The 72089-nt window shown below is 38.8% G+C and overlaps 2 protein-coding genes across 2 annotated transcripts in view; both read right to left on the reverse strand.

The window, feature by feature from the left end:
• Positions 1-1738: 1738 nt before the first annotated feature.
• Positions 1739-34490, reverse strand: LOC124392893 (transcriptional enhancer factor TEF-3-like). Its single transcript, XM_046860152.1, has 11 exons — positions 34362-34490; positions 14438-14502; positions 12553-12615; positions 11258-11392; positions 11039-11082; positions 10906-10964; positions 10692-10822; positions 10441-10614; positions 5811-5951; positions 5407-5559; positions 1739-2833 (listed from the first exon to the last, which is right to left on the reverse strand). Exons 4-11 carry the CDS (start codon positions 11357-11359, stop codon positions 2720-2722), a joined length of 918 nt encoding a protein of 305 aa, XP_046716108.1. The 5' UTR covers positions 11360-11392; positions 12553-12615; positions 14438-14502; positions 34362-34490; the 3' UTR covers positions 1739-2719.
• A 13348-nt stretch (positions 34491-47838) lies between these two features.
• Positions 47839-72089, reverse strand: part of si:dkey-82f1.1 (DENN domain-containing protein 2A) — a 34243-nt gene continuing 9992 nt past the window's right edge. Inside the window, exons 2-20 of the mRNA XM_046859621.1 lie at positions 67804-67890; positions 64048-65001; positions 62870-62997; positions 59201-59310; positions 58920-59117; positions 58612-58705; positions 56773-56817; positions 56483-56670; positions 56166-56275; positions 56007-56076; positions 55638-55709; positions 55399-55539; positions 54238-54386; positions 51549-51726; positions 50920-50961; positions 50671-50776; positions 50131-50403; positions 49425-49511; positions 47839-49318 (exon numbers count right to left, since the gene is read on the reverse strand). Of these exons, the coding sequence (XP_046715577.1) occupies positions 49287-49318; positions 49425-49511; positions 50131-50403; positions 50671-50776; positions 50920-50961; positions 51549-51726; positions 54238-54386; positions 55399-55539; positions 55638-55709; positions 56007-56076; positions 56166-56275; positions 56483-56670; positions 56773-56817; positions 58612-58705; positions 58920-59117; positions 59201-59310; positions 62870-62997; positions 64048-65001; positions 67804-67889 (3063 nt within the window). The 5' untranslated portion in view covers position 67890 and the 3' untranslated portion in view covers positions 47839-49286. The remainder of the gene's footprint in view (positions 49319-49424; positions 49512-50130; positions 50404-50670; positions 50777-50919; positions 50962-51548; positions 51727-54237; positions 54387-55398; positions 55540-55637; positions 55710-56006; positions 56077-56165; positions 56276-56482; positions 56671-56772; positions 56818-58611; positions 58706-58919; positions 59118-59200; positions 59311-62869; positions 62998-64047; positions 65002-67803; positions 67891-72089) is intronic.

Here is a 72089-nt window from a genome sequence, read left to right on the forward strand (position 1 = left end):
GGGATTTGCTTGCTTAGCAAAGCACATCATTATATACAATCATGATATACAGAGGTGTTTATTAGAGATGACTTTAGTGCTCTATAGCAGACCAAGATCTTCCGTTCTTCACGGAGCACGCTTTGAAGTTTGGGTCTCCTATTTAAAGTGAAGGGAACAATTTCATGCTACTGCATCCGAAGATGTCCGATTGAATTGTGTGCCTCCAGGATTGTAGTAACAGTTTGGGGAAGAACCACAAATGACTGGAAAAGTCCGGTGTCCCAATACTTTTGTCTAATATAGTGTAGCATTTAACAGTTGACTTTGCTGATGATTTGTAAGTATCCAAAAAAGCATAACAATCAATCAGATTATCAGAATAAGGTCTGGATTATACTTAGCATAAGTGTGTGTGTGTGTGTGTGTGTGTGTGTGTGTGTGTGTGTGTGTGTGGATTCATTGTTCCCATTGCCTGCTCACCTTATGAACATCCACAGGATTAAAGCAACATAATACATTGCACGTCAGAGCGGGAACATCAGTGACCATCAGGTTTCGGCTAAAAGTTTCATCGTTTTCATTGGAGAGATCGTGTTTTTTTGGAAGAATACCATCTAGAACAGGGGTCACCAACATGGTGTCCATAAGCCCGCAAGGACCGCATGAGTAGCCCGCAGACCTTTCCTAAAAATAGCTGTTTCCTACTTTGTTAAATCATTGTTGATAGTTATTCATGAGAAATCAATAACATGATCAGTGTCTTCACATAGATGAATATCATGAATTATTAATAATAACATATAGTAAAAGGTAAATTGAGCAAATGTGTTATTTCAGATCAAACTGAAAAGTGTGTGTATTAAACTGGTAGCCCTTCATGTTAATCAGTACCCAAAAAGTAGCTCTCAGATTCAAAAAGGTTGCGGACCCCTGGTCTAGAATAACGCATAAGTATCTGATTTAAGAAAAAATGTCACATGGTGCTATTGTGTTGCCTCTATTTACATTGGTTCAGCAACTCGCCATTTTTGAACACATACAATTGTCACTGCAGCCATTTTAACGTAGAAAATGTAATTCGTTACTGTACTTAAGTGGCTTTTTCACGTATCTGTACTAAAGTATTTCCGTTTGGGGAGAATGTTTACTTTCTCTTCACTAGATTTCAAAATCAAATATAAAAATTTTGACTCAACTATATTTTGCGTAGTCAGTTGTTCTTTTTGAATTATGATTGGAGAAAAACTTCCAGGCAAGTCACCAATCAGGGTTGAGCGCACTTTTGAGCTCATTTTGATTGGCGCTTGGTGTATCTACTTATCACTAACATACAGTTCACTATCAGTTCAACAGCAAGCAGAACATTTTGAGAGGAATAAATAATGGAAGAAGCTCCTGACTAGAACTCGCCACAACACCCGTGATTTTTTTTAGTAGTTGAAAAGAAGGTTTTAGGTTCATGATCATTTGATTAAATACCGACCAGTGTTTGACTCATTAATATCATTCTATTATTAGATTGTTGTGCTGAGAGTAACAGAGTCTTTTCACATAAACTGAGCAAAGAGTCTTGTGACAAAAATTATAATAGAAACGTTATAGCCGTAATAAATCATAGTACTTTGGATACTTAGGTACATTTTTACTTGTACTTGAGTGATATTTTCCCTGCTGTATCTGTAACTCAAGTCTACCAGTGCCTATAGGTATCTTGTTATAACTTATTTTTTTCAACAAGTAAAAATATGTAATCAAATCAGAGACATTATCTTCATTTAATTTCATTTTTTCAAAAAAGGTTATTTTTGGTAGATTCCCACAAAGTTCCACATTTCTTATCCCGTGTTTTCTTCTCATCCTGGGACACTTTTTGGCTTTCGTTCTGTCCATTTCTGCACATGCGACAGAATTCTGCTTCAATTTAAAAAAGAATACCTCATGATTTCTTTCTTTTTTTTTTATAAATGATAAATAGTACATAATGAATTAAAATCAAACAGTATATGTCAGTAGTTTTCAGCTCCAGTCTTGAAAGACCCCTTGCACATCTAAGATGTTTTTCTCCTCATGATTTAATACACCGAATTCAGCTCGGGAACGCCAAACTTCCTAAACCGAAGCTATTTTAAACAAGAAATTTTTAAATACCACATTGTCTTGCTTTACAGACGTTGCTTGCAATACTGTGAAATGATTACGCAGAATCGAGCTGAACAAAACTTTGGTGTACCGTTCCTTTTTCTGCACTTCGGAGTCAACACAAGATTTGATCGAGATCTGTGGTCACTAGGTGAGCGCCAGACAGGATGTCACACATGCAACTGTGTGAAAAGACATAACAAACACTCTTGAGTAAAACTGGATTAAAGAAGAGGAAGCAAAATAAAGAAAAAAAAAAACATCTTCATGCATTTTCTTTCTAAACAGAGGTTCTGTAATACAAAAAGAGAACACAAAATGCCTGTTACAACAACATGCACTGTGAGCTCCTGACATTCTCAAGGCGTTCCAATGGTTCCCATATGTATGGTTCCTGTAGTGAAGCCTCGTCTGCTCAGGCCACTGGACAGCAATGTTCTGTGGTAGACGTTCACCCCAATGCACTGGTCTTCCCTGACTGGAAAAAAAGCAGTCAGTAGGGGGCGCTGTGGTGCTTTTTGAACTGTAGTAGTTGTAGCAGTAGTAGTTGTAGTGGCACAAAATAAAAAGGGAATCTGATGGCCTGAGCCTCTGTGGATCAGTCTTTGACCAGTCTGTAGATGTGATGCTGGGCGCCGTGCTCGCTGGTCGACACTTCGAACACGTAAGCCACGCACAGCAACGTTTCCAGAGTGTCCCTGTTCGTAACAACCTGAGACAGAGCAGACACGGGGGCAGAAAGTGAGCGAGGGTTAAAGGACAGCTGATGTCTCTTCAAGCTACAGATTCTCTTTAGATACGGAAATGACAAGCTTTATTCCAATAAAACATTATCCTTAGTGCATGTATAATGTCTTTTATAAGTACAGAATGTACTTTTCCACATGTTGTACGTTTGTTTAACTGCTATGAATTTACACAAAAATCAATCTCCCAAATTAGCTCTGGTGCTAACCATTCTATTGACTTTTTACCAGGTGCGCAATTAAATTTTACATGATCTCACTATCAAGTCACCTGTTCCTCTCCATTGCCTCTCTCTTTAGCACCCTCTTTAGACTATCCATTGTCCTATATTGTGTCCATGGTTCCATTTTTAATATTATCTAGAGGTCGACCGGTATGGGATTTTCTCTGGCCGATGCCGATATTAAAAAAATCAGTGCAGTTGATGGCCGATATACGATGGCAATTTTTTGGCTGATATGTTCAGTCGATATTAGTTCTTCCGGTTTTGCTGTTTGGATGCCAACGACAGACTACAGCCACCTGCAGGTAGAACCTATATGCTAATTGCCGCTGGCTGTAGTCTGTCCGGTGTATTCTAGTGCTACTTTTTTCCCTGACGCAGGCGAGGTGAAACGAGGCAATGCCACAGTTTGCTTTCTTCACAGCTAGTTCGTTAGCATTGGTTTGGTGTGGCCTTACCTTAAGTCTTACCATTTTCTTGGGAAGTTACTAAGGTAGTTCTCTTTAAAAAGTTGGCAGGCAGAGGGGGGACATCACAGGGTTAAGCCGTTGGAATGGCAATCTGCCACATGTTTCACCACAAAATGCGCCTGCCTGTCAATCGGCCTAATTTACAGCCGATGACAATGAATTAAAAAATGCCAAATTTACTCTCGTTTTAACTCAATGGAGCTCCATAGAACAGTCGAAGATTTGGAGATTATTTTTAATAACCAAATCCCTGATCAATACATTTATGGCAGACGCCCTTATACAGAATAACTCACAATGATCTCATTCATACAGCTGAGTAGTTGAGGGTTAAGCGCCTTGTTTAAGAATTCAGCAGTGGCAGCTTGATAGTCAGAAGTCCAACATCTAAACAACCCACTGCCTAATTTCAGCTCTTCTCCTTAGTCAGGGAAATGTATGTTCAAACGTGTCCTCTAACACACTCTGGGGCTCTGGTGTAGGCTATTTAAAGTAAAAAAAAACGAGATCACATGACTTTCACGTAACTCTTTCGTGACTTTTGGTATTTGTGTGTTGTACAGTATATATAGATGATTGTAATTTTCAATCTGAGTAATGAGAATAGAAAAGAGTTTATTTGAGGGACTAAGCAGGCTGGACTTTTTATAGACAAGGTGAGAGAGGCGCGATTGACATGGTTTGGTCATGTGGGTACAGGGAGGAACAACACGGGGTAAAAGAATGTTGAAGATGGAGCCACCAGGCAGGAGAAAAAAAGGACAGCCAAGAGGTAGTGATGGGGAGATCAGTTCATTCTAGTGACTTGGTTCTTTGAATCTCGTTCATTAAAATGAGTCATTTAGTTATATCATTCCTTTAATTCTTTAATTACCTTAATAGCATATATGGGTGTCACACGACAAAAGAACGAATGAAGTAAATACTCAAGTCAGTTTCCTGTCTAATGCACTGCATAGTGTCTATGGGAGTCATTTGACAGAAGAACGAACGACTCGAAGAGTCAAAAGTTAAACTACTCAATTCTGTTTCATGTACATAACCTACAGAGATTTTGCGATGCTTCACTCCTGTGCGTCTAGTAGAAAATATACGAAAAACCACTCTTTGAGGCTACTCGTTCTTCTGAGTCACATTAAAGACTCGTTCAAAACGAATGAACCGTTCATGAACGACCGATCACTACAAGAAGGAGGTTTATGGATGTGGTGAGGGAAGACATGCAGGTGGTTGGTTTGAAAGGGGCAGATGTAGAGGACAGGGTGGTACAGATGATCCGCTGTGGTGAGCCCAAAGAAGTAGAAGAAGAAAAACAAGAAGATATTTTGTATTTCGAGTCACAACATAATTCCAATGAAATCTATTTCAGTTCCTGAGTGTAACCCAACAAAATGTGGAAAATTTCAGGGATACTTACGCCAGCCACAGTATGTGTGCTTGTCTGTCAGTTTTTGTCTCAAACAGTCAATCTGGGCTAAATCAGACTTTTGAGAGGGCACTGGAGCCCATGAGTGAGTCTCCTATACTGTTCAATGCATGCTCAGTAGATCATTGTCTTAGAGTCATAATGTGTGGGCAGAGGCTAACACAGTCGACACCAGTGTTCGGGCACTGTTGTTAAGAACTCACTGTTGCGCGGATAATAGCCTCATTTCCATCTGAATCAACGCACTCGTCTCTGCTTAGCAAAGTCAAAATGCCACACTTATAAGGTTAGTTATTGAAGAGCACGAGGAATCTCTCACACCACAATGATATTTGCCCCGAGTGCTGTATTTGCCCTCAACCAACCTTCACTTTAAGGATGCGCTCAGCAAAGACTGTGTTTTTTGTGGGACTGCTTACCTGTAGTATAGTGAAGTTCTCCAGTACGCTGTTCATCATATATTTCTCCGGTAGATGTTTGAGTTTGTGGATGAAGTTGATCATGTATTCACATAGAGGCGACCTGTGGATCCTGAACACGTATCGGCCATTCTCAAAGCGCGCATACTCCGTCTGCAAAGAGAGCAAGGGAAAAGGGATTGCTTGTCTTGGTAAACACAATCAGAATTCGTATCATATTAAGTGTTCGAACTTATAAGCCAATTTGAGGCATAGTAATTGTTCGGTGATTCATTAGAGTGCAATTGCTTATGTGTCATGAATGTGATTTCATTACTGTAATATCTTTGCTAATCTAAATGCACTGAAGCCACTGGCAATATTGCCCCTCCATGCATCGTTCCCACCTTCTCGACCTCTCTTACCTCCACTTTTTCCACCACCTGCTTGCCGAAGGAGCAGACTTTAGTAGAGGAAGTGATGATCATGTTTTCGGAGCTCTCGTACTGGCTCGAGACGCCGTAGAAAAAGCTACTGTCATCCTGGAGGTTCACGCTGAGATCCGCCTGGACCGAAACAAAAAGGTGTTTAATCATTTCTGTATATGATATCTGCTTTGCAGTGCAACAGGTGCGCAGTGCACAGAGAGTCAGGCATAATTCAGCCAAAGGTGACCTAAATGGTATCAAGCAAACACATCTGTCTTCAGGTTTGTGCTGTAATGCTTTTTGGAACTTGAATTACAGCACTACCAGACCTTTACACAGAGCAAGAGTGAGGTGTGCACAGTCAAATCAGCCACCAAATGTTAACTGAAACAATAAAAAGATACAGTTTATTGGATTAAATTGACAGCTTCGCTCTCTTTACAGTCTTCCAGCTTTCATGGATAATATTGTAGTTGTAACTCAATAAGATTACTGCCTTGTAAAGAACAGGGATCGACTGCGAGTTCAGAGAATGTTCAACAAAGTTAGAGGTCGACCGATTCATCAGTTTTGCAGACCAATTGGCACCGATAGATGATTGCTGGAACTATTGGCTATCAGCAAAAATACATACGATAGTTTTTCCGGGTTGCGTCATACAGTGCAAGAGTGGCCTCTAGAGGCGAATCACTGACACTATTTGCTGTTTATTTGGATGTAACTGCTTTTATTTATTTGGTGTTACTTTTTGTTTCAGTATGAACGCATTTTAATTATTTTCCACAATATTTATTAAAATAATTAATATATTCTTTTGTATTCAATGTAGTACATTTTTATGATTCAGTACTTTTTTATTTTTTATTTCTGTAATAAAGTTAAGTACTATTTTTCATTGAGTGTTATGTTTGGGGTTGGTTTATATCCACTATTCATTTACATCTGTTGATTAATCGGTTATTTGCAAGGACGATCCAACCACTAGCAAAAGTACAAACAAAAGACATAAAAATGCGAACAGAGTAACAAAGATACCATATCCTGGTCAATACGTCATAAAGAATATAACGACAACCATTTAAGACAGGGGTGTCCAATTTTTCCTAGCACATGTATATACACCTTTCACAGCTCTTTTTCTTCCACCTTTGTCTTATATAAGGGGTGTCCAATCTTTTCCACAAAGGGACGGTGTGGGTGCAGGTTTTCATCCCAACCAAGCAAGTCCACACCAATTTCTAGCTGTTTTACCCTTGATTCGGACATGTTCTAATCAAGAGTGTCTAGAAACTGGTGTGTGTGATTAGTATCATGTGATGGTGCTATAGCTAAATTGTTAATAAACTGAGTAATACATTACAACGCAATGTGTCATGAAAGCAAAAAATGATGTGTACGCTATTGCGCACTTAGACCGATTGACAGATTCATTATTTATATAAACTGTATCTTATTAAATGTTTTGTTAACAAGTCCGCAATCCCTGGCTAGGTTTTTACCCAAAATGGATGCTTAGGGAAGATAAAGGAATGATATTCCACCTCACTCATGTTCATTACAGTGTATTTCACATGCATCACAGAACAAATGTGTCAACAAGGCAAACCAAGAATGACCAGATCAAATGCAGACAAATCTAAGAGGTTTTGTTTTGTAAATCTACAGTCTGGGCTTGACAGATGCCTGTTGGTGGTGCTGTTACACTTGTCTAGAATAATCAATCTCAAGACATTGACGTTTAATTCCTGAACCTTTTTCATCAATATAGTTGTACTGTTGTGAAAGATGCACTAGCCAAACATCGACCTTGCAAAGGTCAACCAGCCACTTTGGCCTACTTCATGTTGACTTAAATCACTGATATGCCCTGCCATTCATCACATACCACCTGTCTGAAAAACCTCAGATATACAGTTAAAATATGTATCGTCTGTGTATATTACCAGACAATAAATACATTTTTTGCAACGCATTGCACATAGCAACCATGTATTATGAGATTTCAAACGTTCAATAATGACCCAGATCTATGTAAACCCTAACATTAGGGTGACCTGTACAATGGTCGGGCAACGGCAAACCCTGTTCTTATCTTAGCCCTTAAATAAGCACACTCAAGGCAGGTTCACCTTTTCCCCTCTAGCTCCCTGCCTCCTAATGCCCCATTATAATCCCCCTGACACCTTTCTCCTCCCCGCACCGCTCTTCCATCTCTATTCCTTGCGCTCGGTTATTCCCTCATTTATCTTCATTTCTGAGCCAAACCCGTGCGCTCTCCCTTTCTGCGAGGGAATTCATCCAATTACAATCAACATCCCGCAACGTTCGAAATTGCGTTACGCTGCCCAGCTCCCTGTGTAACAATTTAGCACGGCCGACTCAAATCCGATTGCGGCGGCACTTCAAAAGCGCAAGGTGATCCGTTAGGACATGGCCGCAGGGCGCAGTGCGAGACAGTGGCCATAGCCGGTGTGCAAATTTAATCTAGAATGCCATAGCTTTGGAGTACCGCAGGAGGCCTGTCAGTGCTGTCATGGCAACCAGGGCACGTGGACGCCCAAGTCATGACCCATACTTATGAGTTTATAGAACAGCTCTCATTGGTTTAGATTTCTTAGAGACCATGTTGTGGACAAAGCTTCAAATTGGACTAGGTTGAAGTGACAAATTATGGTGTCAGTGGGTATTGGAGAGCTAAAGTGCTTTTTCAGTCTAATCTTTGCTATAGGACCAGACTTTGGCTACATATTTGTAGTGTACATGTATTCTTTTTGGATATCCACTTTTTTTGCATATCTATTTGGCCAGTAATGTAGTATTTGTCTGTCTATCTGGGTTTCTCTTAATTGTCCTAAGTTGGTACGGGCTCTTGATAAAATTTTGGGCTTTTTTCGACGGCCTGGCAGGTTTGCATCTGTTGCACAAGATTTAAACTTCTGTATAAGAGCTCGCAATATCTCTTGGAATGTTACGTTTTTTGGAAATCTTATATCCAAGGCCCTTCAGGTGTGATACACTAATCTTCTCTCTCAGCTTTTGTAGAAGCTCCTTTGTCTTTCCAGTGATTGCAACTCACCTTGAATACCTTCACAGGTGGGGTTTATACACTAAAGTAGTGGTCCCAACCTTTTTTGCACCACGGACTGGATTATGTCAGACAATATATGTACAAATACAACCAATTAAAATGATACGACCGGCATAAAAACTGATATTTCTAAATATAATAATAAGCGTGAATCTACTATGTTGTTGTTTGTTCATTTTGCTAGCTTGGTGGTTTGAATTTAGCGGTAATGTATTATGTGTTAGAGGCCGGAGCAGCCCCTTTAAGAAGGTAGCGGATGGAGGTAAGACATGTGACCGAGGCATCATGACATGCATCAAGAGTGAGTTATAGACAGATGTGGCGGAGGGAATCCGGTAATTTTCCAAAATATAACATCATTCAGAATCAGATAATAAATAAATCAGAAATAATGTAAGTTATGTATTCTTTCTGTGCGGCCCGGTACCAATTGAGCCACGGACTGGTGCTGGTCGGCGGCCCGGGGGTTGGGGACCACTGCACTAAAGTATATGGACAAAAGTTTGTGGACACCTAACCATAAGATTGCTATGTGCTTTTCTACATTTAATCTCTATTTTCAATTATAAAAACTTTACTCTTCTGAGAAGATGTTTCACTATATTTTGGAGTGTGATTGAAGAGATTTGGGCTCATTCATCCACAAGGGTGTTACTAGAGACTAAAGTCATGTACTGATGTACTGTAGGTGAGTTGAGGAGAACTGGAGTGCACTCAGCATTCACAGTCATCCCAAAGTTGTTCAACAAGGTTGAAGTCAGTGTTCTACAGAAAGAGATCTTCCACTCCAACCCAGGTTTGGGTCTCCTAGTTCAAGTGAAGGGAAAATTTCATGCTACTGCATCCAAAGACATCCTATACATTTTATGTGTCTACGACCTTGAGGTAAAAGTTTGTGGAAGAACCACATATGACTGGAAAGGTGTCCCAATACTTGTCTATATAGTGTATATACATAATGGCTAAATTCCCTCTATCTTAGCATCCTTATATCTGTCTATCTGTCTATCTGTCTGTCTCTCTATCTATCTATCTATCTATCTATCTATCTATCTATCTATCTATCTATCTATCTATCTATCTATCTATCTATCTATCTATCTATCCATCTATCTATCTATCTATCTTGGCTTGAAAGTTCTATAAATAGGCGGGTGCGTGTGTTGTAGGATGGTGTAACAGTGAGAGGGACAGGTGGCCAAGCTCAGATTTCCCCACCAAAAAAGTAGAACCTGTCACTCTTCCCGAGCCAAGGCCCTAGAGATCTACAACATCCCACCCTCCCTCCCTTTGTGCCCTCTGGACAACTGTCAGCTTGGCCAAGTGTAAAGAAAACACTTCAGCACTACTGCACAACCATTCCTACACAAGCTCTCATGTGTTTTACATCCACTATATCCACTATATGTCTCTCAGAGGTAGTTTCGCTAATGTCTGATATTTCACAGTCTTTCTTTTCACGCACTCTGTAAGTCCGATAACCTGATAAGCAGCAGTGCTGGAAGGCCGAATCATCAGCATGTTAACGTAAAGTCTTACCCAGAACTTGACGAGGAAGAACGCGTTCACTGGTCCTTTCTCAAACAGCTCCTTCAGACCTCCTTTCTTCTCTGGGAATTTGTCGTAGATCTGCCGGATGTCTACCGCCTCCAAATAAGGGTCGGAGTATGCTGGGTTTGACTGACCAATGTGCACAAACAAGTGCTTGTTGAACTGCAGAACAAAGCGCAACGTGAGAATCTAATCTTTTAAAACTTTACAAAATTAGTTCAATAAAATGACAGACTGACATTCTCTGGGTCTTGTGGTTGCTCCAGAAAGGCTGAGAACTCCAACATTCGAAGTTTAGAGCTAGCTATACTTCTGCCCTGCCAAGAGGGGGCACTAGGGGACATAGACAGACCAGATGCACTCTCATACCCTGGAAATTGGGAAAAAACAAAGCAATGTAGAACCAGCTGTTTGACTGTATTTTATGTTTTATTAAGATTAAGACAGACAGACCTGTGATAGATGGACCTGTTGCTTGCATGACGTAGTTCTGTTGTGAAAATGGCTTGATGCTGTATCATAGACGTTGTATTACTTTTTGTTCATGATGGACTTTAGTATGATGAATATGGAAAAGCATACTTACTCTTCATTAGGTGCTGGTTGGCCTGGGAGTGCTCCATGCCAAAACTACAAGAAGACACAAAACAGTTAGGTGATCATGGTACATTCATGGGATATTCAACTCATAAATGTCAGCATGACATATAGTCCACTTCTCAAACTCCTCCACCATGTTCCATTAAAATGAGCTTTAAACATTTGGTTTGAAGATGTAATCAGAAATCAGCTTCCATGAACTCACCCCACCGGCAGTTGGATACGCCGGCCGCGAGAGGCTCTGCAGGGCCATTTTGTTCTGGAAGGCAGTAGGTGAGATGATCTGTGCTGATGACATGTTGGCCATGCTTTGGAGGGCCTTGTCTTTGGCTGCCTGGTCCTTTCAAAGAAACAAAGTAGACAATAGTGACATTACCATGGCATTAGACGTCTATCACTACAACCTATCAAACAAAAGTAGTCGGGATCAGTGTCAAATACTGGCCTTCACCCAGACAGCATGAAGTCTTAATTTAGATACGAATGTGAGCAAAAACTTCCTGATTTGATTAAAACTCTATATAAACTCTATACAAAAACTTGTAGCTGTTTAAAATCATAAACTAGCATGTGTAAAAATTGAGATCATGTTTTTAGTTCTGTTTTGTTTATTTTTGGAATTGCATTATACATGGGCTCAGCCTCAATATAATTAAAACCAACACTTGTTTAAAACCAATTGTTTGTAAAATTTGCAGGAGCACAAAATAGTATGTTTGCGAGAGTTTCCCATCCTGAATGAAGTGGTACTAATACTGCTGTGAACCTTTCAGAGTCAGGAATTTAAACTTTATGCTCCTGCCAGACTGCAGCTCGTGTTGACAAGCTGCCTGTTACTTCTGGAGGTCAAACTACCAGCTCAAAGCTCCAGCATTATGAAACCTCAGACCAGCCTGAAAAACATCAAGTGGAAAAACACAGTCTCTGAACAAGCTGCGAATCCTGATCCACAGCTACAGCTATGTGTGAACCGCTACACGTAAAAATCTCAATTAATTAATTATAGCGCCAGAAGATTAAACCTGAATCATCGAAGTTTTCGGTGGTGACGTGAGAGCAAAGTTCAGGATTTAAAAATTAACTGGTTTCAGAGCTGTAACACAACAAGTTCTTGAAACGCTACAAGACATGCATTCTTCTGTATAAACCATGTATGGTACAACCATAACCCTCAGTACGGGCATGTGTGTGTGTCTGTCACTGTTTCAGAAATGTATTTAAAAGGCCTGACAGTGGTAGCCTTGTGACCAGCCTGGGGCTCTGACAGCTGGACTATGATGGCTGATGGCCAGTGGGAGTGTGAGCAAACTATACTGTGCAATAAATGACATGAAAGCATGAGACGAAAGATAGAAACTGTAGGAGGGTGAACTTGACCCTTGTGTACTTAGAGGTCAGGGACTGATCAAATGTCACAGCATGGACGAAGCATATAAGCACAGCTGATGTGAAGAGCTAGTGAGAATGTGTTAATGGGTGCATCCATATCAGAGGAGCTACCTTTAGTTTCACCTGTATCTCCCGAGCCTTCCTTCGTGCCAGTACTTGAATATGACTGGACACCTGTAAAAAAGACATAAAATATAATATCTTATTAATGGCCAAACAAAGTGGAGGTGAAGAAGATACAGAAGGATGTTATGAATGCAATCCACAAACAAAAGCATTGGCTAAATACTATGCTATATAAGTGTAATGATCAAATCCAGCCATGCCCCTGTTATTAATTTATATATATATATATTGGAGTGGTGTAAAGTATTGGAGTAAATGTACTTCGTTTCTATTGTTTTGTTTTTACTTATTTTTTGGCTACTTTTTAGTTTTACTGACTATCAAAGATATATGCAACTTTTAATTTCTACTCAATGAATTTGTTTTTTCAATACAGTATATGTACTTTTTTATATTTTTTATAATTTTTATATTTTAATTGACAAGTCAGTCAGTCATCTTTGAATATATGGTTTTACCTCTAAACCTAAATCTAAAATGATTAACTTCAATTTTATTTGTCTTTTAAATTCGAACGTTTTTTCTACTTTGTGACATGATACTGTCATTTTAATCGTTAATTAAAGAAACCTTTTTGAAAGCCTTACTACCTTTTTTTTTTTTTTGACAGACTTAATTAATCTTTCTTAATTCTTTGTTACTGCCTTTTTGAGGTGAACAATCTGATTTGTATTTTAGGAAATAAAATCTCACAAATCAATTTTGTTTTTTCACTAACGTGTCTTGGTGTTGAGTACTAGTGCATCTTTAAACCTACATTCAATGTGAGTCAGATACTTGGTGACTTTTAATTGGTAATTGAGTAAGTTTGCAGTAATGTATCTATCCTTTTACTCAAATACGATTTTCAGGTACTCTCTACACCTCTGTTGAAACCACACTTTGCTTTTAAAAACATCCAGAAATGGAGATCATAGTAACTTAAAAAATGGTCTCTTGTTTGCTCTGAATGGCACAAGACAGTTATTGGAGTTCATTTTCTCATACTAACAAACTAAATAAAAAAACTCAGAAAGGGGAAGATGTTCCACTAGATTTTGAGTGTACTTGTCAAAATGTTTGCTCATTCAGCCACAAGAGCATTAGTAATGCAATTCAAGTCCACTCTAGATCTACAACTTCAAACCATGTAAACCATATCTCCATGGAGCTCATTTTGTGCACAGGGGCATTGTCATGCTGGTGTTTTTTTTGCTCCTACTTCAAGTGAGGAGAAAATTTCATGCTACCACATCCAAAGTACAATTACAAATACAATAGTGTGCCTCCAAGTTTGTGGTAACAGCTGAAAATAGACCATGTTTATTACTTGCTTTGTTCACCCTGATGTTATCCCAGATTTGATGAACAGGTGTCTGATCTCCGTTTTCCAGGCACACCACCTTTCCCTGGACTCAAATTCCAGCATTCCCATAACCATCCTTCAAAATCTCTCTGTAAAGCTTAAGCCTTATGTATGTTGCCAAATCTGGATGAGATGGTGCAATATTAAAGGCCGGAAGGGGTACTATCAGATTCCAAGGCCCTACCTCTGGCCAGCATTACCCTGATTGTGAGAATAAGGCTGGTTATGGCTCTAACAAGCCGGGCTATGTGAGGTGCTGAAGAGCGACCCCGTTATTTTATCCAGCAGCATCTGTGTGCGAGTCCTCAGGCATAAATCACATAACTGGGCTCGGTTTCAGCACAGAGGCCCACAGGGGCCTAATAATCACACACTCGCTACACTGTGAGCTGCCAGTCTAATTAAGTTCCGATATGGTTTTTTTTTTCCTTTTCATTTTGTCTAGTTCTGTGCGGTCCAAGATTATAGGCTGACATCACGCCTGCACGAGTATTTTACTGGCAAAAGAACTGAGGACTTTCTCACCTGTTTCCTCGTCCGCGTCTTCCCCGTTCGCAGTTTGATGTAGCGCGCTATCAGCTCATTCCGTCCTAGCGACAGAAACACAAATCCGAATATCAAAATCTAGCCGAGCAAACAATAAAAAAACACATTATACAGTACAGTACAGATGTTAGACGTGTATCAGGCAGTGATGATAAATAGAAGGTAAGAAACAGATTATAAATAGAATTAAATGTGAAAATTAAAAATGCTTCTGGAGGAAAAAAAAAAAAACTTACAATATAATAATACATATAAAATATTGGTCACAAATTTTTGGTCACTTTTTTAATAATAAAAGTATAGTAATAATATTTATATATAAATAAATTGTTTTAAATGCATCGGGAGACAAATACCAACTTGTATCCAATGCACACTTTTTTATATCGATGCATCACATCGTTAAATTTTATGCTGATGTACCAATCTGTGAATCGTAATATCCCTATAATATACAGTATCTCACAAAAGTAAGTACACCCTCACATTTCTGCCACCATTTAAGTATATCTTCTTAAGGGACAATACTTGTATGAAACTTAGATATAGTGTAGTGTACTCAATATGCACCTTGTATACGGTATAGATTTATTGTCCTCTAAACATTATTAATTTCTGTAAATACTGTAGCACTTAGTCATTAAAAATTCTACAACGTTAATGCATCTACTGTAGATTTGATCGCTGTATTCTTCTCTTCCTTGCAAAAATTGCTGCAGCTTTCTCAAATTATGAGGGGTTCTCCTGTATACAACCCTCACCATGTCATTGCACTGGTTTTCTGTGGAGAAAAAAAGCATTCCGAAGAACTTTTTCTGAAACAATTTCTCGATTTAGATTTGTTTTTAGGTCATTTCTTTTTTCTTCTTCAGCTATCAAACAGAGATCTGCAGTCTTACTGCTGGAATAGAGGTGTATTTGGATCCATTATTCCTTCGAGCACCGGTCCCTGTGCCTCAGCATGATGCTGCCTCCACCATACTTCACTTACAAAAGTATGCTGTTCTTCAAGTGCCTTGTTTTTCTTCCATATATATCATACGGTTTGATCTGATTCAAGCGAGCTCTTAAATCCTACTTTTTCAGGATAGCTTCCAGGTGATTTATTTGTATTTTTTTATGCTTAGAAAGCACTTTGAGCACTTTTTAATTCTTTAATAAATTCCGATTGGAAAAATTCCACTTGTGATTGAACTTTCAGCAACAAGATTCTTTACATGCTTTGTAAGCTCTTAGCAGGACACGACTTTACCAGTCTGATGAAACCATGAAGAAGTCAAGAACTTCCTTGCGATAAAGCTTATGATTATTTAATCATAATCACAGCATTGACGGCAAGAGCATGAGCATTGTTTTTTTCTGTTTCGTTTTTTTCTAAAAATATTTCAAATTGTTTTACAATTGAATATTTTTGGTTGCTTTATTACATATAAAATTCTCTGACACAACTAATATCAGGCAAAAAAAAATGTTTTGCCGACATTTATATCCGTCGTTCGTATTTGATGTTTGAATGTTCATAAAATGAAGTACGTTCGAATGTTCCTGACTTAAATAGTTTGTTGCGAATATTTTTGTATACAATTACATACAAGGATTTATGGTATATATGCGAGTGAACAGAAAGATATGAGTATATAGTGTAAGATTGGATATTGGGCAACTGTTTATGTTAGTGCGAGTGAGTGAGAAGGGAAAGAAATGACTGTGTACGTGTGGGCATATGTGCGAGACAAAGAATGACACCTAGAGCAGCGAGTTGTTCTAAAGCAACCCTGGCTCAGGGAAGCTGGATAGCAGCTGGTGTGTGTGTCAATGTTTATGGAATATGCCTTTACCCTGCCATTAATCATCAGGGCTTGTTCTCTCAGCTGCTCTCCGGTTACCATCCACGGCGAATCGCCGCACTAGTCATGTGCCAAAGAGCTTCTAAAACCACTTCACCGACCCACGGAACTCCTTAACCCGCCCGCATACCTTGTATGAGTACTTTATAGGAGAAAAAAGAGCTGTGAGATGACCTTGTGAGTGTCTTCAAGAGCTTGAAAAGAAATGGAGCAGCTGATACAAAGTGTCTACTTCAGCTAATTAGACATCAGCTTTCCTATTTCGCTTGGAAAAGTAATAGCAAACAGGATTTGGCAAGAATAGGCAGGGGAGAACAGTTTTAAAAGGAAACTCCTAGCTTATAGTGCTGACAGCACAGGGGAGAGTGAGGCAAACGATGGCAGAGAAGACAAGAGGATTGAAGCTGAGCATTGCCAGGCGATTAAACAAAAAAATTTGGATCCAGATCCTAAAATTTCTTGAATCTTCAATGGCTTCCATTAGTGCTAGCATCTTTTGGATTTCTGTCTCAAGTTCAGTTTATCAATGATGCATAACATAAGCGATTGACTTGGCCAATGATCACCTAGATGTTTTAGTACTAGATTTCAGGTCAGTGTCCTGTTTTCAGGTTGAAGCAATGAGTTAGAGTTCATCCTGATGTTTGCCACTACAGTCTGGATGACCACTGTATTTTACAGATTATGAGGTTTGGATCATAAGACGTTCTTTTTCTTCTCCATACTTTATTCAGCCCAAAATGCAAATACACTTATCCCACCAAATCTTTGATTCTCTGTTGCTTTTATACAAATTTACCTTGATCTGCCCAAGCCTTCAGGTTTGAATACCTCTTACTTGAATCCATTATTCTGGCACAATCAGCTTGTATCCCTTTTAAAAATCTTAGTGTGGTGTTGCTTTTCACCATATAACAAGACCCAGTGTTTTTCTGTCTCTGATCAGTAACTAATATATCATTGGTGCACTTCTTCACTATCCAGGCCCTTGCTTTGCTAAAAAATTCAAACCAACAGACTCGAAATACTTCATACACGTATGGTCAGCTCAAGAACGATTATCAGTCTTCTTGTTCTTAAACAATACAACGTTTCTGAGAAAAGAAATCATGGTCTGGAGCTATCTTGGAAGAAAAAACCTATACATCCATTCATTTTCTTTACTGTTTATCCTACACATGGTCATAGGGGCCTGGAGACCATCCTGGAGACTGAAGGTGGGGGGAGACACCCTGAAAAGGGTGGAGTGATGCTTTCTTCTAAGTGAACTATTGGACCATCAAGTTCCATTAGCATAATGGGCACCTTCAATACATGCTGCTGGAAATTTGCCATTTGGATCTTAAGAGTGTGTGTATATCTTCAAATTGCACCTTCTAAAGTATTATTGTAATATATATTGCACTTTTGCACTCACATAATTTATATATTTATATTAGATTTATTTATATACATTGGTATTTGCGCTTCTGGTTAGATGCTACATCTGTAACTGCATTTCATTGGCCCTGTACTTGTACTCTGCACAATGACAATAAAGTTTAATCTAATCTAATCTAATCTAATCTATGTGACTAAACCCGGCATTTCTGATATGATATACAAACCTATAATCTTCTCTGATCTCACAGATGAGACTGTGTCCAGGTCAAACCTGTGTACAGTGAGGGATCTCGAGCGCTATGTGAAAGTCACTGCCAGCTGGCCTGACTCTGACCAGCTTTGGGGAACTCCATTAAGGGTTTCGCTGCCAAAAGACAACTGAATGCTAACTCTAACCCTAATCTTAGGATAGCTGGGTAAGTAAATGTAGTCAAGAGACTGGTATTGTTATAAATGCTATTCGTTATCCACTGTAAGGGACACACCAAAGATTAAAAAGTATACACTGATTAGGCATACCATTGACATTATAACATTATGAGCAGTGAAGTGAATAACAGATTATTGGTGGGATATATTAAGCAGCAAGTAAACATTTTGTCCTCAAAGTCGATGTGTTGAAAGCAGGAAAAAATGGGCAAGTGTAAGGATTTGAGCGAGTTTGACAAGGGTCAAATTGTCATGGCTAGACCTCAGAGCATCTCCAAAATTGCAGCAGTGGTCAGTATCTATCAAAAGTGGTCCAAGGAAGGAACATTGGTGAACCAGTGACAGGATCATGAGTGGCTAAGGCTTATTGATGCACGTGGAGAAAGAAGGCTGGTTATTGACCCATAGCCTATATTAGTTCCTATAGAATAAAAGGTAATATAAGAACTTTGACTTTTGCAGAACATTTTTATAAACCTACTGTACATGCATGAGATCACATCACAAAATCACGACTTTGCTGGGAAACAGCGAGAAAATTAATGAGAAGACTCTTTTAGTTTAGAAGGAAATTGTAAAAAAACTAAGATGCAACTGGGTGGAAAGTTTTAGAGTAGATTTCCAAACATAAAAGAATGAAAATAATAAGAATCTACAATAAATACGAGAAAGAAAGAAAGAAAGAAAGAAAGAAAGAAAGAAAGAAAGAAAGAAAGAAAGAAAGAACAAATGTCAGGGCCAGACTGTGTGTGTGTGTGTGTGTGTGTGTGTGTGTGTGTGTGTGTGTGTAATGTTTTCTGGGCCAGAGCCAAAAAGCAGTCTAGAGAGCAATAGTGGAAGAGTGGACAGCCGCAGATACCTGAAACCTAAACACACACACACACACACCCCATCCTGTCCTCTGTTCAGAGGGACAGAGGAGGTCATACAGGACAGAATTGATGTCATGCAAAGGAGCTCTCTCAAGGTCCCGTACCTCATAAATCTCTCTGACCCTTTGGACGCCCTATTTCTCTTTCTCTCTCTCTCTCTCTCTCTCTCTCTCTCACCCTTTTTCCTCTTCATCTCACTATCTCTCTCTCTCTCTCTCTCTCTCTCTCTCTCTCTCTCTCTTTCCAACTCTCTCTCATTGAACCCCCCTCCAGCCCCCTCCACCTCCCCTTCACATTCTTCTCATTCCTAAGCTCTGAGTTCTCTTCACACTGAGTCCTGCATCTGCTCTGAACGGAAGGAGGGATAGGGATCGACACACACACATGCACACATTCACATTTGACAACACACACATGCACACGTGTAAATGCAACCACACGCAAATCAGAGCACGTAGTGTGGGAGCAAAGTGTGTCTGTGTCTGTGCACGTAAATGTGTGTATCCTTATTTTGTTTTTCACTTGCCCGCTGTGTCCTTGATGGACTTCAGATATAAAACACACTCGTAAAGTTAATGAATGAAATTCTGACAAAAACTAGCTAAGAGAGATCAAACTGAAATCATCAGAATTGCTTCTTTTCTGTTTCATTTCATCTAAATGTTCTTTTAAAGTAAACTATAAATGTGCTTTGTTGTTCTCTTTCTAACACTTGTTCGGTATCTCACTATGGGAATGCCCCAGGCATGACCGATTGCGGAAGAACCAGTGTCACCATGCCTGCCGATTATCGCTTCCCTGTATATAAACTGCAGGCACCTGTTCATTCGTCATTCTTGCTCACTTTCTCATGAAAGATTACGGAAGCTGTCCTCAGCAGAACCTGGGAGTTATTGATAAACCGTTTACAGACGAATCTGCAAGGCAACGCCCTAAATGCACTATTCTTTTTTGTTTGTTGAGTGACCACACCTAGTGTTTAAACTTAAGTTTTAAGGTGAGTTTTCAGCTTTAAACATGGCCACCCTGCTAGAGTGCACCGATGGGATGTGGATCACCACCAGAGATTTACACAGTCTCTGCATCTCCTGCCTGGTCACTAAATAAGCTCAGGCAATGCTATCCAACCCCGATAGCTGCCCTCAATTTGCGATTTTCTTGACTAAAATTCCACAGTCCACAGTCCTCAAACTCCTGGGGAGATATGATGGATGGTGTGTTGCCCATCCTTCCCCCGCTGTTCGAAAACTCTTTAGCGGGAAAAGGAAGATACCGATGCCGAGATGCTGTCGACCATCCTCCCTCAATGACAAGGTACAAGACAACGAAGGTGCCATTCTTCCCCTAAATCAGTCCTGTACATTAAGTGCACAGGATGAGAGCTCAGGGAGCCTGTACAGGGAGATGTGAACCTGCTGGAGGTCTGTTGCAGGGCCTTGACTAAGTTGTCCATTGACTGGCCTTCCCAACCAGCAGCAAAAGGTGCTGACAGAGACCTCTATGACAGAAAAAGGTTTCCGTCACACCTCCCCCGGCGAGACAATGTATTTCAGCCATCTCCATCTGTGTTTGCAAGATGAGGGGGTTTTGAAGCTTCTCAAGGATGGACATAAAGGAAATTGAGGATTCAGGAATGGCGAATTCTTCCCTGGTAGAGACAGCCATAGCGAAACATTTCTGTTTTCCAAAAGATTTACAGATCTTCTGCACTGGCAATTCGCACTTTGAGCGCAATGTCTCTCTTAACAGCCTATCGAGCCAACCTTTTGGAAAATGGGCTGTCAACTGGACTCCGGTTCTCCCAACCCAGTGCTCTGGGAGGAGATATGTGTTATTGCAGATTTAAATCTGCTATAACACAATCTGGAGCCATTTAAAGCTCCCGACACAAGGGCTTAGCCGTTGCGAGTGAGAGGTCGCTGTGGCTGGGCTTGTCCTAACTCTCAGAAAGCTAAAGTAGAGTTTTTGGACACAGCCATTGATCCAAAAGCTCTGTTTGGGGCTACTGTTACAGAAATGCGGTAGAAGTGCGATCTGCAAAAAATGGGTAGGAGAGGCATTTAAGGCTTGTCTCCCCAGAAGCCGACAGCTAAGCCCTATCTGAGCCAGTCGATTTTTAGACCCTCAAGAATAGGAGGTCAGCCTTCCCATCCTGTTCTGCCACAACAGCCAGCAGGTGCAGATAAATCCCGGGTTCATAAAACCAAAACTGCCATACACTATTCAGCTGACCTCGAGAGTAGCAAAAAGAGGTGGCCCACCTCAAACTCATAGCTTCAAAGAGGGTTTGGACACAGCACTCAAGATTTTCTCTGTCCTATCCCCTCAGAATATTCCTCATGCAGACCGTACAGTGTCAAACGTGTGCGGGAGTATAGCCCATGTTAGTGTAGCCACTAGTTTACCAGAAAAAACCCTCCCTCCGCTGTTAGTCGATACTACAACACTACTTATGAGAGAAGGGGAATGGCCCTCTTGCTTTTCAGGTACAGAACTGGTGTGCATGCCAGTTACCTGAATTTTAGCCACCATAGACAGGGGTTACAGACTCCAGTTCGCCACAAAATTTCCTGTGTTCAATCGAGTGGTAATTTCAGTGGCACAGAGAAAGGCACCTCGGTTTCTGGAAGGTTTCCTCCTTACTGGAAAAAGGAGTGATAAGAATAATTCTGATAAGAATGGCAACAGGGCTTTTACTCCCATTATTTTGTGATTCCCAAGAAAGGGGGAGGCTCCATCCAAACTTTCATAGATCTTCAAAAAAGATCTTCAAAAAAAACTCTATACAGAGTTAACCCACGGATGTCTGCTGGACAAGACAATGTTCCTGGCAAAGTGCTCAGGGAATGTGCAGAACAGCTAGCAGATGTCTTCATTGACATCCTCAACATCTCCCTGAGCAGCACCGTTGTTCCTATGTGCCTCAAGACATCGTCCCCGTGCAGAAAAATTCTATAGTCTCCTGCCTCGATTACTATCATCCTGTCGCACTCTCACCCATCGTAATGCAGTGCTTTAAAAGGTCTGTCATGAGGCACATCAAGACCCAGCTTCCACTCTCACTGGACCCCATGCAGTTTGCGTATCGTCCAAACCGTTCCATAAACGATGTCATCTCCACAACCCTCCATCTGGCCCTCACCTACATGGACAATAAGGACACACACGTATGAATGCTGTTCATAGACTTCATTTCAGCATTCAACACAATCATCCCTTAGCTACAAAATAAAAAGCTGAGCCTACTGGTTGTGAACATCTCCCTCTGCAACTGGATCCTGGACTTCCTAACTGAGAGACCTCAGTTAGTCCAGATTGGGAACAGCATCTCAGCACCTCCACACTGAGCACTGGGGCCCCTCAGGGCTGTGTGCTCAGTCCACTGCTGTTCACTCTGCCGATTCACGAAGGTGTAGCAATGCACAGCTCAAATCACATAATCAAGTTCACCGATGGCACAACTGTGGTGGATCTCATCAGCAAGAATGACGAGTCAGCATACAGAGAGGAGGTTAACAGCCTGGTGTAGAGCCAACAACCTGTATCTGAACGTTGTCAAAAACCAAAGAAATGGATGTTGCCTTCAGGATAGCACACAGTGACCATTCTCCACTGATCGTTGATGAATCTTCCTTGGAGATCGTCAGAAGCACCAAATTTCTTGGTGTACATCTGGCAGAGAACTTTACCTGGTCACTAAACACCAGCTCATTCACCAAGAAAGCCCAACAGTGACGCTACTTCCTGAGAAGGCTGAGAAAAGCACATCTGCTTCCCCCAATCCTTACCATGTTTTACAGAGGGACCATTGAGAGCATCCTGAGCAGCTGCATCACTGCCTGGTTTGGGAACTGCACCGTCTCGGATAGCAAGACGCTACAGAGGATAGTGAGAACAGCTGAGAAGATCATCAGAGTCTCTCTCCCTTTATCATAGACATTTACACCACACACTGCATCTGCAAAGCCAACAGCATTTTGGACATTCCCACACACTCCTCACACACACTCTTCACCCCTCAACCATCAGGAAAGAGTTTCCGAAGCATTCGGGCCTCACATCCAGACTGTGTAAACAGTTTTTTCCCTTCAAGCGATCAGGCTCCTCAACACATAGAAATTAACTCTACAAAACACACACACTCTCACTCAAATGTGTATTATTGAACTGTACAACCTGAACTCAGCACACATTCAGTTCTCATATCAATCTATTCCACCACCTGTATTATATTTATCTTTAATCATATTATACAGTTTACATGCTGTTTTGCACCTCTCGATTGCTGCTACTGCTGTTTTTGCACAACATTGTATTTATGTTTATTTATGTATTTACAAATACACTCTTGTTTATAGTCCTCTATTGCACATTACTGTATAATCATATGATACACTAAGTTTTACTGGTCGGCACAATTTAGTATTTTGTGTATTTGTCCCACACTGTTTTGTTGTGTTGTCGTGTTGTCTGTCTGCACTGTTTTTTGTCTGCACTGTTTGTACTTGGTCGCACACGATGCACTTTATGTGGCAAGGACACTTACTTTAGTCCTTAACTTTGCGTTCTGTTATGTTTATGTTGTGTGATGTAGCTCTATTTTGTTTAATGTAGCACCAGGGTTCTGGAGAAATGTTGTGTAATTTCACTGTGTACTGTGTCAGCTATATATGGTAGAAATGACCAGTGTTGGGCAGTAACGCGTTACCGGTAGCGCGTTACTTTTGACAGTAACTAATACTGTAACACGTTATTTTTAAAAGTAAAGTAACTTCGTTACCTTTACCGCATGGTGCGTTACCCGTTACTTTTTTAAATGAATCAATTTCGGCTGAAGTGTAGACTACAGCCTAACTTGCTTACAGCAGAGACGCATTGTAGGATTTGTGGATAAACCACTGTAAACAGGAAGAAGACGCACTGTAGGATTGGTGGATGAACCACTGTATACACAAAGAAGACGTGCTGTGGGCGTGTCTGTGTTTATTCAGGTCTGTGCAGCAGTAATGGCGAGTCGAGGCGAGAGCAAGTTTGTTTCTCAAAGTGGAAATATGCTCAATATTTCACTTTAGTTGAGTATAAAGACAAAAACTTTTAAGGCAAATGTAAGCTGTGTCTTTCTGGTTCAAAGCTCGTATCTACTGCGATAAACACCAACCTCCAGGAACCCCATGCTAGAAGCTAGAAGCTAGAAGCTAACCCAGTGTTCTGTTCTACATTGTTGATAGTTTTCATACTTCATCTGTGAAAGGAACATTTTTAAGAGCTCAACACAACAGCAGAAGCCACTTTAGTTTTTGATTGTGAATATATGTAGAGCCCAGCTAAATTAGGGTCTAATAATTATTTGGTTTTTATTTTCTTTTACAGAAAAATAAAACTTGTTCATTTAAAACTAAGAAAAAAACTTTTATTAAAAAAATTGTTGTTTAAAGAATAAGGTGTTTTCTGACTGACCTCTGAGGTCAGAGGTGAGAGGGGGGAGGAAGTGAAGTGTGAGAGCGAAGGACGACACGAGGAGTCTGGGAAAAGAAAAAGGTGCGCTAATCGTGCGGTGCAGGTGTAAAGTCTGACTACTGGGTTGTAGACTATATATAGGAACACTGAACAGAGAAAAGACTGTTTGGAAAAATAATTGTGGATGAACTCTATGTAGAGAGTGTGAGTTTAAGAGTGACGGGACTCAGGTGCACGCGTTAATGTGAAGGACAAAGATGACGCAGTTATCTTAATCACAGGACTACGTTAGCTTCATGTGAGTCGTACATTTTGCAAAGTCATAAAGTTTGACTGTACAAACGTTGTGGAACGATTTGCAACGCGAATGGTCATCTGCAGTGACTGAACAACGGAGACGGTGAAGGCCGCGCGATTTTTCCGGAGAGACCAAGGACACGTGGTGGCCTATGCTGCATCTCTGCCTCGTTTACATCATCGGATGGATGATTCGCACAGTGCGTGTTCGTGGATGAACACCAGGGAAAACCGAATCGATTAAACGGATAATCCAAGTGTGTGCTTCGTGTACAAGTTTCACTGTTCCATTGGATTTCGTGAGTACTAGCAACTGCATACACTTTCATATGTGCTCCAACGTAGCGCGCCAACCAGAGACTTAAATCCCATCTGGGTACTATTTCTTTTGTGGGGTTTTCTTTTATTTTGTCTTCTTTACATTTGTTTCTGTTAACAAATGTTTGTTTATACAATATATTCTCAAGTTATGTCTGAGTGATAGAAGAGAATGTCTAAAAGAAACACTGAACTCTGAAGCCCGAGGTTAATAACAGTATTTTGGGGTTACTTTGGTAGTAAACAAAAATACACCAAGAAAATTTAGATGTGCCTCTCACGTGTTAAATTACCCTAGACATGGTTTTAGCCAGTGAATCAGTGAGAGGGCTACATATATTATTCAGCTTGTTTTGTTATTTGTTTCAGAAATCCTTGTGATATATTCAGTGTGTGCTGGTCTGACTTAAATAAAATAGTGTTTAAAAATGACTTAGTGTTTAAGTCAGTTTTGTGTTTGTAGACCATAACGCATAAAAGGGCATTAATGGGAACATTAAAGAAGGTTCTTTAAAAAAGGAACTAAAAAGTTACTTTTAACAGTAACGCATTACTTTTTTGGGTGAGTAATCAACAAAGTAACTAAGTTACTTTTTGAATGAAGTAACGAGTAACTGTAACTAGTTACTATTTTTTAGTAACTAGCACAACACTGGAAATGACAATTAAAAGCTTCTTGACTTGACTTCTTGATTTGAAATGGCAGGTGCCTGCGGTTGATATACAGGGAGGTGGGATTTCCTGATCGCTGCAGCGAATGGTCCGCCGTGTTTGGCAGACATAGTGACACTGGTGCTTTCAAAATCGGTCACGCCTGGGGCGTTCCCATAGTGAGATACCTTACTTCATGTCATCAGAGAACCGGGGTTACTATAGTAACCTAAAATGTCCTGAAAAAAGTATTGGGACACCTGACTTTTCCAACCATAAGTAGTTCTTTCACAAATTGTTACCACAAAGATGTATGTATCCAGCATGACAATGCCCCTGTGCACAAAGTCAGCTCCACATAGATGTGCTTTACATAGGTTGGAGTAGAAGATATTTTGCTAAAGAGCTTTAAAGCCTAAAACATTTTTGGGATGAATTGGAACGCTGACTGCACCCCAGGCCTCCTCCTTTTAAGAGCAAATAGGGAGTTAAATATTGAATGTTCTAAAAACCCATAAGAATCTTTTGGTAAGGTGTCCACATACTTACCTACTCTTTCTTTCTTTCTTGCTTGCTTGCTATCATTCTTTACACAAATGTGATTTTGTGTGTAAAAAATGTATGAGGTGTCACAAATGCCACTTTGATCAAAGATTTACAGTTATGGCCCACAATAAGCAACTTTTCTATGAAAAAAACATCACTCCCAGAAGTCCCATTCAGATTGGACTGGTTTTCCATGAGGTAATGTGGTAAAGAAATGATTACTGGAGTATCTCATAGATTTACATTTGGACAGGGTTAAAAAGAGATTTTTTTTTAACCCTGTCCAAATGTAAATTATTACATTTACCTTCTGTAAAATGACCAATAGAAAGAACCACCATGGTGATATACTGTGTAATGCATCCAAACTGACATATTTGAACAAGTTTCTATTGTGTCCTGTGGGGAAGAAAAGGACTTGCCCCAGGAGGCGTTCTCTTTCCTAACATCTCCTGCCGTACCAGAGTTGGCTAAATAGGCATGTGTTGTCTAAATATAAAATGTCAAGCAATAAAATATAAACGATTAAAAGGGCATGTCAGAGAAGCGGTGCTTGGCATCGCTCATGTCCCTGGCACATCATCATGTCATGATCATGTAACCTAATAATGAGCTTCTTATGGTCCGGATCATCAGCTCTCTAGAAACACCTAGTCCTTGATGGTTTTTGAGACAGATGCATGTCCTTTTATTTTCTGTGCAACATAAGTGCCAAAATCACATCAGAATTGGACAGTGAATGAATGGAAGAAAGTTCTGTGTAGTCCAAATTCAACAGAAGAACTTCTGTAAAATGGAGAACAGGAGAAAAGATGTTAGCAGACTGCCTCACCCCCACAGTCAAACATGAAGGTGGAAGCCCTTAGTTTGGTGTTGTTTTGGATCAGGGAAGTTTGGAGACTTATTTCAGGTCAAAGAAAAACAACAAACATTTCTACCATTTCGTATTCCAACACAATGTAATTCCGTCTGGACTGTGGCTCATTAAAACCGACATCACCGTACAACAAGACAATGACCCGAAGCATAGATCCAAGTTCTGTAGGCATTATTTAGAGAGCAAACAGTTGGCTGGAGTGTTATCTATCATGGAACGTCCTGCCCAGTCACTGCATGCAAATCCTGTTGAACTGCACTGGGATGAACTGGATCACAAGTTCATAAAGAAATCTCCAACTATTGGAGAACACCTCCGCATGCCAGGAGTATGTAAAGCTATATAAAAAATGAAAAGTACATCTATACATTTATATATTTGTTTGTTCAAAGTAAATTCCTACCAGGTTTGTTGCATATAAACCAAACATGTCTGTGTCGCTCATAACGATAAAACACAACTTGCCTAATAATACTGTAACAATCAAAGGATCATAAAAGGATCATAGATAAAACCGTAAACAGCGTCCAGTGAGATTTATCTCATATTGATTCAAATGAATTCACACAGGAGTTGTTTTAGGACATAATGGCCACAATTATTTTTGCACAATATTACAACTGCTGTCATGGATCAAAATTAGAAAGCTTTTACAGAAAAAACAAAAAAATATATACTATTTTAAATAAAATCATTTCAAATTCTTCTGATATTCTTGTAATAGTACAAATATCTGAACTGAAATCAGATTTGTCATCAATACCATTGAATCTATTAGCAAAATCTGCATTTTTTTAGCATATTCAAGCCCAGTATATATTAATATACAAATATTAATAATAATATGTATATGAATATATAATATATTCTAAAGTAAACTCGTACCTGACTCACAATACTGTTATTTGCATTACCACTCACACTGTATTTACATTCCTGATCTGTCATCTGCCCTATTTAATACTCATAATGTCTATATTGTCTCACATTGTACTGTATTGTCTTGTATAGTCTGTTTTGTCTTGTCTTGTCTGTTGTCATGTATAGTGTTATTTATGTCAGTACATTTGAGAGTCACAAACAGCTGGAAACAAATTCCTTGTGTGTGTCAACACACTTGGCCAATAATCTTGATTCTGATTATCAAAAGCTGCAGACACGTGAGCATAAGACTCATATGTGCTTTTTAAACATCCCATTCCACATTTATCCTGTTAGAATGACCTCCGATCTTCTAGAAGGATATTCCACTAGATTCCAAATGTGTTCTTGTGTAGATTTGTGTTTATGTAATGTAGGGTGAGGAGGCTTTGGGGTGCAATTCATCCCAAAGGTGTTCAGTAGGATTGAGTTCAGAACTCCTTAGGAGGCCACTCAAGATCTTCAACAACAACCCATGTGAACCAAATCTTCATAGATTCACAGATCTTCAATTCTGAAGGTTTGTGTCTCCTAGTTTAAGCGAATGGAAAATGTAATGCTACAACATCCAAAGGCATCCTACACAATTGTGTGCTTTCAACTTCATTGTAAAAGTTTGGGTACATCTGGAAAAGCAGGGTGTCCCAATACTTTTGTCCATATATCTATTTTGTCATGGTTGTGCTTCAATGCAGCTCTGTGTTTAACGTTAGCAATGCCGAAGTGTAATTTATTCATTTCGTACTGTATTTAAAACCATTATATATGCAATCATTTACATTTCTAAGGCTGTAGATGACTGCGGTAATATTAATATTCATTCACTGTTGATTCCAACATTCTGTTTGTTTCATCTACGAATCTGTACTTATATAAGAGAGATGCCCGAATGTTCTGAAACAGTCAGAGAAATCCAGAAAATCCAGATTAGTTTAATATTTATTCCAATGATCTTTTCCTAAAAAAAAAAAAAAAAAACCACTTCACAGCCACAATGTTGCATGCCAGGGGGATACAGAATTGCTTAGAACCGGACATTGTTGTGATATGAAAACTTTGAAAGATAGAGGTCAGAGCATCACATAAAAAAGGAGCTCTGGTACTTCTAGAAGTCTTACATCTTTGCAATTTGTTGCTTCTGTAAAAAAAAAAAAAAACATCAAAGCAAAACCCATGTGTCCAGACAGACAGGAAAGCAGACAGCAGGCAGTGAGGGTGACGGCCAGGGAGGCAAACAGATAAACAATCCAGCTGCCAGCCAGACAGACAGAGTGAAAGACGGGCGACTGAGCTGAGGCTTTTCACAGAAGCTCCTCTGTCTTTCCCTGAAGACTCTCTGAAATCGCATGTACAATGAAAGGTCAGGAAGAAGGCTAAGTTTACGCTCGGGGTACCGACTGGCTCGAGTTATCAGCTGTCTACCACCGACGAGAAGAAGTGTGTGTGTGTGTGTGTGTGTGTGTGTGTGTGTGTGTGTTCAAGAGAGTATGAAAGGCAGAAAGAGACTCAGTAACATTTAAGACTGCATTTTGCTGAACCATCAAAAAAATCTGTTTTATCATGGAGAGATAAAGAGAGACAGATAGAGAGAAAGAGAGTGAAAGGCAGAGATCTTATTAGAACCCATATTTACTCCCAAATGAATCTCTCACTCAAGCGTTAAAGTTGGAGTCTAGGTGAGGGTTAGGAAGCTTTTTCCACCGCTCTCTCTCTCTCTCTCTCTCTTTCTTTCTTTCTCTGACCCTCTCACATATCAGACACCTAATTAGCGCCGGGGCAATTGGTAAAAAAGTAAAACCTTTAAAAATTATCTTTCAGGAATGTTGCGTATTTTAAATGTCCATCTTTTTTTCGGCAATAAATCATGTGATTTGTCCTTTCTTTTATCCCCCTGGTTGATTTTTTTTCCCCCGCACAGCTATGTGACAGGTAAAGAGGTGGAAAAAAAGGCCCATTATTGACTCGGGGGTGATGGGAAAACTGAGTGCGCGAGAGCTGAGTGAGGGATCCGGGTGAAAAACATTACAGCGCAGCAGTCGTGGAAGCTGTGAAATGTTTTCTTTGGCAAAGCCTGGTGATTTTAGCTCGCCGCATCTCACAGCGGTAGTTGTATCGTTTAACGAGGGAATAACTGCAACGAGTGATGAGAGTATAGGCCGGTGGGCATTCGAAGAATGGTGGGAAAATGACACAAATGTTTAAGAAAAAGGGCCAAGACGGTTACAAAAAAAACCCTTTCCCAGCTGATGGAGCAGCCGAGGAATGCAGTCGGGTTTATTGATTTTTTATAGCTTGTATGCCAGCTGCTTCTCTGGAAGAAGGAGGAGAAGAAGTGCACATTGTGGGAAACGTGGCCATACGTTAATGTTGCGTTCCGCACCGCACAATGCACTTAGTCATTAGCTGAAATTGTTTTATTCGCAGCCAATTAATGCTGTCAACCAAGCTCTTTTGGATGCGGTGTCAGCTAGACCAAATTCTGAATTAAATCTTTAGTTTCTGTGGGTTTTTCTCAGAAAGCAGAACAATAAGACTTCACATGAAGCCCTGCAGCTTGAGTCACCGAGCTCCAGACGATAAAAAACAACTGTAGAAATGTGACCAGGTTTTTACTCTCCTGATATATCGATTTACATTTTACATATAAGTCTCGGACTTATTTTCGGTTTGTTTTTTTTGTTCTGACTATTTATATTTTTTGACATGTTATAGTTGTTTAATTGTACTTTTATATTTAAAATTTAATTGTGAAATGTCATATGAATTTTTAGGGCATCCTTGAGTACATTAAATTAATAAATAAATATTGTTATTATTATTATTATTATTATTATTATTATTATTATTTACAGTTTACTTTTACTTATTTAGTTAGCTATTTATTTATTTATTTAGTTTTTGTTTGTTTATTTGGGTTTTAGTCATTCACTAATTTATTATTGTTATTATCACTGTTATTATAATTATTATTATTATTATTGTATATCACAAGATTTACATTTAATTATTAATTTGTTATTGTTTATTCTGTTTTTTTTGTTTGTTTATCTGGTTATTTATTCGGTCATATATTTTGTATTATTATTATTATTATTATTATTATTATTATTAATTAATATTATTATTATTATTATTATTATTACATTACATTCATCTTTTTGAATCTTTTACAAAGTGAGCCAAAAGCATGTACATTCACATTCATTCATTTTAAATTTACTAATGAAATCTTTAATGTCATTTGGTGAATCTTTACATCATCATTAAGTACCTTAAATGAATAAATAATTATAATAATTATTATTATTATTGTAATTATCATTAATATTATTATTATTGTATATAACAAAACACAGAACAAGTTTACCTTTACTTATTTACATAGTTAGTTAGTTTTTGTTTATTTGTTTATTTATTCATTCACTCATTTATTATTATTATCATTATTATTATTATTATTATTGTAGATTACAAAACAGAAATATCTTCATATTTATTTTGCTTGTTTGTTTATCTGATTATTTATTCATTCACTTATTTATTATTATCATTATCATTGTTATTATTATTATTATTACATTACATTACATTTATCTTTTTTGAATCTTCTACAAAGAAAGTCCAAAGCATTTACATTCACGCCACTATGAAATATTCCTCCGCATACGAAAATTGGAAAATAACGCAATATTCGGTGTGAGCAACATGTTGCTTTTAAAACCTCCCTCATTTCCCTCAGGTCCACTTTATCCACCTCTATACTTGCAGCGGCAACAAAAGCAAGCCACGATTCTTCTGCAGATATTGACTTTGTTTTGTTGTGTAACTTCATCCGATACATTCTTTAACACGGGTCCAAATTTCTCCCCAACTCTCGCAGTAAATAATGATCTACGCCACGGTGATGTTATTACAGTGTGGCAACAGTTTGAATATTAAGCATAATATATGTGATATATGTTTATGTTGTCATATATATCAATATTATATCAACAGAAAGAAATAATACAGTGGTTTTTGTGGCCTGGGGGTTTGTGAATTTTGAGAAGAATGTCTGGAGACAGTGTGTTAACACTACTATGATTATATTTTTTTTGCATGTTATTAGACATAAGTGACGAGGGTATGGGGGGCAACAGTGAGATCATATGCATGTTAATCTCTGCTAAGAGGAGAGAGGAGGATTTTGAGTTCGTCTGTCTGTCTGTCGTCTGTCTGTCTGTCCGTCTGTCTCACTTCCCTTCTCATATATATGTAATAAATATGGTCATGTTGCAGGGTTGAGGGGGAGAAGCTCGAGGTGACCTGAAAGTCACACACACGTGCGCGCACACACACACACACACACACACACACACACACACACACTGACTGACTGACTGACTAACAGGCTGACAGTTCAGGGTTGTGTGTTATACACTAAGAGAAGGAGGGAGGAAAATAGAGACATAGGGCACAGGACAGGTGCAGAGCCCAAGACTGGCTCTTGTCCCTCGATGTTTATCTGTCCCTCTCTGCCTCCTCTCCATCATCGCACACACTCAAAGGGTAAACGTCTATTCTGGTCTCCGGTTACAGCCACGCTGCCTTGAACCCCCGATCACATGCCATTCCAGACACTCCATGACACTCCCTACCCGTTACTCACATGCCCCTTGCCTACCCCACAGGGAAGGACAGGAGCAACATAAGCACACTCTGCCCCCCTCCATCAGTATTCAGTGCCTGACTTCACTCCTTCTGCAGCAATGGCTTTGTTTAGTTGCACAAGCTTTTCCCAGCAGCTGGAGGGAGACGGTGAATAACGGCTAGAAGGATGATGACACATGATGTTTGACTGGAGATCCAGCACATGTCCCTACTAATTTTCCTTCTCTCGAACCCTCCACTTTGATCTGTCTGTGTATGCACCCTCATCAAACCATCAGCAACTCGTCTCTTATCAGTCTAAAGCTCTATTTACCTACACACAGAGAGTATTAATGGGGAAAAACGGGTTTTTCAGCATAAAAAGTAGGAAACTTGGGAATAAGGAATTTGTAACTTGGAGTCTATGTGGTTTTAATATAATAAAATAAATTCAATTTGACTGATATCTTTACTTTCTCCTAGAATGTGCCATTGCTGCATGTCATTTGAAAACCTCTTTCTGAACTTTGCGAAAACAGGTCATCCGTGCCACGTTCGTTTCTTCCTCTCAGTGTCATGAGGGTCAGATTTCTGGTTCTAAGCTCTAACACTAACCCATGCCAACAGCAGTCACTACACAATACCTCAAATACAAAAAAACAAATACATCTTAGGAACTTACTCAATCTTGAATATAGTCAAACTGAACTAGTGTTTCCTTTTTATAAGATTACAATAATCCAAAATGTTATTTTGAATAGTTATTAATAATAACTAAATAGTTATTTGTAGATCTTTTATGTAGAACTTTTAGTCACAAACATCAAATCTGATTTCAAGCAGGAGGTAATTTTATGTAAAAAAAATAAAAAAATAAAAAATGCACCTTGAAATAAAATTACAAAAATTACATTTTTCTTTTCATTTTTAGTTAAAGATTTCTATTAAATAAATATGACAATATATCATAAATATTAAACATTATATTAAATATTTGCTTGTTACACAAGTCAAGTTTTAAGAGCAGATTTAAAAAACACTAAAAGTTTCAGCTAATGTGGAAAACATTCCAGTTTTGGTGCACAGGCAGTTAAAGCCCGATCTCCTATAGAATGGTAGGAGGAACGACTAAAAGACCAGAAACAGAGGATCACATAAAAGCAGCAAAACTTCAAATTCAATGCAATGCAGAATGAATGTATGACTTGACTGTATGTATGTATAATGTTTAACTACCTGGTGTAGACTGAGAGCTCTAATGAGCATGCCCTGGCTGATAATGGGAAGGAAATACTACCTGAGAAATCATATCCCTATAAACAATTTCTATAGCCTTGCTGTTTCACTACAGCACCACTAGGGGTGAAGGTTGACATTGGAAACCTTTAACATTTCCATAGTCTCATCTCCATGCCAGGTTTATAGAAGTCCAACTATTCTTTAGATACAGTATGTAGTTGAACTGGTATAAAAACATTATTAAACATTATTGACCACAGAGGTAATAAATAAATAAATAAATAAATAAATAAATAAATAAATAAATAAAATAAGTAACAGACCGATTTAAGCCAGATTGGGATTCAGACAAGGTATACAACATATGTATATTTATTTTCCAAGCCTCCCATGGAAAAAGAAAAAGGAAAGGGCTCAGCAGGAGGGGCGTACCGTACATCTTGCCCTCGTCAGAGAGGATGATTTTGCGGCGACCACAGGGCGGGTAGATGGCCAGCGCCTCCTGGAAGCTTTGTTCAATATCAGGGCTCCACACGCCCTCTGCATCATTCTCCAAAGGCTTGTCCAAAGCTTCACTCAGCTCCTCGCTGGCGCCCCCTGGAGAGGACGCCGAGACCCACTCTGCAGACAGGGTGGTGGTGGTGGTGGGGATGCACGAGACCTCTGATGGAGGGGGGGTCCACAGAGACGTGCAGATGATCAGGGAGAATAGCTGACGATCCTAAGTACACAGAAAGACAACAGTACATTGAACTACATTGAATTGCTTTTTAAGCTATATCGTCTATATAGCTTGTATATATATCCTGAACCTGACAACAGCACATAATGCTACACAACGACTGCAATTATTGTGAGACGAGTAAATGGAAATACGTACACATTGGGGTGTGCGCTCTAAACGAATTGGTAGTGTGGCGATGAAAGGTACTTAAAGCGTTCCATAAATTGTGAAAACAAAGTTATTGCTAACATAATATCTGCATGAAGTATTGAAATGAAAACAAGATCATGAAGATTTCACTGGACCCTGAATGCAAGCGTATGTATATCAGAGGCATCTAGGCACTATTACAGTCATGTGACTCATGGGTATCACTGGATTAAGTCAGGTGCAAGATCATTTCGTATATATCCCAAGATGTGTTAATCCTACTTGGAAATGCACCTCGGACAAAGAAGTATTTTAGGAGGTATGAAGTGTCGCCTCACATGTAACCAAAACCAAGAATCACTTCGCAGCCAGACGGTCTGCCTCAAATCTGATAGCGATTGCTTCAGGTCTGGCTGATGGTACAAAGGAAAGCGGGTGCACTATAGTAATTCACGATCGAGGTGGTGGAAATCATTAATTTCATTAATGGCTTCTTCTGCTGCTCAGTCAGACAGTCCACATGTTGCCTAAATAAGGATTGGAGGAAAGGGGGAGATAAATATGCAAATAGAAGAATGTATATATTTTTTTAATGTCATGGGGGATATGACAAATCACTGATGTACAGTATCAACATAGCATATGCAGTAAATAAAGTTGCTTTCCTTACTTTAAAATGAGTTATAATGTGTTTTTTAGAGTTACACTGTTGTTTTTTTTAATCAATCAACATCAAACCTCACTTGTGCTGCTAACATTAGCTGATAGCACTGTTGCTAATGAAATATTATATATTTCCAATGTCTTGGATGACTTGGGACACACACTTTTTCCTGCTACGGCTATTTTACCTTTCCATCACGCTAACCCATAACTTGAGCAGCCCAGCTAATTAATAACGGCGACATACATGAACTAAATTTCTTTAACAATTATTATCAATTTTATCGATTAGTTGTTGCAGCCCTACTATATGGACTAAGGTATTGGGACACCTGACTTTGCCAGCCGTATGTGGTTCTTCCCCAAACTGTCACCACAAAATCAGATGCACACAACTGTATAGAATGCATTAGCATTAGATTTTCCTTGAACCAGCATGGAAATGTCCCTTGCACAAAGTGAGCTCTATGAAAATATTGTTTACTTGGATTGGACTGGAGGATTCTCCTGCTTTAGAGTTCTGACCAGGACCTTATTGAACACCTTTGGGATGAATTAGCGTCCTTATCTGACCCTACATCAGTACCTGACCTTACTAATGCCCTTGTGAGCACAAATCTCCAAAGTCTAGTGGAAAATCTTCCCAGAAGAGTGGAGGTTATTATAACAGCAAATTGAGACCACATGTGAAATGGAATGTTCAAAAAAGCACATTACCGATCTTATAGTCAAATGTCCACAAACTTTTGTCTATATAATGTATATAATGTATCCTAGCCATTAGTTGCACCAAACGTAGCAGTGTCCATGCTGTTGATTAAGTATACAGAGACAATTCTTGCTGTCACATTCACATACACAATGAAGGACTGAAAGCATTGATGCATATCTGAGAAATTTGTGCTCGGAACTGTAGTGAAAACAGAGCTTTGACAAAATCCATTGTAAAAAGATGTGTGTTGGGGGGGGACTTGCGTACGGGAAAAGGAGGGATAGTGAGTTACAATACGTCATGTATGTGTGATTCACTTTGCCTGCTGATAGCGCACAAGCTTCCTTACTGTCCTAATTAGGAATCACTGCAGCACTGGAGGTCAGCACTAACACTGGTACATATTAACACAGAATAGAGAATAGTCTGTTTTCAGTGTGCTGGGGCATGTGTGAGAAGATCAGTACACAAGAAGAAAATAGATTCATTAATCTGAGAAACAAATGACACATTTACATACACGTATTAGTGAACAAAAACACAATTACATCCACATATTGGTGAATTTAAAACCTAAAATGTGAATACAAGACATTCACATATACACACACATATAATATATGGACGAAAGTTTGAGGACACCTGGTTATACTTTTTTGAACATCCAATTCCAGATTTAGTCCGCATTTGCTCTTATAATAACCTCCACTCTTCTGGGTAGATGTTCCACTAGATTTTGGAGTGTGTTTGTGGAAATTTGTGCTGATTAAGCCCCAAGGATGCAGTCAACGTTCCAGTTCATCCAAAAAGGTGTTCAATAGGGTTGAGGTCAGAGTTCTATAGCAGGCCACTCAAGTTCTACCACTTCATCCCATGTAACGTATAACTTAATGGAGCTGGCTTTGTGCACAGGGATAAAACCAGTCTCAAGAGCAGAAATGCAATAGCAAATATGTTGTATTTAATTTAGAGCAGATAAAATCAATATAAAAATGTGCTTTCATTAATAGAATATACTGTATTTTCTACAATTCTATTTTCACAATAAGACAAGACAATGAAAGCTGAATTTGTTTTCACAATATCATATTATGAAGATTTTAAATCGATGCAGTACATGCCATGAATGAATAGAATACATACAAGATTATTGAGTGTTGGCTTTATATACATACATAAGTGGTACCAGATGTAATCAGATCTATATCTGGTGAGGTAGATTAAATACTATGCAAAGTAGAGGTTGAATTGTTTCCAGCATCAGGACACCTTGAAGTGTTTTACTGACTATGACCATTTGAATTCAATTGTAGTTGAATCATTTTAACTTACATTGTTTATAATTGCATTTGTCTCTGTGGAACAAAGGAAATCATGCTATGGCTTACTATATTACATCTAACAGATATGTGAATAAAATAAAAGTATTGGGACACTTGAATTTCAGCCATATGTGGTTCGTTCCCAAGCTGGTATCAGAAAGCTGGTGGAGCACACTTGTTTAGGATGTCTTTGGATGAAATAACCTTCAATTTTCCCATTCGATTTTTCGATAAAGATATGTTTTACATGGTTTGGAGAGAAAGATCTTGAGTGCTGTAGAGCTTTCTCCTTAATCCTGTTTAACACCTTAAGGATGAATTGGAGCACTGACTGTGCTCCAGGCCTCCGCACCTCACCTGCATCAATACCTGACTTTACTAACACCCTTGTGGCAGAATGAACACAAATCTCCACAAGCACAAATCTAGAACATCTTCCCAGAAGATGTGGAATAAGTTTGTAAAAAAGCACATCGCAAAAGTTATGTTCAAAAAAGAAGGCACAAAAGATAAAGATTAAATATTTGATCATTTTAAGCATTTATTCTGCTGCTCCTAAAATGATGGTTGCTTCATTTTTATTTCTCAAGTGCTTTATATATAAATATAATAAGTAATGATCTCCTCAAGCACACTCTATAAACAAGTGAAAGCTTATTATAACAGCAAATAGGGACTAAATGTGGAATGAGACATTCAAAAAGGGCATACAAATCTTATATTTAGGTGTAAGCAAACTTCTGTCCAATTCCCAAGATTTGGTGCACAGGAAGAAAAGCCCGATCACCCATAGAACTGGTGGCAGGAACAACTAAAAGACCATAATCAGAGTAACGGAAATCACGCCTGAGTGTAGACAGTATGTTACTGTTGTATCTTGGAAATCTCTTAGGAAAGTCCCTGTGTAAGTTGTTGAATCTTAAATCGTAAATCTTCGATGTTTGTCTTTGATTCGTTAATACAAATTTGCTGTTATCAAACATCAGATCATTTAAAATTCTGTATGGTTTTGCTTTAGTGATAAAAACTACTGTTTATTCTTTATGCACACGGGTCTGCACATCGCCTAGTTTCTGCACAACTCCTGCAGATATTCCACTTCAGCTGGTTTCTAAGCACACACATGCACACAACACATACAAATGGAAAATGAAGCATAGATATCATGCATAATGTGAAAGAAAACTGCTAAAACCAGATTCAATATCCTTTTAATGTAGCTACATGTGGAAAGTATGGAATATGTCATGAGGAGCCATAATCAAAATAATCAAGGTTCAAAAGTGTACACCGTCACACTTAAATAGTCGCCCAGTCCCTCACAGTAAAATAAAGAGCAAAAGAGAGAGAGAGAGAGAGAGAGAGAGAGAGAGAGAGAGAGAGCACTTGTTGAATGTCTTAAGGTCGTAGCCGACAGTTCCCGTTCCTTGTAAAGTACGTTATTCAGTAACAAGAGTTCATCTAATGTTGAATGAAAGTGGTGGTTAAGAGTACGTAGTTGGATTTCTGGTCCAAAGTTCTTTAGTTCAAATCTCAGCACCACCAAGTTGCCACTTCTGGGCCCTTGAGAAAGACCCTCAACCCTCAAGTGCTCAGTTGTATAAATAAAAACGATCGCAAGTCACTCCGTATAAATAGTCTGCCCCTAAGTGTAAATGTAATGTAAATGCATGGGGTTAAGTGAATAAGCAGTGTACTGTTAAAAAAAACCCAGTTAAATCCAAACTCAGACGCAATCGATGGTGTAAAGGAAACTTTGTCGATTTCATTCACGGCTGCTAATCCAAGCGCGCACCACAAAGCTGAGCGACGATGACAGACTTTCCCAAGTCTCGTGTCAACCGCACTAATGAGAGGCGTGTTGCGGTTATGAGGAGACTCTAAAGATCGCTGTCGCATGACCGCTGTCTCTGCTTCGCCGCTGTCAGTTGTATCAAACTCCCGATTATTCATCGCTCCCATTCTTACATATTACCTTTAAGCCATATTACACTGCCGTAAATCAGGAATCGGTCCGATGAAAAGGTGTTGGTATCCTGTTTTACTGATTCTAATCACTATAATTCAAATCAAATAATATATGTTTTATATCATTTTTTTCATTATTGTTCATATAATATGAATTAACCACATAATCCGTTATTCAGTCGAAAAATTGTATGTTGGTTAATGCCGCTTTCAGTATAGAGGTTGTGTAGTAACGTTGTGTAAGTTTTAACCCACAGGAGGGGTTTAAGGACACAGGAGTTTCTGTTCCTGGTTTTCTCTGTAACAATGAGTCTGCTCTATAAAAAGAGAAAAACAAGTGAGAGGAATTTTTATTTTGTTGTTTGTTTTTATTTTTATATTTTTGGCATTTGGCAGACTCCATTATCCAGAGCAAACCAGGCCCAGGAGTGGCTGCATGGTGTGGCTGGGATTTAAACTCATGACCTTCAGATGCAAAGTTTAAAGCTTTAACCACTTCCCTACTAGTTTTGATACAATTAGGAGTCAGATGAGCAATTGATTTGGAGCTATGCCTCTGTATCTATCTATCTTTCTATCCATCCATCCATCCATCCATCCATCCATCCATCTATCTAATGTTGTGGAAAAAGGACAGAATATAAATATATATATATATATATTACTGTTGCCATTACTGCCGCACAGACTTGAATAAACGGAGACACGCTACAGTGCGTCTTCTTCGTGTTTACAGTGGTTCATCCACCAATCCTAGAATGCGTCTCTGCTGTAAACAAGGTTAGACTGTAGGCTAAACTTCAGCCAAAATGAATTTATTTTATAAAAGTAACGGACAACGCACCATACGGTAACGGAGTTAATTTATTTAAAAAGTAATGCGTTACAGTATTAGTTACTGTCAAAAGTAACTGCGTGACAGTAACAGTTATTGTCCAACACTGCAGTTACGGTTGTAATGTAGAGAATCTTAACTGGGTTTCTTGCTTTAGTAAAATGGTTTTCACCCTCCATATGTGAGATGCCTCTCTCTCTGTAATGCCACACGTTGTTATATTGTGTTTTTGTATAGTATTGATGTTTTCTATAATTGCAACATGATAGTGGTGGTATTAAGAGGTGGATTAAGTCGGGTAAGTCCTCACTGAAGGCCCAGGTACCAAATGCACAACCTGCCATTGATATATATATATATATATATATATATATATATATATATATATATATATATATATATATATATATATAAATGTGCTCCTTTACTGTGTCATCATTTGGCAATTACCCACAGGCTTTAAATCATGTTGTATACATTTTAGTGCACAGTAATACAAATTAAATTATACCTCTGGAATTTACCAATATATATAAATATATATATATATATATATATATATATATATATATATATATATATATATATATATATATATATATATAAAAACTTGTAACCCAAAATCGCATCACGTGGTCCTTTCCCACCAGGGCGCATTACATAATCACCACCGCGCTGATCAGCTTATTAACAGTGTGTCCATGACGTATGTTTCATTCCTCACTTTTATTCCTTTACTTATTAGGCACATTTCGTTTGCATTTCTCATTTCCGTGCCTTTCACATTGCATCTGCTTTTTCCAGCTAGTGCTGAATTGTCAATGCACAGCAAGTCACAATCCCAAACCGCACACACACACACACACACACACACACACACACACACACACACACACACACACACAAGTGATGTGTGTGCTGACAGGTTGGATTGTTGGTTCTGTCAAAACTATCATAAACATGCATGTTGTTACATTTAGATTAAGTTTGACACAGTGATGCAACCAGCCCACTCTATACGAACTCTGGAGTGTAGTGATGATGTACTGTACAACAACGGTCACTCTTGTGTTACTTTTTCCCGCCCTCCAAGCCAAAAAGTCTCACTTTTTGTAATCTTTCAAGGGGCAAATAATTAGGCTTTGGAATTCCACACAGTTTACCTTTTCCTACCTTGCTTTTTTTTTGTTCGGATAAACTGGTGACGTGAGTAAATAGATGAAATCTTCTACTAGCTATAAGTAAATCTTTAGCGCTAAATGGAACGTGTTCGAAAAGTGTCATTTTGCCTAAATATGTCTCGTTTAAACAAAAACAGGCTTAATGTGAAAAAAAACCCTCTAATCTACACAAGATTGTGTTTGCATTCCGATTCAATGCTTGTTGCAATCCTTTTAGGATCTGTTCTATTATTTCTGCATTCAATTCTGATCTAATTCATTGCTTCAGAGCTTAAAACATCTGCTGTTCATCTGCGTAAGGATGTCAATGCGACCCCGGCACAATCATCACGGAGCGAGACGGAGCACACACCACCGGTGTACTTTGGGTGAAGTCGAAAAAGTTACGTTCAAAATGACATACCACTTCGAAAAGCTTTAAAAGTGATCAGAGAGGTTTCTTTTAAATTCGTCTCTATCAGTCTGTGTCAGTCTATGCATTATTACTTATGCAACACCTCGAAATAAACACACAAACATCAAGACGTGCGTTATAAGTAATGCGAATGGTTCCTTTACATTTGGAAAAGCATCAAGTGATAATTGGATGAATATTGTTATAGTTCTTGAGGTAAAATACAAATCCCATATGTTATATATAGAAAACGTTCAGTAAACATCAAACTCCTCTTTTTACATTTCTACTTTATTTTTTGCAATTAATGCAATTAAGTATCCAAAGTCCTGATCCTGAAGTGGTGTATATGTGAATAATGGATGCAGTTCAGAGCTCCATTCTCGCGCACATCAGATCTTTTTTTCTATAGTTGCAGACACACGATGAGAGAACCCTGACTCTTCACACACTCTTGTGGCCACGCTACAGCTTCTCATGTAGTGGCGAGTTTTGTGAATGATAATAAAGTTGAAATGAAACTGTAATAAATTCGAAATGAAATAATTCACAAAATGAAACTATGATAAAGTACAGATGCTTAAATAATGTATTTAAGTATAATTTTTTCATTGTGGGAAAAAATACAATGAAAAATAAATGCTGTATGTTATGCACTATAAGGTGCATCTATCAACGTAGAAATCCAAACTATGAGTTATTATTATTCGTTTGCAAGAATTAATGAGAAAACTAAAAAAAAAAAAAAAAAATACAGATGTTTGTTAATGGACCTTTCCTTGACTTTGTGTTATTCCTATTCCTTTGTTGCTCAGGATTATCGTAACACGTCACTCAAGCTTTTGGCCGCCTCTGACCGAACGCCTCATTAACAAAATGAACATCTTCACATTGCACTTTCACCAAACACACAAAGCCAGATTCACAAACCAAACACCTCAAACGTGTCACACCATTCATGCTAAACCACAGCCCACTGCAGAAGTCTCCATAAACAGAAAAAGGAAGAAGTTACATTTTTCTAGCAAAAATTATACCGTCATTTTTTTTTACTAAAATGTCGAGAACGTTCTCACGGCCAGATCGGGAAGCTTTCACCAAGGCTACGAAGGGGCTTTTACAGGAAGCTTGGTGAGCACAGCTTACACAATAGAGTTGCCAAACTGGGAGAGACGGCCGACTCTGAGTGTGTTTGCAACGTAACGTCAATCATTCAGAAGAGATTAAAGTCACATTTTGTGAAAAAGTGCTCTTTTTTTGTTTTACATCCACACACGAAAACATGAACGCATTTGGAAAAACTGAAAAACCTGTTCTTCTGTTGCTAATATAATATATCATATATATTTATATACATAATACACACATCAGAACATGATAAAGACCGCAGATGCAACGTAAAGCAACTCAACCTTTTTTTTTTTATTAGCAAAAATGGTGAAATGAGTGCAAAATTGAGAAATACAATTCAAAAACTAGTCACAATGTTTGAAAAAGTTTAGATCTTCCTTTCTGAATGTGGTACATGTACTATAATAACACACGCATGCCCGATCTCCAGCTTCAACATCCTCGAAATAGCTTCTGAAGTTGTAATATCCACAAGATGTCAGATGCCGGCTTTTGCGAAATCAGGTCGAGATACAGGTAAAAAAAAATTTTTTTAAATTATAAAATAATAAAAAAGGTTTTTCCAAACAAATTAGATTGTAATTTAATTAATTCAAAGTCGAATGTCTGTACCTGCACTGCACTGTTTGTGTTAATAGGAGTTTGTGAAATGGCAAAAAAGGAGGAAAAAAGTTAAATTTTAGATAGATGATAGATAGATAGATAGATAGATAGATAGATAGATAGATAGATAGATAGATAGATAGATAGATAGATAGATAGATAGATAGATAGATAGATAGACACACTTTGTTCTCTTATAATTCAGCAGATAAACAGATTTTTTTAAACTATTATTATTATTATTATTATTATTATTATTACTATTATTACTATTATTATTATTATAGATACATTATTATATTAATATTGACATGCCTACAGGCTGCAGATATTGGCCTGTTACATTGTTTCTGTGTATTGTTTTACACACACATACACACACACACACACCTGAAGTTCGCTGTAAATGTAAAGCTTATTACACATAATAATACATTTATTATAAAATAATAAAATAATTTGTTGGTGTGACCTGTCCTTGGTAGTTCCAGGCTACTCACGGGAAGAAGCGTGTAGTCGGATCGAAATGTTAGAATGAAAGAAATGGGAAAAAGAAAGTGGACCCAAGCACTAAAAGTATTTCAGAAACGTCAACTATTTGAGTATAATTGCGAATAATCGTCTGTGCTGAACTGTCAGTGCTGCTCTGAGATCCTGAGCTGTGAACATGTTGTGATCGAGATAAGTTTGGCTTCAGAGAGCAGAACTTCATGCGGGATAAAAACACACATGACTATTCTGTTGTTGTTTTTTTGTTGCTGTTGTTGTTTTTTTGTTTTGTTTTGTTTGTTTTAAGAAATGTCGTACTTACCGCTCCTGAGAGAAGAAGGCCGAGGCAGTCAGACAGTCTCTGAGTCTTGGTGTGTCGTTTGAAGGGGCAGAATGTGGAGGGAATAAGCGCAGTATTTCTCCGGCTCTGACGGTGCAGCTCGAAATGCGAGGAGGCAGGAATGTGAGGAATGGACTCAGGGAATGAGGGAGAGAGAAAGAGAGGAAGGAGAAGGAGGAGGAGGAGGACGAGAGGGGTGCGTAACGAGGGGAGGGTCCGACTTTGAAAAGGAAAAAGGAACAGTCCGGCTGTTGAATGGAATACAATCAGAGTCACGGCGCTTATCAGGATATGGATACAAGTGACCTGGGGAATGGAAATGTATAGAGATTTGAGTCAGGATCTGTTCCGATGTTGTTCTGGGTCCATTGTTTAGCTGCTGTGTTTCGTTTATAGCAGTTATTTGATATTTGAGTTTTATATGAATATACAGAACTCTGACATGGCAGAATTATTATATGGTGTGCCTTTAGTTTTACATTAAACAGTTTTAAACTTAACAAAGTCGGGATTTCGTTTAACAATTGTTTACGTAGTCTGATGTAGACTGTGTCTTCGCATCTTCCATTCAAATAAAACAGAAAAAAAAATGTTGTTTGTTTGATTTTTGTTAGTTTGAAAATTGCTCTATTCGTGAATGTACTGTTTTCTACTCAACCCAAGTAATTTACATATTTATTTATTTTTATGTTAGTTATTCTTCACAGGGTCAAAATAGAAAAAAGCCACTGATTATCCCAAGGAACTACTTTAGACACAAGGCAGAGGGACATCCTAAATGAGATGCCAACTACACACACACACACACACACACACACACACACACACACCGCCTGAACAATTGGCAATAGAAATGGCTATGCAGCAAGTCTTTGGACTGTTGGAGGAAACCAGAGAACCCAGAGGAAACCCCTGATATTCTGGTAATACAAAGCAGAGGTGGGATTCGAACCCAATACCCTCAAGGTTCAATTCAAAACATGCAAACCACAAAAAAACTGTGCCTCTGAAAATTAATAACTGTGTGTGTGTGTGAGTGTGTGTGTGTGTGTGTGTGTGTGTGTGTGTGTGTGTGTGTGTGTGGAGGACAAGTGAACCTGTAGTGTATATGCTATAAATTGTACATAATTGTACATTGACTCTTGAGTTTTTGAGCACTAGCTCTGTGTGTGTGTGTGTGTGTGTGTGTGTGTGTGTGTGTGTGTGTGTGTGTGTATATATGCAGTATATTATATGTATGAAACTGGAGGTCAAGAATTTGTATAGTTTTTTATGGTTCAAGTGAAGGAAAAATTAATTCCACCACATCCAAAGGCATCCTATACAGTATGTCTGGTAAAGTCCATATAGTCTATAGACATAAAATGTATGTATAGTAAGGGACAGAACGTCAAACAGAAGTGTTCAAAGCTGTTTTTGATGAAGTAAGTAAGGAGGTAGGTTCCCTGGTGGTCTAGTGGTTAGAATGCGGCGCTCTCACCGCTGCGGCCCGGGTTCGATCCATTAGTGTTGCACAAGCCTTAGCACCGGTCCCAAGCCCTGATAAATGGGGAGGGTTGTGTTAGGAAGGGCATCCAGCGTAAAAACGTGCCAAATCAAACATGCCGATGGTCCGATGTGGCGACCCCTAATGGGAGAAGCCGAAAGAAAGATAAGTAGGAAAGGTAGCTGTTTTAATCATCACAATCTGAATGTGAAGAGACTCAGGGATATCTGTGTACCAGGGCAAAAAACTATTTTTCATACATTTAGTGGTTAAGACATTTTGGTTCCGAAGGTCTTGAGTTCAAATCTCACCCACACCATGCTGCCATTCATAAGCTTCTAGACCCCTGAGCAAGGCCCTTAACCCCATAACTGGTCAGTTATATAAATGAGATAAATGTAAGTCTAAGATAAGTGTGTCTGCCAAATGCATTCTTATGAGAGCTATAAACGTTCATCCGTAAAGTGTATATTCTCCATTTAGTAAAGCACCCCAATCCTAGTTGTATGACGATTAAGTTGTGGACATCATATATTTGTACAGCTCTGTGAGCCCTGCATTGACGAGATAATTTGTGTTCCAAGGGTTTGGTGGATGTAAGTGCAAGATTATAGTAGGAAAAAAAATGCAGAGAAAAAATACACACACACAGTAATAAAGACGGCAGAAATCCTAAGGCATAAAGGAAAACATGCCTCCTTGTTGCACACACGGGTTCCATGTGTACCTAAATACGGTCTGGTGCTCATAAATTATTTAGTTTTATTTTCACTTTTTTTTTTTTTCATACATTTCATAATATATACTTCTTCTTCTTCTTTCGGCTTCTCCCATTAGGGGGCGCCACAGCGGATCATCCGTCTCCATACCCCTCTGTCCTCTACATCTGCCTCTCTCATCCCAACTACCTGCATGTCTTCCCTCACCACATCCATAAACCTCCTCCTTGGTCTTCCTCTTTTCCTCCTTCCTGGTGGCTCCATCCTCAGCATTCTCCTACCGATATACCCCATGTCCCTCCTCTGCACATGTCCAAACCATCTCAATCTCGCCTCCCTCACCTTGTCTCCAAAACATTCTACATGTGCTGTCCCTCTTATAAATTTAATAAAATATACTCCTGCATGATAATAAATTTGTCCTTTTTTTTCACATTTATTACTAATGAACCCTTCCATGATTTTGAGCATTAAGATGTACACTACATGGACAAAAGTATAAGAACATAATGTGATTTATTAAAAATTCTTGAAATAAAAGTTGCAAATGTATTTGTATTTGAAAACGGTATGCTATCTAATGCTCTACAATTTCATGAATATTTGAACTCTATATTTATTTTTTTTCAACAAGCTATATTGCCATAAGTTTGTGGACACCAGACCTTCACACTCATGTGCCTTTTTTTTAAAAGTCCTATTCCAGATTAGTCCGTTCTTTGTTTGGAATAATATCCTCCACTATTCTGGAAAGTCTTTCCACTAGATTATGAAGTGTTGCTATGGAGATTTGTGATCATTTACCTTCAAAAGCATTAGAGCATTACCATCCTGATTGGTGTTTAGTGGTGTTAAGGTCAGGGCTTAGTGCGGGGCCACTTGTGTTTCTATCAGTCAATACAATTGTGTACCTCCAACTTTGTGGCAAAAAATTGAAGAAGGCTTATATGTGGGTCTAACAGTCAGGGGTCCACATACCTTTGGATATACATTGCACAGAATATAAATTAAATAAACATGTGTAATGAATCCTATTGAAATGTGATTTTGGCAGCCTGCTGCAGTCGTGGTGCTCGTCTGAAATGCACAGTTTGGTCTGCTCCAGTTTCTGATCCAATCTTCCGCAGCTGAACACTTTCACTTTCATATTCAAAGAATTGAGCCCTTCAAAAATTCACAAAGAATTTCCACAAAACGCTGGATAAGAATCGCTTTATTTCATACGGGTTTAAACAACTGCTCCAAACAACCAGATCTTTATTTTGAAATTTGCAACAGCTTCCAATCTGACCTTGCTCAATGTAAAAAAAAAAAAAAAAATGAATACACTCATTATTTGTGACTACTTTTCTTTTATGGATTTATGCCATGGAGTCTCTGCTTTGGTTTCTTCTGCTTGGAGTACAGCCATAATAAGAAATCAAGATGAAATCTTCTCAGAGGGGAAGCTAGGGATTTAAGTGAGGGAGCAAAAAAAATAAAAATAAATACAAAAAAGTGGATTTTTTTTTTTTTAGCATAATCCTGATCTTTACATTAAATGAAAATATAGGCGATATGTGTTTGTTGGCTTTTTTTTGTAATTTGAGCAGTGCTATTAAGCAGGTTCTGTGAGTTTTTTCTCTTTTTGTGGGAATCAAACAAAAATACTAGCATCAGCATAAAAAAAAAAATTTAACTAGAAAAAAATGAAAGTCCTCTCTGTAGTGACCCCTAGTGGTGTAGATGGAAGACTGAATCCTTATTACTGGTGAATGAAAGTAAAAATGCAACCTGGTTATACTTTGAAACTCAAATCACAGCAACGAGACCAGCAGCTTTTTTGTTTCAGGTTTCATTTAGTGCTGTTTTTTTTCATTTGTTTTTTTTTTTTAACATAACCTGCAAAAGACAGAAGATATCTACATGAAGTTCATTTGTCGATACAGTCCATGTCCTTGCATTTATATGCAAGTTTGTATCCCAGAACAAGTTACCCGCATCCATTACTTTCACATTCCATTCATTCCTTTCTTTTTTCGGTTCCCAATATAAATGTCCAGTCACAGTGTTATTTTAATCCAAAATCTAAAATATACTGCCGATAAAGAGTCTGTAACCACCTAGCAACATTTTCTGTTTATTTTTGTATTGTAAAAGCGACAAAAAAAGTATTCTGTACGATGTATTTTTTCTCTAAAAAGAATATAAATTAAATTATTGCCCCCTGTTACAGAAGTTGTACTCTATTTCTGTAAATAGAAAAAAAATATATATATATATATATATATATATATATATATATATATATATATATTTATATATCAGCAATACCAAAAAATCACAAATTTTTTGGGGGGACAAGACTGTACAGGAAATTCAACTTTGGTCTGTGATTACATTCTCCTCTAGACTTCCTACACACACACACACGCTTAAAAACATACCAGTCTATGGTGAAACATGACCTTGGTACTGTTAATGCAAGAAAAAAGGAAGATGAGCATTTATTAAAAGTTTGTAGCCAAGAATTCATGTGCAAGTTTTGTGTTATTGCTGAGCTCATGCCGTTTCTCCCTTCGGTCTCAGTCTCAGTGCTTTCATGAGGCTTCAGGTTCATGCGTTTGTACAATCGCCACTGTGGCGCTTCGTCGCGTTCACTCGCTTCACTTTTTGGAAAGGAATTTCATTTTGTGTCCTGCAAAAAAAAAAAAACAGATTTATTTAGAAATGTAGTAGTATCTGAGGGAAAAACAAAAAAATACTAATGTATTCTTTCTCCTGAGCACCACAGAAAAGCTTACCTAGACCTTTGAGGAACTTGTTGACCCCTCGATTCTCAGCTCCAGGCAGCGAGTCCAGGTAATCTTGAGCCCTGACCTCAAACAAGCCTGTACAATGAGAGAGCACCAATTTAATGATGTACTGTATGTGTTTAAAAATGAAAGAAAGCTGGAGGTAGCTGAGCATCTATCAATGGTGGATGAAGTAAACAAACCATGTACTTGAGTTAAAGTAAAAATACACTCGGTAAAATATTACTTATGTTCTTATAAATATTTGATGTGAAAAGACTCTGTATTTCTCAGCACATTGATCTATTAATAGAATGATTTTAATGATCATGATCTCAAAATCTTCTTTTCAACTACTTCAAACAATAAAATCACGCAAATGAGGTCACGGGTGTTGTGGCGAGTTCGAGTCAGGAGTTTCGTCCATCATTTATTCCTCTCTAAATGTTCTGCTCGCTGTTGAACTGATGCTGAACTGTATGTTGGTGATACGTAGATACACCAAGCGCCAATTGACACGAGTTCAAAACAGCGCACGCTCGACTCTGATTGGTGGCTTGGTGATTCGACCAGTTACGTTTCTGTATTTGAGTAAAAAGTACGATATTTGACTTGTATTGTAGTGAAGTAAAAGTCGCCCAGATACACGAAAAGCACAGTACAATTACATTCATTTTGTTACTGTCCACCACTGGCATCCATCTACTGTTCCTACCTCTCAGTCCCTGCCTGCGCATCTCCCTCTCCTGAATAAAGGCCGCGAACATCTGTGTCTCCATGAAGACCTCCAGGAAACGACGCAGGCTCTTCGAGGACACGGCCTTGCGGAAGGCCTCGCGGTGGAACGATAAAGGTGTCGGGGACGAGGAGGAGGCTGAGGACTCTTCATCGCGTTCGCTGCCTCCCATGAACAGCGAGTAGTGTCCGACGATTTCCACAAAGAAGCGGACAAAAGCCTCGGACACCACAGTGCTCAGAGAGCAGTGTTCTGAAGAAAATACATAGGAATACGTATGTTTTTGATGCCATCAGCAAACACAGGGTTGAAGCTGAAATAGTAATTGACCCTTAAAAGTCCTTGTTTGTTATTCTGTATAATATTATGAATACTCAGTAACTACAGAGGACAAAGTATCACCTTAAGTATTAGAATTAATAGGTGGAGACTAGAAAAGGTTAGTCATGAAATGGAATTTTTTTTCTATTTATGCAGGCTTGTGGTCATCTAGACAGCTTCCAGAAACAGAAAGTATACCCGTGGGGAGATCTCCTCTGTCAAAGGCCAATTCTCTCCTCTTCTCTAGAACATACTCAAGAGCAGTCTGCAGTTTGTGAGGCAGAATAGAATCTTCATCATCCATCTAGAAAAAGAAAAAAAAGAAAAAAACCACAGTTCAACCGGTGACGAATTTAACGTAAGACTTCTATGAAATGAAATTTCCATTCCACTCAGCAACAGCTTGTTACCAGGCTTACACAGGAAGGTAATAATGTTCTACAGTACCTGTCGTAGGAAACGGCTACTGCCAAGGTCCACCACCAGGACCTGTGCAAGAACAGAGGAGAGATTAATGTCATTTCCTGCGAGTGTGCCAGTTTCGCTGTTATCTCTGCACTGCTATTGTTAAACCGAGAGAAAGTAGGTCAGGGTTCAGGGCAGGCCGGGTAGCCCACCTGAACAGGAAGTGTTCATGGAAAATATTAGAAAACAGATTGCCCCTTTGACCTCCTGGCCAGTACCATTTACTCTCCACAGACACTATTATTAGAAGGATTCGCTCCTCTTTTTTCATTACGTTTTTCTTCCTTGAGTCATGATATAAACTCTCTACTGGTGATTATTTTCCTACACTGTTTTGTACCGAAAAGCTGAACACATACTAAAGAATTAAACTTTCCCGGGACACTTAAAAGAGTGAACTATACATTACTGGTATTAAATCTTTTTCCTAGCCACAGTCTCTCCCTGATCTTGCTCATCGGGGATAAATTCACATTATTCATCTATAGTTAATTTTTGTTCTACAATTCTTACATTCTGTAAAGCTGAAAAAACTAAACTTGAATTGAATTAAATAATCATAGTATTTACCAAATCAAGCTTTTGAAAATGGATGGACAAGGGGGTCTTACCTCTTCTAAAGGGAGCTCCTTGAGTCGAGGAAGAGAGCTGGACAGCAGGCCCACAATAAAAGGAGTTGGAGTGCAAACAATGTCCATCATAGCAGGGGGCAACACAGGGATATATGTGTGCTGCCATGTAAAGGGATAGAGCAGGGCCACTACTGCATGACAACACTGAGACAGTGTGCTGGATAGAGACAGAGACAGAGACCGAGAGATTACATGACATTACATTGTAATTTTGCAAGCACTAGTACAACAAAATGGCGTTCAGTATCAGTACCAGGTAGTTCAATAGTAGTAAATTGGTTTCAAATTGTTGGACACCTGACCATCATTCATAGGAAGCACCAAATATCCAATAATATATTTGTATCTGATCTCACTAACGCTCTAGTGGCTGATTGAGCACAAATTTCTCCAAAAATCTATTCGAAGGTTTTCCCAGAGATAATTTTTATAAAATAGAAAAGTCTTTATTTGTCAGATATACATTGTTGTGAAACTCTTGCTCGGAAGCTGGGGTCAAAACGCAGAGTCAGCAATGATACAGCGCCCCTGGAGCACAGAGAGTTAAGGGCCTTGCTCAAGGGCCCAAAAGTGGCAGCTTGGCGAAACTGGGGCTTGAACCCCCCGATCTTCCGATCGGTAACCCAGAACCTTAACCATTGAGCAACCACCTCCAAGCAAAACCATTGGTTATTTAGTAGGGAATTTAGAGAGAAATGCCAGCAAATTCACTAAATAATAAACACAGTAAAACCTTTAAACAATGTCTTCCTTTTTATTATTATAGTTCTTATGCCCAGAATTTTCTTGTATAACTTGAACAAAAGTATTGGGACACCTGACTTTTCCAGCCATATGTGGTTCTTGCCCAAAATGATGTTCCAGCATGACAATGCCCCTGTGCACAAATCAAACTCCATGAAGATATGCTTTACATGGGTTGAAGTGAAAGATCTTCTGCTATAAAGCTCTAACTGTACACTTAACCCTGTTAAACACCTCACCTCACCATCATCAGTACCCGACTTTTCTAACACCTTTGTGGCTGAATGAATCTCACACAAATCTCCACAAACACACCCCAAAATCTAGTGGGACATCTTCCCAGAAGAGTGGAGCTTATTATAAGTGCAAATGGGGACTAAATATGGAGTAGGATGTATAAAAAGCACACACGGATCTTATTTTGCAGTATAAAGCCCCCGAGAATAAGAATGCAATGCATAATCTGACTCCTTTCTGACGCTGAACAAGTCAGTCAGTGTTATGTGCTTGAACATTTTGACCACGAGGGGGCGCTAAGGTACAATACTACTACTTTTACTAATTTGATAACTTAAAATCAGATATTAAAGATGTTTATTATACGAAATAATAATTGCATTCTTTAACAAATCACTCACATAAATCATTGCGGACAATATTAGATTAAATCCATCCAAAATTTGTCATCAGCAAAACTGCAAACAACAACACAAAAGTTAATTTGTTGCATCTGCAAGCGAGTCTGTTTTCATTTATACTCCTTCAATAACAATTTGATTAGATGGAGCCAAATTTCCACTCATTTCTGAGCAGTGACACGTCATCCTTCTCTGAAATCATCTTGTTCATTCGAAACGAGCACTATAGCAGAAATCACAGCGCAAGGACATCCGTTTCGGTTGCGTCAGGTCGTGTTGCACAATGCTGGCAGCAGGATTTCGGGACGGAGGAGAGGAATTTGATGTTTTTAAATTTGTCAAAATGTACACAATGCAGTCGATCTCTATTTCGCTCACTCCAATGCCTGGCCCTCAGCAGATTTTTCCAATAGAAATAAATAAATGAATAAAAAACCTGTGACTTTTGTTTCCATGGCAACGTTATAACAGTTCGGCATTTTTTCCTCTAAGACGAACGATTTAAGGGGCCACAACTTTTTTCCTTCACTTCTGGTGCCACATCTCTGTTTGTCTCCTCTGCAGAATGTTTATTAGATTAGGAGAAACAAAATTCTCCAAATGGTAAAAAAAAATTATAATAAACTTAACAAAAAAAATCTCAAAATGCAAAAAAAATGACAAGCATGTATAAATATTTCTCATATAGGCCAAATGAACTATAACAAGATAATAAATCCAATGTTTCAGTAATTTTTATTTGAATTTCCATCAATGGACAAAACTTTGTGGACACCTGACTATAAGATCTGTATTTGATTGTGTGTGTGAACAACCCATTCCACATTTAGTCCCCATTTTCTCTTACAACAACCTTCACTCTTCTGGGAAGATGATACACAGGAACTGAGAAGATTGAGGAGGTCTGGGCTGCAGTCAGTGTTCTAATTCATTCCAAAGGTGTTCAGCAGTGTTGAGGTCAGAGCTCTATAGCAGGAGATCTTCCACTCCAAGGCAGGTAAAGCATATCTTAATGGTCCTGGCTTTGTGCACAGGGAACAGGTTTGCGTCTCCTAGTTCAAGTGAAGGGAAAATTCAATGCTATTGGCCATTCTATACAATTGTGCCTCCCAAATTTGTGGTAATAGTTAAGGAAGAACCACATACAGCTAAAAAAAAAAAAAAAATCAGGTGTCCCAATACTTTTGCCCCTATAATGTTGATTAATTCTACATTCGTTTTTTTTTCTTCTCGTAATAGAAGATCAATCTGACTATTGTTTGAGTGCACAACGGATTCAATAATACCTGAGCTTATCTGCTGTGAAGATCACTCTCCGCTCCAGGACCAGTGAGGCGAAGACTCTCAAGAGGAGACGCAGATTCAAAGACGAGAACAGACACTCGAAATCCACGTGTTCCAGCCGGGAATCAGAGGGACGACACAGCTCTATTACCTGAGAGACAGAAAGCGAAAATAAATGAGATTAAAATGTAAACTAATAGTACTACTTAGAGCACATAGTTTATTAATCTTAGAGAGCTTCTTCTTTCCACCATCGTCACTGTTAGAGATAACTTTTAAGGAGTAATTTATGAATTTGAAAGTTATATTCTTTCTTTCTTTTCTTTCTTTCTTTCTTTCTTTCTTTCTTTCTTTCTTTCTTTCTTTCTTTCTTTCTTTTTTGTTTGCCTGTGTTGTTTCCTTCCTTTAGTTCTTTCGTTCTTTCATTCTTTCTTGTTTGTCTGTGTTGTTTTCTTTCATTCTTTCATTCTTTCTTTCTTTCTTGTTTGTCTGTGTTGTTTTCTTTTATTCTTTCTTTCTTTCTTTCTTTCTTTCTTTCTTTCTTTCTTTCTTTCTTTCTTTCTTTCTTTCTTTCTTTCTTTCTTTCTTCTTTCTTTCTTTCTTTCTTTCTTTCTTGTTTGTCTGTGTTGTTTTCTTTCCTTCCTTCTTTCATTCTTTCATTCTTTCTTTCTTTCTTTCTTTCTTTCTTTCTTTCTTTCTTTCTTTCTTTTTTCCAATGTCCAATGCACCATACAAATAAAATTGAATTGAACTGAAGATTCCATCCATGCTGTCCCACCGGAGGAACCCCATAATGTCTCACATTTTATGGGTCACCTGAATTCCACACCCCTTAGAAAACAAAGAGCTTTTGGCTATCCATATAACACCAAGTGGCCTGTGGATTTAATGCAACTTCTCTCAATATATTGCTCAGGACCAACACCCTGACCAACAAATTTTTGGTTTATCTGTACTTTACTGAAGTATTTCATAGTTCTTTGGATACTCAAGTACATTTAAAGGCAAATACTTTTGTACTGTAACTCAAATGAAAGTTTAAAGGGAGCACTTTTACTGGAGTCATATGTTACGCTGTGTATCTCTACTTTAACTCAATTACATGGTTGTGTACTTCGTTCACCACTGAGCATTTCCAGAAAAGCACTATTGTCTGAACAAACCTCGGTGCCTGAGCCTGGTAGGAAGTTCTTCACAGTAATGGTTTTGCCCGGGGCGGGGAATGGAGCCTCCATGATGCCTCTCATGAAGGGCTGCACCAGAGCTGGGGAGATCGCTCTCCGTTTCTCAACCTCATCCAACATCTAACCCAAAGAGAAACAGATAACAGGCACACATAAAAGATTTATGGACAGTCATGATATTGTATATTTCAATAAGTCAATGAGATGTGAGAACGTACCTTTGAGAAAAGGTCAAAACATCCCAGTCGACTCACTATGCAATAGACTTCAGGTAGACGCCTTCCCTTCCACTAGGCTGTACAACAACACACATACACAAACAAACACATGCTTAAACCCACTACAATCGCAAGAAGCAACTGTTATAGAAAGTCTCACAAAGTCCCAATTCTACAAAAGCAAAACTTCCTACTCGAGAACCGAACAGCGGAAATGACAAAAGTCTTTTCATTGTTTCAATAAAACCGCATCATTATACTGTTCCACATGTGGATGCCAAACAGCTGTCCAGCCATATTTTGGGTAAAAATACATTCAAGAATAGAAATTTGTCCTACAGCACGAATTTAAAAAAAAAAGCGGGTCACCAATAAACGTCGACAGTAGCCAAATCTTCTGCTCCCATCTTCCCCAGTCAAGACAAATGAGAAAGTTTCACTAAAAATATTCACGAAACAAGACAAGGTTAGAGACCATCCTGACATTTTAATGATGTTTAGTTCTTGTGCGGAGAGTGAGTAAGTTACCTGGGGAAATTTTCCACAGGGGCCCAGTCTTTTGCATCAGGAAAACAAAACTGAGGAATGACTTTTAGTTGGTCTTCAGTCTCTCGCATGAACTTGAAACTCCTCTCCAGCTAAATGAAGAGAAGGTAAACTTTTAACACATTCGATGAGGCTCAAATGAATGGCAGCACTTTTTCGATGGACTTTAGAGATGGTCAACAAACAATTAAAACTGAGATTATTTTACTGCTTCTTGATCCAAGTTGTGAAGAACCAAATGTGTTACCAAACCAAGGTTCTTTAGACCAAGAAAATGGACCAATAAGATGACAGGCTACCTTTAGTGGGAACTGCTGGGTGACTTCAGGCAAATAAGGGACTCCTGCTTTGGTTTTATGCAGTGCTACTACTAGGAAGTACTCAAACAGTTTCCTCTCCTGAAGGTCCATGGGATCTCTGTCCAGCGTGTGATACCGACCCGTCTGCTTTAACATAGTCTGCACTGACACCAACCTTTGGCTGTGAGCTAGTACACCATGGACAAAAATCAGCATTAGACCCACGAAATAGAGATACAAATAGGTATTTGTTATTTATGTGTTTAAACAGTGTTTGATTCAAAGCCCACCTTTCAGCTTTTCTTCAGTGTCACTCTCTGATTCGCTGTTTTCATCTGTTACTATACATAAAAACACAATCAATTGGTATGCATGTAGTGACTCACACATGCAGTGGTGTGAAAAAGTCTGAAACATAATCAAACTAATTTAAATATTAGTAAAAGATAACACAATTAAACACAACATGCAGTTTTTAAATGAAGTTTTTTATTATTGAGGGAAAACAACATACAAAACTACATGGCCCTGTGTGAATTATAAACTAATAACTGGTTGGACCACCCTTAGCAGCAACAACTGCAATCAAGTGTTTGCGATAACTTGCACTGAGTCTGTTACAGCGCTGTGGAGGAATTTTGGTCCATTCATCTATGCAGAATTGATGTAATTCAGCCACATTGGAGGGTTTTTGAGCATAAACCGCCTTTTTAAGGTCATGCTACAGCATCTCATTAGGATTCAGGTCAGGACTTTGACTGGGCCACTTTGTTTTTCTTCAGCCATTTAGAGGTGGACTTGCTGGTGTGTTTTGGATCATTGTCCTGCTGCAGAACCCAAGTTCGCTTCAGCTTGAGGTCACTAACAGATGGCCAGACATTCTCCTTCAGGATTTTTTGTTAAACAGCTGAATTCATGGTTTAATTTATCACAACAAATCTTCCAGGTCCTGAAGCAACAGCCCCAGACCATCACAGTACCACCACCATATTTTACTGTTGGTATGATGTTCTTTTTCTTAAATGTGGTGGTACTTTTACGCCAGACATAATGGGACACACACCTTCCAAAAAGTTCAACTTTTGTCTCGTCAGTCCACAGAGTATTTTCCCAAAAGTCTTGGGGATCATCAAGATGTTTTCTGGCAAAACTGAAACGAGCCTTTAAGTTCTTTGCCCAGCACCGCTTTTCGTTTTGGAACTCTGCCATGCAGAAAACTGACCTTAACTGAGGCAAGTGAGGCCTGCAGTTCTTTGGATGTTGTTGTGGGGTCTTTTGTGACCTCTTGGATGAGTCGTTGCTGTGCTCACTCCTGGGACGGTTCTCCACTGTTCCAGGTTTTTGCCATTTGTGAATAATGGCTCTCACTGTGGTTCGCTGGAGTCTCCAAACTTTAGAAATGGATTTATATCCTTTTCCAGACTGATAGATCTCAATTACTTTCTCTCATTTGTTTCTGAATTACTTTGGATCTCAGCATGATGTCTAGCTTTTGAGGATCTTTTGGTCTACTTCACATTGTCAGGCAGGTCCTATTTAAGAAATGTATTGATTGTGAACAGGTGTGGCAGTAATCAGGCCTGGGTGTGGTGAGAGAAATTGAACTCAGGTGTGATAAACCACAGTTTTAACAGGGGGGCAAACAGTTTTTCACACAGTGCCGTGTAGTTTTGGATTTTGTTTTCTCTTAATAATAAAAACCTTCATTTAAAATCTGCATGCTTTGTTCACTTGTGTTATCTTTTACTAATATTTAAATGAGTTTGATGATCCGAAACATCAAAGTGTGACAAACATGCAAAAAAAAAAGAAATCAGGAAGGGGGCAAACACTTTTTCACACCACTGTATAGTATGCCAGGATTTTTTGAGATACATAACCGTCCATAACTCTACAATCCTTGAAAAAAATAATTTAAACACAACTGACCCGAAGATGTAAACATGTCCATAAAGATAAGTGGATACACGTGTGGAAAGGCAATGTATAGAATGTGTATAGTATAACATGGTGAAGTCTCTTAATGGGTGCTCACAACTGGGAAGCATTTGCAATCATATTCACATGTGGGACAAATAAATGAATCGATAAATGCCACGTGTGAATGTGTGGGATAGACTTACACACACCTCGCCCTGAGCTGGATTCAGTTGACTGAGAAACACGCTTCATTTTCTTTTTCCCTCTCCGGGCTTCAAAGATGCCATTTATTTTCAGCACCATCTGTTAGAAATGAAAACATCCAGTCTCCTTTATCGGGAAAAAAAAATCTATTTGATTTATTTTATATATTTATCTTCGAATGACCAGAACAGGAAATTTTTCTTTGCGTTTTTCTACCATTTCTAGCTTTACTGTAGGTGAATACTGCTCCCGAATCAGTTTTTCCCTAAACAAATTCATTCAGGATCACAGAACAGTATCTTTTTGACAATACCTTAGAGATTTTCCTCCGTCTGCGGTTATAGGGATCTCCAGAGAGGCATGGCGTATCATCAGGACTGCTGGGAGTTGAAGGTGGGCTTATTTTTGAGGGTGACGCAATGCCCCCATCTCTGTTTGTCTTGCGCAGATCCAACAGTTTGAAACTCCGCCGTTCCGAACTCTGCCTGAAGAAACCAGGCTTCGAGGCGAGCTAGTGAAAAAATAAGGTCAGTATAATGTACTTTGCCATTGCGGTTTTACTTCTCATTAAATATCATAAGCCAGAAAAGGTACCTTAGTTGGAGTGTCGAAAGTGGGCGAAGACGGTGACATTGGGTATTTGTTTTCAGGACAGTAGCTTTCCAATTCTATGTCTTCATAAGGGTTTTCTTTCGATGGAGGATCTGCAAATGGTGCAAAGCTTTTGTTATTCAGATTTTCTTACATATTGGGGTAATATATCACTTTTCATAAATGCACCTGAATGTTTAGTGTTGCTCCAGACATCAGTAACTGAGACATATTTACCAATTATACTTAATCAATACTTATTTTATAGGATTTCTGATCAGTAAGTCATGAGTTCAAATCCCAGCACTGCCAAACAGCCACTGCTGGGCCCTCATAACAAGGCCTTTAAGATTTAACTGCTCAAGGATAATTATACATTGCTCTGCCAACTCTACATAAGTCTGCCAAATGCCATCAATGATAATATCTTCCAACAAGGTTTGTTTATTAGGGCATCAATTTTTATCTTTACTGTTTAGGTCAATCTAACCTAATACATAGTGAATTACCTGCAGCATTAACGTATGCAAAATGTCTTTAAAAAAATCCACCAACAGCAACAAAAGCCCAAAACTAAAGGCCTTGCTAATGCTGTATAACTAGCAGTCATGCTAGCAGTCATGCTTTTTCCAGACACTGTGTTATTTGCTATAGTTAAAAAGTGGACTAATGATTTTAAACTGTCTTGAAACTCTTCATGCTAGATATCGTTCTAGGTAAATATCCAGCAAATGTAGGCTAGCAAGGAACGTTAGCTAAAGTTGCTGTTTGCTTCTCTTGAACTTATTACAATATGAAATAATATGAAACATATTTGTATATGAGAGTGTGTGAATGTAGCTGAGGCATAAAATGATATAGGGTCTCCGTCTTACGAGTGTTTGTGATACAGCCTATTTGTGTTCTAAATGTAGTTAGCACAATTCAAACAGGGACTGACTATCACATGTACTAGCAGAGGCATGCTATAACTATTATTGATTTGTTGTTTGGTTCACCCTTCTTTCCTTTCTCTCCCCTATCACTTTCTTGTCATGTTCAACCATTTTCCTATTCATGCCATCACTCTCTATATTTGCTAAGGTATACGCTGCTTGGAGCTTGTCTAGTTGTTTCCATTATAGGGTTCAAACTGACGTAATGCATTTATTTTGCTTCATATTTCTGTACTCCAGATGGTTGATAGTTTGCCAAAAACTAGCACCAAATGCCAGCAGATCCCGCATGATCTGCATAAACATGCAAGCAGAATTGGAAGGAGATTTTCTCTTTTTTTTTTCTCAGATTTTTTTCAGACCCAGACCCCCACTCTTCCACGACAATTTATCTACCAGATGCGACTAGTGGGAGGAGAGTGTTAGACAGGGACATCCAGTCCCAGACCTGAAGAGCACACACTGCTCTTCACACTCATACTGAGGCAAAAGTGGAGTCTGGCTCTGAATTCCTTGTAATACTCTTTGGCGTTATTCTTATATTTCACGTCTAACCAAGCTGTTCCTCGATAAAAACAGTGGTGTTAAAAGGACACAAACTCTTTACTGACGTGAAAATGCAAGCAGTCTTTCAAATAAATACTCTCGTAAAAGCTTAATGGACTTGATTTAAGAGGAACGGAAAAGTGTAAAACCTGAAAGTTACTAAAAGTTTGAAAGAAGACTGCAGAAAAAGTTAATGATGTCTAGTGTAAGCCCTATTCACATTTCTGGCACTGATGATAAATCAATGCAAAAAGCTCCCATATAAAGGAGTCGTTAATATTGGCTAATGGGTTAGCTTAACATTTATTTAATAGCTAGTTTCTTTGTCTGATGCTAATATAGAGAGCTGCAGTTGAGAATCAAAGTGACTTAAGTGAAATCCTGGCACTTAGAAATATACTTAAGGACATATATATATATATATATATATATATATATATATATGTGTATATATACATACTGTATGTATATATTATTAACAGCATTAACTTCTTCAGCAATGTGAGCTGATCGGACCACATGGCCCAGACTTCGCTCCCCACGTGCATCAATGAGCCTTAGCCGCCCGTGACCCTTTCGCCTTTTCACCACTGTTCCTTCATTGGAGCACTTTTGATAGATACTGAGACTGCAGACCAGGAAACCCCACAAGAGCTACAGTTTTGGAGATGCTCTGACCCAGTCGTCTAGACATCACAATTCCTTGTCAAGTCACGCAAATCCTTACACTCGCCTATTTTTCCTGCTTCTCACACGTCAACTTTAAGAACAAAATGTTCGCTTGCTGCCTAATAATATCTCTTCCACTAACAGGTGCCATGATGAAGAGATAATCAGTGATTTATATACATATACAGTGGTACCTCAGAAAAGAATTTAATCCGTTAAGGAATTAGGAAGGAAAAATGTAAAGTGGGATAATATGTTCCGAATGACCCGAAATATTAATATAAAAATAAAAAAACAACCAATATGCATTAATATTATTTAGTATTTAGCATTTCATGTTGGTGCCTAAACATCTGGATACTTTACCGTTGGAGAAGAGTGAATGCTGACATGATGGAGAGGATGTTCGGAGGAAAAGGAGAAAGAATTATTGTTTGGAAGGAGACGAATCTCCTTCCACTATGATATTGGACAGACTGTCACCCGAATCACTATCACTTAATTTTCTCTTTTTTGATACACTTTGCTTCGTTTCACTGCTTTCACTACTTTCTTTCTTCTTTTTTTTTTACACTCATGGTGTATGCGATACTGTGATGAATATTAAGGAAACAAAGACACAGCGATAAACACAGCGCTGAGACAGTGCTCTGACTATGAATTAAAGACGCTAACTGATGGCTGAGAGGTGTGGGAGATTGGGGCAGCAGTACGGAAGAACCATCATCCATTCGAATCTTAGCCAGCGATATTTGGATGATTCGTATTCTGAATTTTTATGCGTAAATTTATGCGATACGAAAATGTTTATGAATTTCAATTCATATTCTGAATTATACGTATTCAGGGGCATTTGTATTCAGAGGTACCACTGTATATCTGTGTATATATATATATATATATATATATATATATATATATATATATATATATATATATATATATATAATTATATATTAATTTATATTTTGTGGGGAAAATTCAGTGACTGACTGCTTCACAAGTACATATGGCATATCACATATATTACATTAATCTTCCAGTAAGAACGTTTATGCTTTTCTTTCCGGAATAAATATAGAATTCGAATTTTTATTTCCAAAACAAACTATTGCCAGAAAAAATACCAGTTTGGAAACATGCTGAGAATCTGACTTAATAACCATTTAGGTTTCCCCAAAACAATATGCGTGTGCTCTCTTTGACTATACAGAGCCAAAACAAATGAGCAAGACTTGTTTTTTTCCACTTCTTTTTAAAATTGGAGTAGTTGGTTTCGCCTATTCATTTCACCCAAATGTAATCTATAAAGCAACTGTGGAAGAAATGTCTATTTTCGGCCACTCTAAATAAGCACTACTAATCAAACATGTAGTCCAGTGATCTAATACACCTGATATTCTAAATTCAGTTTTTGACTGCATGTTGAGGTTTATGCAGGAAAGCTCTTGAAGGAATGTCTGCATGATAGGTCTTGATGGCACCAGTTATCATTAGTGCAAAAAACAATGCAGGGTGTTACCTAAGATGTCTTCATAGACATTCTCCTCGGATAACGTATGTGTGAGTCCCAGCTTGGACTGAGCATACCAGTCCACTCGACAGCCCTCGGTGGACGACTGCAACAAATCCTCGAACTCATACGACTTCCTGCATGGTCAGCATAAAACACAATGGATGTTACTGATAAGGGTAGAAGAAACTATTTTTCATGGCACAGATGTGTTATTCATTTACTGCTAGCATTAAAGTTCATCAGATAGAGTTGTGAAAGAGGAATATCAACCTGGAGCAAAAGAAGAGAAAGTAGAGTATGAGAAATAGAGAATGAAGAACAAGGTCAAGCAAGGAGACAGCAAGGACTAAAGGAAATTGCTGAACTTAAAGCTCTGTTGGGATAACATGCGGTTGTGTACTTGACTGGCTAATGTGTAACCTTAGATACAAGTTCATGCAAAAAAAATTGTTTTAAATGGTATGGAAAGAAGTCAACTTTTGAAGTATGAGAGATATTTTGTTTCATAAATCACATTTCTACGGTCTTAAAGCCGAAGACTGACCGACCTTCGATGAACCATTTCAATAGTCTTATTAAAAAAAACAAAAAAGAAACCCTGGCCGGATTATTGCACAGCCTGAAGGCTTTACGGAGCAGCGTTATGCCAAATGATCTCATGAATATGTAACATTAGACCTCCATAGTTCTCATAAAACATGCTGTCATTTTTTGGTATGCCAAAATAACAGTACAGCACACAATGTTATTGGGGTCATTTTTCCTCTGTAGCCACAGAATTTGGGGTGGTCAGTGTTGGCTTAAAAGTTTAGGCTCTGATCAAGCCCTAGCAGGGCCAAGCTGCCACTGTTGGACCATTAAGCAAGGCCTTTAACCCCTTTTGCTTTCATGGCTGACCCTGATGGCTGGGCATTGGTTAAGACTAGATTCCTATAAAAAAATTATATGCTGTACCAAAATAAGTCATTTTTCATTTTAGAATGTAATAAACATTTAATTTCCAATAACACACTTTACTTTACACTCCTCAAACACCACTGCATCCGTTTACTATCAGTTTCAATCTAGTTGCATGATTCATTGTACTGCTGCAATAATAGGGTGGATGAATAACTGCATAATAATTCATTAATGTTCAGTTCAGTGCAAAAGAAAAGTTTACTGCAAGCTGCGAACCCCCTCACCTCTTATTACTGTCTCGAGTGCAGTTCTGCCAAGGCCTCTGACACACGCCAGGTGGTGGAGGGCAGGAGGGAAGTGGTGGAGGGGGTATCGAGGGCAAAGGGGGCAGATTCCGCCTCCCCTTTGCTGAACTATGGGGAGGTCCTGGGTTGTTTGTCTGAGTGTGGTGCTGAAAAGTACGTTGAGGTTTGGGCAGAGGGTTAATGGACGGCGTCCCGGGCTCAGTGTACACATTCTCAGGGTCTTTGTTTCGACCACGGCGGCTGCCGGGCCTCACCGCTTCCACAGTCCCGAAGATGGGTTCTGCAGCCTTTTCCTCTTGTTTATCTTTGGAAGGTGGGCAGAAGTAGTTGCCTGGCAAAGATGGCTTTGTAGGCGTCTCCTTCATGGCCTGCTCAAGTTTCTTAATGTGCGTCAAAACAGACTTCTTGTCTTGGACGATTTCAGCTTTCCCCGCAGGCATTTTGTCCAGTATCACATCTCGATCTCTTGAATACGCCTTGGAACTTTTCCTCATATCTCCAATCTTATTTCCATTCTCTTTGCCAATGTCCTGTCTGTCACATTCGAACCCTCTTTTACTCTCTTTTCTATGTACCTCTGTAGATTTTAGATCCTTCTTCCTCACACTTTCGGTCTCCTTCTGAATGACAGGCTGTGGATTTGGTCCAGTATTATCAGTTTTGCCCTCCCACTGGGATATTTTGTCCCTAATGCTGGCAGTGCTTTTGAGTCCCGCAGGAGTTTTCGTGAGCTTGTCGCACCCCCCCAGGCCATTTTCAACAGGATAAGTGTCGCTTGGCCTCTTGGGAGTGAGCATTTCCATGTTCCCAGGGAAACGATCAACGTTGTCCAGGGATGTTAGGGGGGACTGTGTGTCCACAACCCTGGACAGGTCCGGCCTATGTGACACCACAGATTGAGCGTCTTGAAGCTGCAAGCCACAGCACTGGAGCCTTCATAGAGCAGAGAAACAAACAGAACAAACACACTGTAATATCTGTTGTTATTTTCTTCAAATGAAATTATGTCTCTGTTAATAAAGTCTTTGGAGGACAACACTAATTTCAGTACAATTCCATATATGTACACTATACCACACAATTGTGTACTATGTCTTTAAATGTGGAAGCATTAAATTTCCCCTTCACTTGAGCTAGGAGACCCAAACCTGTTCCAGCATTACAATGCTCCTGTGCACAAAGCAAGCTCCATGAAGATATGGGTTGTAAGGGTGGGAGTGGAGGATTTTTATTGGCCTGCTATAGAGCTTTGACCTCAACCCTATTGAACATCTTTGGACCCCAGGCTTTCTCACCACACCTACATCAGTAGCTGACTTTACTAATACCCTCGTGGCTGAATGAACACAAATCTCCACAATGACACTCCCCAATCTAGTGGAACATCTTACCAGAATAATGAAGGTTATCCTGTGTCGATGTAAACAAAATCAAATAAAAATTGTTTTTAGATTTTTAAAGCCTTGGGTAATATGCTGATTTTAGATCTGCTCTATTATCTGTAGAATTTCTTTGTGAAAGCGAAAAAGTCACACACATACATGCAGGTTTCTCTTTCTGTAATTATCTCCGTAAAGATATGCTAGCTTGGATTCCAACCAGCACATCCAATCTCGAACAAATGTAGGAAATCCGAAGGTTTAAATTTCAAAGAAACCACTGCACAACGGGAAAAAAATACTTCTAGGAAAGTCTATATGCAAGCAAATATTTCTTTTGCTTTTTTTTCTTTCTTATTATGTTTTTGAATTGAGAAGTCGTATCCAGTTAAGTTCAAACTAATTTGGTGAGACTCTTTCGTTTTAAGAAGCACAAGGCACAGAAGTGAGGAAGAAATCTAGGTCAAACTCCATAAAGCCAACAAGAAGGAGAGGGAGAAAAAAAAAAGAGAATGGGGAGAGGGAGGGAGGGAGGGTGTGTTTGTGGGTGGGGTGGGGGATGAAAAAGAACAAAAATGACAAGCAGACCAAAAAAGGCCAGGGTGATTGTATCCTTCTTCTTGCTGGAAGGAAATGGACTACTTGTTAAAAAAAAGAAAAAGCCAAGCGTGGAAGCTCGACTGAAAGAAGGTAACATCACCCGCCACCCACGCCTGCCGAGAAACCCTTTCCACTAACTGAGCTTGGCAGGTAGAGAAAAAAAATATGCTTTAAGACAAAAACCAACCAAAAAGAAAAACGAGGAAGCCTGACACCATTAACTGATTGGTTGAAAAAAATTTCAAGGGGGAATGGTTGGGACTCTTTAGCTTTTTGCCCTTATTTGTTCAGAATCTGGCCTTTACAATGATACAATACTCAGTGACATACAGTACTTAAGTAAATGGATGATCTCAGTCTACTCAAAGTTCCACCACGGTGGAGGTTTTACAGCCTGTAATAGCATGCTACGGCATTCCACCCCTACTCATTACTTAGCTAAAGAACGGCCTGGAGCTCTAGTTCGATTTTAGTAAAACACACAATTAGAAACCTCATATCAATGTACGTAATATCTAGAAATACAGTACTATAGGGCCAGAAGTATATCGACACCCGACACCATACGTGGTTCCTCCCTAAAATCTCAATCTTAGGGTCATAGAATTGTATAGGATTCGTGTTTTGTGTTGTAATATTAAGATTTACATTCATAGGAACTATGAGGCCCAAACCTGTTCCAGCATGACAATGCCCCTGTGGACAAAGCCAGCTTCAATAAGATATGATTTGCCAGATTTTGAAGTGGAAGATCTCAAGTGTCCTAAAGAGAGCTTTGAACCTAACCCCACTGAACCCCTTTGATGAAATATCTGATGACATACCAAATCAGTGCGTGATCTGTCTAAAGCTCTTGTTACCGAATGAACACAAATACTACAAAGTGTAGTGCAATCAATGCTGAAAAATAAGTAAATAAATAAAAAATAATGCATGCGTTTCATATTACACATATTTCTCAGATGAGGTATATATATCTCCTTCAGTGTTTTTTATTAAGTATTATTTTTAACATGGTCCATTAATGCAACAGGTTTGGAATTGTGTAGTAAGCCAAAAAGTATTAAACAACCCAGTTTTATATTTTCGATTCCTCAAAGTAGCCACCTATTGCTGTGATAACAGCTTTGCACACTCTTGGCATGCTCTCAGTCAGCCTGATGAGGTAGTCACCTGGAAAATGTTTGTTCCTGGAGTGTTTGTTGGCTGCTTTTCCTTCACTTTCTGGTCCAACTCATCCCAAACTGTCTCAGCTGGATTTAGATCAGATGATTATGCAGGACAGGTTATCTGATGCAGCACTCTTTCACTCTCCTTCTTGGACAAATAGCTCTTACATAACCTGGAGGTGTGTTTGGGGTCATTGTCCTGTTGGAAATGCAAACCAGATGGGATAGCATGTCGCTGCAAAATGCTGTGGAAAAAGTGTGCCCTCGTTTTTGAGCAAATCACCAACAGTGTCTACAGCAAAACACTCCCACGCCATCAAACCTCCTCCACCATGCTTCACAGTGGAAACCAAACATTCAGGAACCGTCCTCTGGGTTGTTTAACACTTTTTTTTTACTACATATTTCCATTTCCATAGTTTGGATATCTTCTTGTACAATGTTGCAAATAATACAGATAAAGAAAAAACATCAGAAGAGGTGTAGGTATGTACATACATTTAAGGAGAAAGTGGTGTAAAAAAAAAAAATCTATAAAAAAAATGAATGATTAATATGTTTTGGAAGCGTAATGTGTTACTCCATACCCGTTGACTGACTGGTAGATGCAGTTCTCTGTGTTTGTACAGAGCAGCAGCGCTCTTCCACCAGTCATAATGCTAGCAGCTGGCATCCTGAAAAAGCAAAGAAGGAGAAACTTAGCTATGTCTCATAATAACAACTGATATTACAACTCGTCGTACACACAAACGCTCAAAAGTCAAAATTACACACCTTACATAACCTGATGCAAATGCAAAGCCTTTTTAAATATAACAATAATGAATTTAGTAATTTTAGATTCATTTGAATTAAACAAATCATTTCTGGGCTCTCAGGCTTTAATTTTAGCTCGAAATGTTCTCCTGGGTTATCGGAGCTCTTCAAATAAACACAGATAAGCAGCTCATTATGGGACGTATAATTTATTCCTGATCTTAATCCATTTCTAACTCGCATGTCTGTAATACTTCTATGAAACCAGCAAGTTAAAATGCCGGCGTAGACGCAAGTAATAGTACGATATTTAGCCTACACACATTTTGCTTAAATAATCTGCTGTTCTTTCATCTAACATCTTTCTTCGGATCAAAACACGCTCACACGTTTGTTGGATGCGTCAGAGATGGTGAGTGGAGACGAAAACAAACTGGCTTGTTTTTAGGACGAACAGATTTCGGACTGAGTCATACATTATTTGCCACTTTTGCGGGCTGTCCAAAGCCACAATGCACGCAATGCTTCACAAACCAAAGTCAGGCACAAGGGGAGAGTGTGAAAGGGAGAAAGAAATGGATTCTGTACTGTCTAAACCCTGAGTAAATACAATGAGGCTCAGTTTTAAAATGTTTACAACCATCCACTAAGCAATAGTATGAAAAAAAAAAAAGAAAGATAGACGAGTCATGCTTGTCACATGAACATTGCAGCATAGTGAAATACTTTCTTCACAAATCCCAGCAAAGTGAGTAAACTGGGGTTAGAGCACAGGGTCAGTCATGTTACAGCGCCCCTGGAGGACAGAGGGTTAAAAGCATTGCTTAAGTCACCCAAGAGTGGCAGCTTAGCGATACCAGGACGTGAACCTCAATCTACTGATCAGTAACCCAGCGCCTTAGCCTAAACCACTGAGCTACCACCTCCCTAAACACCATAAATGTTCCCATACAAAGAACATTAGAGAAAAAGCCAAACAGGTAAACAGGTGGACCAAGTTCCTACTACAGTTCCTTTGAATCATATCTATACAGACTTTTTTTATTCTATATATTTCTTTTTTAAGGATTGTAAGACTTTATTACAATCCTTAAAAAAGAAATATATAGAATAAAAAAGTCTGTATAGAAAAAAGCCGTGTCATGCTAGCATAAAAGGATGTCAGAGCACTAAGCACTTAGCTCTGGAATATTCACAGCATTCGACACACTTGGTCCTACTAAATAGACACATTTGGGACAAACTGTCACTTGTAGGCGTGAGCATGTGTGCTTGAGGTCTAAGTACCCGCTAGCCACTACATCTCCTGCCAAGAGGAAGTATGACGTAATGCAGGAAGGGGTTATAAGTAGGCTTGGAATGACAATCCACTGTGTAACACTCGACTAATTTAACTGCAGATGCATGTTTATTTTTATGACCTTACAACATTATAACATTGTGAGCGGTGAATTGAATAACACTGATTATCTCTTCATCATGGCACCTGTTAGTGGGTGGGATATTATTAGGCAGCACTTGAATATTTCGTCCTCAAAGTTGGTGTGTTAGAAGCAGGAAAAATGGGCAAGCATAAGAATTTGAGCGAGCAGACAAGAGCCAATTTGTGATGTCTAGACGACTGGGTCAGAGCATCTCCAAAACTGGAGCTCTTGTGGGTTGTTCCCGGTCTGCAGTGGTCAGTATTGATTACAAATAGTTCAAGGAAGGAACAGTGGTGAACCGGCGACAAGGTCAAACGGGCGGCCGAGACTTCTTGATGCACGTGGGGAGCGAAAGCTGGTCCTTTTGGTCCGATCCAACAGACGAGCTCCTGTAGCTCACATTGTTGAAGAAGTTAATGCTGTTAATGCTCGACTACTGTTAATGCTGTCAATGTATACAGTATGCAGTGTTGATTGGTGCATTAGGTTAATAGGTTGAGCATCCTTTTACAGCCACTGCCAATTTTTTTTTCACCATAGCCTTGAAGTTAGAGTCGGGTGTGCTGGACGTGTCGGAAGCTCTTGCCATTGCAGGAATCCCAGCAGCAATGCTGGCCTGCAGCGCAAACTGATTTAGAGGGTCTGCCAAGAACAATATTAAAGCCATTCTGCATGTGGTGTTCTCCACTTTGGTGTGGCTAAGGCTCAAAGGTATCGCCAGTTTTACTGTTTGTCATTTTCTTTTAAACTTATTCATAATAGTTATGAATTATCTTTCTTTCTTTCGTTCTTTCATTCGTTCGTTAGTTCTTTTATTCATTCGTTCGTTCATTTTTTTTCCCGCTCTTTCTTTCCTTCGTTCTTTCTTTCGTTCGTTCGTTCTTTATTTCTTTCTTTCTTTTGTTCGCTCTTTCTTTCTTTAGTTCTTTCTTTTGTTCGTTCTTTCTTTCTGTCTTACTTTCGTTCGTTTGTTCGTTCGTTCGTTTATTCTTTCTGTCGTTCGTTCGTTTGTTCGTTCGTTTGTTCGTTCGTTTGTTCGTTCTTTCTTTCTTTTTTTTGTTCTTTTGTTCTTTCTTTCATTCGTTCTTTCGTTCTTTCTTTCATTCGTTCTTTCTTTCTTTCTTTTGGATAGCATGACCTGCATGCCTAAATGATTTTCAGCTGTGTAAAGGGGTCACATGTTTTCAGAGGAACATACAACTTTTTTCCCTCTATGCTGTTCCTCTTGCTGAAAGCTAGAGGAAAAATACACACACACACACACACACACACACACACACACAAACTTTCTCTCTCTCTCTCTCTCTCTCTTTCTCAGAAAGCAAAGACAAACGAGCAAAGACAAAGACTTTTTTTTAATAGACACACTCAACAACTACATACCATGTGTTCTCGGTCATTAGGATGTTCGGGATACTGTGTACAATTAACATTCGAACTGTGCGAAATGCAAACTAATGGCCAAGGAATAATGATATTCCAGTTATACGGCCAAACCTTATCTTTTAAACCTCGATCTGATGTATGAAGCTAAAACATCCATGCCATCTCTGTTTCAGGTTGGAGGAACACAGCATGAAACAAAATCCACAACTTGTATGGCGGAAACTGTAGCAGTAGCCATATTTACTGCTCGACTGCTTTACAGCCTTCAACTGCTTGCAGTCATTTTCTTTGTCTCATTCTCCATTGTTAAACGTGACCTTGTATCACACAGCTACTTCCTCAATAATGTGGAGAAAGAGTCAGCCATCTGGTTCAGGCAATAAAAAATCTCCATTTGCCCAGACTGACCTCGTACCTGTCCCTCTTCCTGACCCACGCCTCAGCAAAATGATAGGTCTCGCATAAACTTGTTCTGCTATGCTGTTTTTCTTCTAAGCATGTTGGGTTGCAATGCTTAATATAATGCTTTGTTTCTTTTTTGGTTTTGTACACTATATAGACAAAAGTTTGTGAACACCTGACATTTTCAGACACCCCATTCCACATCTAGTCCATATATACTGTTACAGTAACCTCCACTCTTTTAAAAAAGATGTTTCACTAGATCTTCGGAGTGTGCTTATGGAGATTTGTGAGATTTTATTTAGCCACATGCATGTTGATAAAGTCACGCACTGATGTAGGTGAGGTCAGAAGGCCTGGGGTGCTGTCAGCGTTCACATTAATCCCAAAGTGCTCTATAGAAAGAGATCTTCCACTCCAAACCATGTAAACCATATCTTCATGGAGCTGGCTCTGTGCACAGAGGCATAATTGTGCTGGAACAGGTTTAGGTTTTCCTAGTTCAAGTAAAGGGGAAATTATGCTACAACATCCAAAGACATCATATAAAATTGTGTGCCTCCAACATTGTGGTAACAGTTTGGGGAAGAACCACTAACAGCTTGGAAAATGCAGGTGTCCCAATACTGTCGTCCATATAGTGTATCTTTATCCAATTATTATTTTTTAGTAAATATATGGCTTTTGGTTCGGTACGTGTTTACTGAATGCAATCCTTTTAACGTGTGGAACATAGACAGTTAAAATCACTTTAGCACGTATTAAGTGGCTATTAAACGTTGTTTTCATCTCCGCCTCAGACTTTAGCGCATTTAAAAATAAATTATAATTCAACTTGAAAACATATACAACACTGCCATGGGTGTAAAAAGATACTAGAGTTAGCGCAGTGTCACTGTTGCTAC

This window comes from Silurus meridionalis, chromosome 10 (genome assembly GCF_014805685.1).
Source record: "Silurus meridionalis isolate SWU-2019-XX chromosome 10, ASM1480568v1, whole genome shotgun sequence".
In the NCBI taxonomy this organism is placed as follows: Eukaryota; Metazoa; Chordata; class Actinopteri; order Siluriformes; family Siluridae; genus Silurus; species Silurus meridionalis.

Bases quoted from the DNA above. Each gene is read 5' to 3' on its own strand.
- LOC124392893 (XM_046860152.1), bottom strand. From the start codon at position 11,359: ATGGCCAACATGTCATCAGCACAGATCATCTCACCTACTGCCTTCCAG. The intron at 10,615-10,691 runs GTCAGTCTGTCA...TTTGTTCTGCAG, and splicing joins AACCACAAGACCCAGAGAAT to TTCAACAAGCACTTGTTTGT. The intron at 5,560-5,810 runs GTAAGAGAGGTC...CTCTCTTTGCAG, and splicing joins AGGTGGTGGAAAAAGTGGAG to ACGGAGTATGCGCGCTTTGA.